This window comes from Bidens hawaiensis, unplaced genomic scaffold, assembly GCF_021521415.1.
Source record: "Bidens hawaiensis isolate Kalapana, Puna unplaced genomic scaffold, B.hawaiensis_p1.1 tig00004007_1, whole genome shotgun sequence".
Taxonomy (NCBI): domain Eukaryota; kingdom Viridiplantae; phylum Streptophyta; class Magnoliopsida; order Asterales; family Asteraceae; genus Bidens; species Bidens hawaiensis.
In genome coordinates this window covers 448,214-520,302 of record NW_027491235.1, presented here as the reverse complement: position 1 = coordinate 520,302, position 72,089 = coordinate 448,214, and positions in this window count along the sequence as shown.

Here is a 72,089-nt window from a genome sequence, read left to right as displayed (position 1 = left end):
AATACCACCTTTGGATCATGACGTGCTTTATTTGAATTACTCACAAAAGCACGGCTCCTTGCTTGATCAGAGGTTGATGCTTGTCATGAGGTTCATCTTCCAACGACACCTTGGTTCAACTTTGGGCAATTTCTCTTGAAACATTCTGTACTGCCACATTCATAGCAAGTACAAATGTTTGGCATAATTTGATTTCTTTGGATGGATTGTTATTGAAGTTGTTGGGTTCGGAGTGGTTGTACACGAATGGGTTGGGGTTGTCGGTTCACCTGGCTTCAATTGGTTCTACAATTAGGGCATTACGTCCATCTTTACCACACCCGTGGCCTACTATCACTCGACATTCTTCTTCCTGCCGATAACCACATATTCCACATTTAGGGAAGGACCCTTCATGCGGTTCATGTTTTCACACCAGAACTAGTCTTAGTATAATTCTGGGTTTTAGGACATACCTACTTATTCACAAGTCTATCTTGAACTATACCTTTATCATTTCTCTTCTTTAACACTCGACGTCTCACCTAACGTCCTTCCATTCCGCTTCCCATAGAGTCAAATATATCAATGTTGTCTTGTGACACAATCCTTCCAAAGGTTGTATATTTTACAGGATTGACTATACTCCTTATCGATGGAGTTAGTCCCCAATATAGCGCTCACTTCGCTTAGTTTCAGAAGTAATAAGCCATGTTACCAGACATGACAATTCCTTCAAACTATTAGCGTGTTCTAAGTGATCAGCACACAACATTTCTATCTTCCACAGCTCAGTTTCCAATCTCTGAACTTAATTACTCGAATAAAAGTGCTCTAGCACAAGAATTTTAAATTCCGACCATGTACTCTGAGTAATAATTTTCTAACTATAATTTTGTACCATCGTGTTCCATCACGATACAACATAATCTACCAACATATCTGTAGCATATTTCACTACACAATGTTCTAGACTCTTACCAATATCCTTAACCATTTCGATCTTTTCTATCCACCTGCTAATCTATTCCTCCCTTTACAATCAGTAAACTATTAATAATTTCCTTAACACAACCAACAAACATATCCTTCATACCGGATCTAATTCATTACGACTATTATTCATGTTTAGTTTATAACTAATACTTGTAGTCATAATAGCATTCGGTGGGACATTATCACTCTTAGTAATACCACTAAGAATTGAAATATTCATATTCATGTGATTGCTCGATCTATAATTCTGCGAACACATTTGCATCAACACTAGCAGTGATCTGTGATACGACATTCAGTATCATCATCTGCTATCTTTGAGCAATTCATTGAATCATATCAATCTCCATCATTGGAGTTACTCTTTTTTTATGTCATTCTGCCGTACTCATCCTGTACGCAGTAATCAATACTAATCTCACCGTATAACTCGTTACCAGTTCAATCATAACAGCAGGTACACATACACACCAAATATTATCATACATATTACACATACTAGTATCTAGTATATATATATGTCCCATAATATAATAACATACGGACTTAACCTGATGTCGGTTAACGTTTAAATATGTTTCATAACCCTTGTCACCAACTGACATATAGATCTTTCTCAACAAAAATCAATGTTTAATATGCTTGATTTCAATATCCTTCTGCATGTCAGCATAACCGATACATGCTCACCGTGAGCTCTAAACGATTACGTACCACGGAGTTATAATATCCGTGTCTATTTGTATAACCGGCATACACGGTATACCACCTACGAACGAACAACCAACTAGGCTATAATGATTCCAACACTTCTTTGTGTATGGGTAATCATTCTATTCGAGTATACATGGGTATGGGCATCTAACGGATGTAAGGATAACATAGGGAGTTGCAAGGTTCAAGGTAATCGCGCAACATGGGTTGCCTTCAAATATTATCAATTACTATTATGGGAAACTCTATCACTTGCTCAGTCAATGTCCTCAGGCGTTCTAGGTTCGCTAAAATCGGTAATTCTCGATCTGGAGATGGTATGTCTCCTATGTTTGGGAGTGAGAAATACATATATATATTTCTATATATTATTTTTATCTGCTGATTTATTATCAAATTTATTATTATTATTATTTTATTTTATTTATTTATTTATTTATTTACCTTAATGGAATAAGAACGGGTTCAGGTACGGGTCCGTCCGTACGTTAGGGTCGATGGTTCGGGTGAACATAGGGGGTTATTAGGATATACGGTACCGGTGTTGGTAGGGTAAGGGATTTATCAGTTTTGGTTGGGAGTGACGGTTACTAGATATTTTCTGGTTAATGTCAAACGGGAGATCTAATTTGGTACTATCATAACTATGGCCCGATAAGTCAGACTTATCATCAACCGATGCTCTAGAAATTTTAGCATCCTCGGCACTTTTATTATTTCATCCCCCGGTTCCTTATCCGGGTCCTATTTCTCAATACATGTACCCACAAGATATGCACATATATATATACACATTAGCACGCATAAATAATATTATATATTTTACACATACGTTGCCATTTTTACCTATTAATGTACCCCGTGACTTCCCTGAATTCCCTCGTGCGGACAAGTCTGTTATTATGTTCCGGACCATAATAACTCACTTGTCCATCCAAGTTCATCCAGATCTCGTCACTATAAATTATTAGTTGATATTCAGATCCTATAATACTTGAGCTACTGGTTATATTTTAGGTATCTTTTAAAGACATCCTAATTCTTTATAAACAATGGCTCTGATACCAAGTTCTGTAACACCCCGAAACCGCAGCGGAAACGTAAACGGGACGCAACAGACGCCTCTGATATCAACCACATTGTTTATAAAGAAAACCGAATGCATTAATATACTTCAAATTACATTATCTCGTATTTCATTACCGTCTAGGTGATACACACATCATACCATACGATACATAATTCTATTTATTATAATATATCCTAACATCCCGCACGCAAATCTTACACACATCAAGCACTTAGCACGTAAGCAATCACTTCATCTTAATTGTACCTGAAAAGCATGTGAGAAAACGGGTCAACTACGAATAGTTGGTGAGTTTCACAATTTAAGTAAACCTTGATAAAATCAATATCATAATATAATATTATCTGGGGACACTGTTAACCCAGTACTGTACCCTTTCCGGGGGCAATGTTAACCCAGAAACACCTCTTTGGACATCTGGGGACACTGTTAACCCAGTACTGTACCCATTCCGGGGGCAACGTTAACCGATAAACACTTTTAAGGACATCTGGGGGCACTGTTAACCCAGTACTGTACCCATTCCGTACGATTCCTGTACAATCATATAATTATAAACACACACAAATGCATGCGTTCAGTATGTACTTAAACATTTCAATAGTAACATGCTTCCGCCCCGGGAAAATATTTGAAACAATTAAGAAAAATGGGCTCGTGAAACTCACCTTAGCACATGCAAGCAGGTAACAACAATCATTATCAACTAACACGTCCAAATCTTGTAATATGATCCCTACGATCGTTATTATACAATTATTGTTTATATAATCTTTAACCGTGTTAACCGGTACATCTGGGGACACTGTTAACCCAGTACTGTACCCATTCCGGGGGCAATGTTAACCCAGAAACACTTCCCCGGACTCAGATTGTGATATCGTTTAGAGTTCCATGGTCACAATTACTATTAGTCGTTTTTCTCGTTTTGCGTGCCTAGCACGGTTATCCGTTTTTACGTTTCAAAAATGAGTTTGGTCACACACGACCCGAAAGTTGTGGTTGACTGATAATTTAATTAAAGATGTGAAATTATAGCTCGGTTTAGACGCCCCGATTGGCCGCGGGACCCGTTTCCGTCTTTAGCGTACCGGAAACTGTTAAATCGGTTAAAAATACCCAAATCATCCGAATTATTTTCGGATGATTCATTTTTACTTGTTTAACTCAATTATATTAAAATAGTTCATTTTTAGGGTTTTTATACACCAGTCAGTTCGTTTAGACGAACTTTACCGGTTTACGCGTTTTAAAATTTAAAAGTTTGTTTTTGCACAAATAATTATCCGTTTTGTCTCGGATCTTGAAATTTTACCCAAATAACTTTTTGACAGTGGGGAATTTTATAAAAATATTTCCAGGATTAATTTTTATATTTAAAATTTATTTATCTATTTTTAAACACCATTTAAACACTAAATATGTCATAAATACCAAAAGACCTTAGAAAAATCCCAATTTTTTCCTGGATGTCCCCTGCCATCCACATAGTCCCCTGTAATTTTTCCAGAACCAAAATCTCTTTTTACATGCCATTTTCACTAAAACCGAGCTAGAAAGCCCTAGAACTCGTTTAACCGAAAAGCCTACTTAGACTTCTCCAACTGACCTAAAATTTTGTGTGTGACATATACATGATATAAAAAGCTCATCTGAAATTTTCCAGAATTTTTCATGATATTTAACTATTTTTCACCATTTTTGGCCAAAACCGAGCATTAAATTCATCAAATATTCATCCTTTGTCGAAAAATTACCAAAACTTCACAGAACTCTTATTTTCATGTGTTTAACACCTCTGTCAAATTTCATGACCTAACTGTAAACCTACCACGATCTGTCTAAAAACTCCAAAACCGAACATAACCGAATATACCTTTCGTTTTCCGCCACGACAAGCTACAAACTCGTCTTTCCGCCTTATCTACCACTAAACACAGAACCTACAACCAACATACCACAATACCAAGCAAGTTACACTCACTATCAAGCCTCTTACACTATAGTTTCGGTTATGATTCAAAAACAAAGATTTAAACCGTAAAAATTCGTTCTTGGTTCGTTTAACTCCTTTCTTGGACCAAGATCCCTTGTATAACCCGTATACATCACTTGATCATGCAAGAATCGGTTTTCATCTTTGAAACCTCATTTTCTTGCAAACAAACTCAAGAAACGAAGATGAACACGTACATAACTCGATTTTTACCTCGGTTTTCTTGCTAAAAATCTCGGTTTTGGATCATGAAGTTGAGAGAATTGAAGAACTTGTTGAATTGTTGTGTAAAAAAAAGAAAAAAGAATGGGGTTAATGGGAAGGTCCGATCGGAACTCATGGGCGTGGGGTGGGACCCACTTCTCCATTCCTAGCCACACAATTGGATTCCCGTAATCCGGATAATGTTTTGGATAATCTGGTTCAGTTCGTTTTTCGGTTAAATGTCTAATTCGGCTTAAAACGAGTCTAAAACGGTCGTTTTTTGGCTAAAAATGAAATTTATATAAAACCACTTTAAAAAACTTAAACCATGACTTCCATTAACTTAAAATACCATGTTATTAATTATCGCGCATCTTTTTCGGCTTGATCGATCATCTCTTGCTCGGTTTGGTATTAAAGGTTTCGTTTAATGTACCGACGTACCATTAAATCGAAATTCTTTTTCTTTGCTTTAATTCACTTATCCCGAAGCTTTAATACTTCGTAAACATCACTAAATATCATATATCTCGTCTATAATTGAACCCTCGATTCGTTCAGGTTTCAATAACTATCGATCGATTAATCGCATATTCAATACGATGAATTATATATTCACGTACGATCAATACAATGAACCATGTATTCTCGTATAATTACTATGGTAACTCATGTACCCGACATTAAATATGACGTAACTATTGTCTACCGGTTAGGGTATACCGGGTTCCATCGGAATCTTTACACAAATATATCATGTTGCTTACTAGTCAGAGGAAGCTTAGTAATAAAATCAATATGAATACCTTTCCACTTCCACTCAAGAACGGGAGGTTGCTCGAGTAAACCAAAGGGTTGATGATGTTCCGCTTTCACGATAGAGCACGTGAGACATTTTGAGACATAAAGAGCAATGTCTTTCTTCATTTCGGGCCACCAATATATTGAACGAAGATCTGCGTACATCTTATATGCACTAGGATGAATGCAATATCGTGACTTATGAGCTTCGTCCATTATAAATGTGCATAGAATGTCACGATCAGGAGTCCATAAACGGCTCTGAAAGTAGAGCAGACCATTGGGTTTGGTTTCCAATTGAGTTTCAACACCACACGACATCTCGTCATACTCATACATATTGCCTTCGGGAAGGATTCGTGTTAGGCGTCGAGAATACGCTTTTCAAGATCACTTTATATGAGAACGCAAGTAAGAAGAACGGATTTGATTTGCTTCTTACGACTGAGAGCGTCGACCACGAGTTTCGCTTTTCCAGGATGATAACGAATCTCGCATTCTTAGTCGCTAAGAAACTCGGCCCATCGACGTTGTCTCATATTGAGTTCCTTTTGTTCAAAGATGTGTTGGAGACTCTTATGATTGGTAAACACCACACATTTCATACCATAGAGATAGTGTCTCCATATTTTCAAGTAAAATAAGACAGCTCCAAGCTCGATATCATGTGTCGTATAAATTTTCGTGCGCCTTGAGTTTTCTCAAAGCGTATGCAATAACCTTGTTTAGTTGTATGAAGACACAACCGAGACTTTGGTTAGAGGCGTCACTATAAACGATAAAATCTTCATTACCTTCAGGAAGAGCAAGAATAGGAGCATTTCAAAGCATGTCCATAAGTGTTTGAATGGCTTCTTCTTGATTTGACCCCCACACATAGGGTTTACCCTTGTGTGTCAAAGCGGTGAGGGGCAATCCAATCTTTGAAAAGTTCCGAATGAAACGACGGTAATATCCCGCCAAACCAAGAAAGGATCGGACTTTTGGAGAAGTCGGTGGTTTCCAATTTTTGACGGCTTCAATCTTTGCGGGATCGACATGAATTCCTTTGTCATTGACAATATGGCCCAAGAACTAAACTTCTTTAAGTCAAAACTCACACTTAAGAAACTTGACTTACATTTGTTTCTTCCGAAGGAGGTCAAGAATGGCATGAAGGTTTTCTTTATGATCATTCTAAGATTTCGAATAGATCAAGATATCATCGATGAATACAATTACGAATTTATCCCAAGTAGGGTTTACACACACGGTTCATAAGAACCATGAAAACCTCGAGTGCATTGTTTAGCCCAAAAGGCATAACACGAAATTCATAATGTCCATATCGAGTACGAAAAGCGGTCTTGGGGATGTCATCTTCATTAACGCGAAGTTGATGACAACCCGAACAGAGATCGATCTTCGAGTAGCATGCGGCTCCTTGAAGTTGATCAAAAAGATCATCGATGCGAGGAAGCGGATAACGGGACTTGAAAGTAATTTTGTTGAGTTCATGGTAATTGATGCACATGCAGAACGAACCATATTTCTTCTTGACAAACAAACGAGGTGGGCCCCATGGAGAAGAACTCGGGCTAATAAAACCCTTGTCTGAGAGTTCTTGCAGTTGGCCTGAAAGTTCTTACATTTCGGATTGTGTAAGATGGTAGGGTGCTTTAGCAACGCAGTTACCTCCAGGTATAAGATAAATACGGAATTCGACTTGGCGAATAGGAGGGAGTCCGGAGACGTCATCGGGAAAGACTTCAGGAAAATCACGCACAATTGGGATATCCCATATCTTCTTTTCTTTATGCTCTTTCTCCACCGCTAGAGCTATGAACAAAACATACTTCTTATGCAAATAACGTTGAGCTTGAAAACATGACATGAGGTTAAGCTTAGATGTAAGCGTATCAGCGTAAAGATTAAGGACACGACCATTTTTAGGAGGTATACGAAGAAATTTCTCGAAAAAAACGAATTAAGCACGATTAAGAGAGAGCTAATCCATCTGAACAATAACTTCGAAACTAGCCACTTCCATAGGAATGAGGCCGACACGGAATTTGACTTTATTAAGAGTTGTAACTCAATCCCAAAATACCGAATCAATAATAAAAGAATTCCCATTGGCTACTTCTACGAAAAACGGCCTAGATAACTTATCCTAAAGCTTATCAATAATATACGCAAAATACAAAGAAATAAATTCTTATCGGCACCCATATCAAATAACATCGAAGAAAAATGATTATCAATAAGAAACGTACCTTTCATCACGTCGCTAGAGCTTTGAACTTGATTCCCATTCATCATAAAATCACGGCCATTGGAACTTTGAGTAGTTTGAGCAACTTGATTCAATAGAGGAGCTTGAATAACAGGGGCTTGAGTGATGTAGACGGAGGAACCATGAGTTGAGGCACTTGAGGATCATAGGCTTGCGGTGCATAAACTAGGGGTACTTGGGGTTGATAGGTTTGCACTTGATAGGCTTGGGAAGTGTAGTAATGTGCGGGGTATACTTGGGCTTGGGTACATGGGTGATATAGTTTGGTGCAGGCCTCACATGGGCTTCAACTAACAGGATCGGAATCATTAGTTATATCAAACACCATAATTTAAAGTTTTAAAAACAACCAAGACATCAAGTCTTAAGTAAAGATGCGGAAGCGTAAACTGTAAAGTAAATAGTTGTGTCACACAGGACGACTTAAAGCAACAGTTATCATGACAAAATTTAAAAGAAGTTTAAAGCATAGGAGTTTAGTGAATGCATGTCCTATACCGCTCGCCCGCCTCGGCTACCTGAGATAAACATAATAAAAGTGTCAACACAGGGTTGGTGAGTTCACAGGTTTAAGTTAATTAAGCGTTGCGTTTTAGCGTTACCAGATAGTATTATGTCAATTGTATATCAATAGGTAGCTAACCTATCAATCAAGTTTTACTAAGTATTCGACACCGAAGCTTACTGTTATTGAAACCCATCACGGATCTAGCCGCTATGATACATCGATTATATGATACGAACATGAAAACGTTAAATATAGTTTATTGATAGATAATGGATAAATACATAATTAGAGAGAATATAACTTGTGGAGAACCTCACATCGCTCATGTGTGTGAACTCGCTAAATTATGAGCATGGAACCACCTATTTATAGGCCACATGCTCAATTCGTTAAATTAAGCGTAATTTGTTATGCCTCCATAACGTATTAGACTCCATTCGTCAACATTCCATGACGAATGGTGTTAACTTAACGAACCAGCCCTCATTCGTTATGCTTTCATAACGAATGGGCTTATAAGCTTAATGAACTAGCCTAGATCACTAACGAATGGACCTCATTCGCTATACAAACCACAGCGAATTGGCCATTTACAATAAATACTCAATCTAGACTATGTATAACTTATTCGAATGCTACGGACAACAATTCCGTGCACTAACAACTGTTTATACGATTGCCTTGATACCATATCAACCACGACCATGGTAATGTGTTAGCCAAAATTACACCCACTCGATCTACAGTCGAATTTAGAGTTGGGCGGGGTTTGTCAAACCCATTAGTACTACTCAAAGGTGACTCGCTATTATCCAATATTAACTGGTTCGATGTTCAGAAGGACTTAGTTGGTTTGTGGCCACTTAGCCTTACAAGTGATATATAAAGAGTAACAAAATTTAAAGCGTTGGAGTATGTTATCTCCCCCTAATAAAAGCGTTAATGAGTAAAAGGGGCCGTAAAACTCACTGTTTGCTAAGTTATCAAAAATCCGAGAAAAGAGTGCGACAGAAATCCTCACTAGTGCTCTAAAAAAATAATGAGATTTTTAAGTGTTTGAACTACGAGTGAATCTCTAGACTCGACACATAAAATTTATTGTGACACTCGTCAATTTCAGGTTAACTCCGTTTATCCGAACTCCATTAATTCAAACTTAAGATCACACGAACTATAATGCATATCTCATTACATTTAAACTAGGGTTTAATTGACGCATGACAATCACTACACAAGTAGTCTTTCGGAATTTCACCGAAACACACACGAGTTGACTCAAACCGTTGGTGAACAAACAATAAACATTATAAACAAGTACTTGACGTAATTACGTGTTATGTTCATATGTGATTCATGTTTGCATGTATAAAAATTATATTATGAATGAAAAAGAGTAGTTTGTGCTAGGATTAAACTAAATAGAAATTAAGGGTGCAAGTTGTAACATGATTATTATTTAAACAAATCATTCACCCAACCCTAATCCCTTTCCCCCTCCCTCTCACGGCAGCACCCATACCCCCTCTCCTCTTGTTCGACCAAGACCACAAGCACACACACGCGCATACAAGTCGATTTCAAGCTTGATCGAATGATTAAGAAGCTAACTAGGTAAAATAAACACCTTATCTAATCCATTCTATCAATTAACTGCATGATTAAACCTGTAATCATAAATCCTAAGTGCTAAATATGTTATTTGTTGATGAATTAGGGTTACATGCATGATTGTTAGTTCATAGGTTAATTGTATGTTGAGTTTTGATGAAAACTGATGCTGGACAGATTCTTAAATTCTTGTTTAGATGACTGTAACTCGATGTTAGTTACATGTTTTGATGTGGTTGTTGATTCTATGATATATTAGTTAGAGTCTAGTTTCCGAAAAGTCCAAGTTTGTAATTTTTGGACGTATAAAAGTTTGTTTTTATTATTTTACAAAACTGTTGTGCAAGGCTGATTTGGGAGACCTGCTGTTAGGCTGTTTTGCGACTAAGATATCTCATAAACTACAAGACCAAATGGGTTGGTTCTACTTCTGGAAGAAAATAAATTGAGTTAGGAACCTAACTCAATTGGTATTGCATTAATTGGATTTCTCATTTAACGAGAATAACAAATAACATTCTGTTGCGCATGATAATGATTGCTGTGTGTTTGCTGTGATGTTTTGATCATTGTGATAAAACCATACGTGATAAAAATATAACAAAAATAGTTTTAGAAACCTAACTCACGTGTTCTTCTGTGATGATTTTTGGTGATTTATTTGACATGTTAGAATTTATTAATAAGAGTAATCTTGTCGAGTGAAAATCTGCCTGGATAATTTAGCTGCTGTATTACTTGAATTGTCATGAAAAGTGCATAACCGATCGATGTTTGCTATGTTTTGACCAAATTACCCTTGTGGGGGATAATTTATAGTAATGTACAATGTTAATACTTGACACTTAAGTAGTTCTTCACAAATGTAACGTATCACCAACGTGTTTGTCGAATCACACTTATTTCAAAAACGAAACACGAAACGCATCTTATGCATAAGTTGTATGTGTCGAGTCTAGGGACTCACTCGTAGTTTAAATACTTAAATAAACGCTTTTATTTGGGGGAGATAACATACTCCAACGCTGTAGATTTTGTTAGTTTTTATATATCACTTGTAAGGCTAAGTGGCAAACAAACCAACTAAAGTCCTTCATAACATCGAACCGGTTAATATTTGGATAATAGCGAGTCACTGTTGAGTAGTACTACTGGGTTTGACAAACCCCACACAACTCTAAACTCGACTGTAGGCCGAGTGGATGTAATCTTGGCTAACACATTACCATGGTCGTGGTTGACATGGTGGCAAGGCAATTGATAAACAGTCAGCTTCAGTGTCGAACACTTAGTAATACATGCTTGATAGGTTAGCTACCTATTGATATATAATTGACTTAACACTATCTGGTAACGCAAACGCAAACGCAAACGCAAACACTTTATTTATATAAACCTGTGAACTCACCAACCCTGTGTTGACACTTTTAGTATGTTATTCTCAGGTAGCCGAGGCGGGGCGCGCGGTATAGGAACATGCATTCGCTAAACACCATCGCTTTGAAAACTTCTTTTAATTTTATCTTAATAACATGGGTTTTTAAGTCGTCCTGTGTGGCGCAAAATTTTTGGTTTACAATTTATGCTTCCGCATTTCATTTAAGACTTAATGTCTTGTTGGTTTCAAAACTCTAAACATGGTGTTTGATTATAACTAATGATTCAAATCCTGTTAGTTCACACCCTCTGACGGTAAAACTCCGTTAGTGGATTTTGAGGGTGTGACAGATTGGTATCAGAACCATTGGTTATAGCGAACTAGAAATACATTCATACTAGACTATAACCGCAACGACCCATTAGTTATAATGTTACGCACTGCATATATAAATATGTATTATATATTTAGTTATTCATTTTCTTTATCTCTTTACCTCATTCACTCATACGCGCGTAACCCATACGTGACTTATCCTGTAAGGATGTCGACGCCATCATCATCATCACCATCAGTAAAATATCTCCCACAAGGGAAAACATGTCAAACACATAGCAAACATCGATCAAATAATAACTTTTCATGTTAACTCAAGGAATTCAGCAGCTAAGTTACCGAGACAGATTTTAACACATCAAGATTACTCTATTTACCAAATCATAACACGGAAATAAAATCACCAAAAATCATCAAAGAAGCACACGTGAGTTAGGTTTCTAAAAATATTTTTATTATATTTTTATTACGTACGGTTTTCTCACAATAGTCAAAACAACACAGTAAGCACACAGCAGTCATTATCATGCGCAACAAAACGTTATTTACTATTCCCGTTACATGGTTAATCCAATTAATGCAAGGCCAATTGGGTTAGATTCCACATTCAAATTATTAACTTCCAAAAAAAACTCAATTGTTCTTGTCATTTGTGATATATACTATTTACAAAACAGCCTATAAGAAGGCTTCTCGAATCAGACTTGCACAACAGATTTGTAAATTAATAAAAAGTGACTTCCACACATCCAAAAATTACAAACTGAGACTCTTTAGAAACTAGACTCGAGCTATTACGTCATAGAATCAATAATCACTTCGAAACATATTATTAACATCAAGTTACAGTCGTTTTAACATGCAATTATGATTTTGTTTAGCATCAGTTTTCACCAAAGAACTTAACAAAATACTAATCTATGAACTAATAATCAAGCATACAACCCTAGCTCATCAATAATAAACATATTTAACACTTAGGTTTTATGATCATCATGTTTAATAATGCAAACAAGTCAATGGAATGGATTATGGGAGTGTTTAATTACCTAGTTAGTAACCTTGGATCTTCCAAACAACTTGTAACAATCTTGTATGTATGTGTGTGTGTGTATTGTCGGCCGATCAAGGGAGAGGGGAGGGGGTAGGGCTGCGTCATAAGGGAGAGTTAAGGTTACGGTTAATCTTGTTTATTTATTAATTAAATAAATTACAAGTTACAACTAGCACCCTCAACTTCTATTTTGTACAATTCTAGCATAACTTGTTTATTTTCTTCATGATATGAGGTTATACATGTAAGCACCAAATTACACACAAATGTAACATATAATTGTATCAAGTACTTGTTTATAATATTTATTGTTTGTTCACCAACGGTTTGAGTCGACTCGTGTATGTTTCGGTGAAACTACGAAAGACTATTTGTGTAATGATTGTCATGTGTCATTTAACTCTAATGAATGCAATTTGAAAATGCGTTAACTAGAATGACATAGTTCGTGTGATCTTGCATTTGAATTAATATAGTTCGGATTAACGGAGTTAACCTGAAATTGACGAGTATCACATCATTCCCATGTTCAAAGAATTTTTGTCCCGAAAATTTGTGTCATTTCGCGATGACTGTCTGAGAAAAAAAATATTTAGTTTATCACATCATCCTCCTGTAGAAAGAAATTATTTCCCAAAATTTAATTCATACCTCCGGTGTTTTCTGACGGTTTGTCGGCTTTCTCGGTTTTCGGTGCTTGGTCAACCCTTCGAAAAGGTGAGGATACTTTTTCATCATTTGATCCTCGCGTTCCCACGTGAACTCTGGTCCACGTCTTGAGTTCCAATGAACTTTAACTATGGGAATCTTTGATTTGTTTGAGTGTTTTGGTTTCCCAATCCAAGACTTCGACTAGTTCTTCGATGAACAATCAACCCGAGGATTGAATCACAAAAGAAAAGAAAATAATCATTCTTGAACAATTGACTTTTGAAGTTTAAACTTGAGAGTTGAGAGAAAATGACAAGTTTGGATGATTTGAGTGTAAATTGGTTGTGCAAAGAATGTAGAGAATGAGTGAGCTTTATATAGGCTCCAAAATCGTTAATAACAAGGTCAAGTGAGTTAATTTTATGGCTAGTCATAAGGCTTGAAGCATGGTCTTGACTAGTTGAATGTCATTTATGACCAAATAAATGTCTTTGAATCAATTTATGAAAGAAAAATGATATGATACTTAGGATTAAATTTGTAACATCATAAATAACAAAACAACATAAACATCATGAACATAAATACAAAAATAATTCACCATTTTATTAATAAATAAAGATCGAAAAGGTGTCGAAATTTTAAAATGGGTGAGGTTTTCAGGTTTCAAAAATGACGAATATCACAATATGTGTATCTTTGTGTAGTTTATATAATTGTTGATGTCGAATTCCATATGTAAGTTATACATTTTTATTGCTCAAAACAAAAATAGGTTATATAACTTTGTGTAGGTTGTATATTTATTGTTACATTTAACGGACACATTTGTATGATATTTTTTATTATTATTTATGACAATAATTTTTATAGGCATACCAATTGAAAAAAAAATATATATTATGTTTTGATATTTGGTGTTAAAAAACATGCTAATAAGTTGAGTGAAAATTATTTTTTAATATAAATAATAGTATTGTATGAATGAATTGTATTTATTTTGAATAAAATAAAGAATGTGTAAATAGAAAATAAAACTAAAGTAGTGTTTTTATCTTTTTAATTATTATAGTTAAATTAGTTAGATATATTAATTAGAGAGAGATTCAGTATGGTTATATTAGTTGTATTAATTGTAGAGAGAGAGTGCATTTATTGTTACATTTACATCTTTTTTTATTTATTTTTAAATATTTAAAACTTAAAATAAAACTAGTGGCTCATATTCATTTATCTCATTTCTTCCAATAATTTGATTTCCTTCTTCAACTTAAACACACACACACACACACACACACACACACATATATATATATATATAGGTATTGGATCATTTAAGAAGTTTTTTTTTACAGTGAGAAGTGCGAGAAGTGTAGGTGTAACTCCATTAATCCCTAATTTCACTCCCTTTCTTATGTGTAGGTGCGTTGTGTAGGTGTATATGTATGTGTGTAGGTACGAATATTTGTATATGTGTACGTATGTTTGTATATATTTAAGTATGTTTGTATGTGTGTAGGTACATAGGTTTGAATGTGGCTCGGTACATTTATATGTTTGAAGGTAGGTTTGAATGTGTAATCAAGACATAAATACAACCAACCTACATATATGTATGTAACATCATATGGAAGGGAGTGAAATAAGGGATTAATGGAGTTATACCTTCACTTCTCGCACTTCTTGCTGTAATATCACTTCTCGCAAGATCCATCCCCTATATATATATATATATACTTTTATTAAATAATGCACGAGTTATAATTATAATAAATAAGACACGTGAGGATAACGAGCTAAATTACGATACGTTCTTACTTGTATATGTGTATATGTGTTAATATATTTTGTGTTAAACATAGGAATCCAGTTAACATTGGATAACTGTTAATAAGACTTTGACGTCAACTGGTTGTAAATTACATCGGGAGTGTTGTTCATGTTGAGGCAAATGTGAGTTTCCCTATCCACCCCTCGTTATCGAATCGATTTTTATTGTATTTTGGGGGAAAGACATATTTTTTATATTGATATTTATATTGAAGTTTTAAAAAGGCATCTTATTTTACAAAACGTGTTAAACACGGGATGAGTCTAGTTGGCTAAATAACGGTTAACCCTAGAAAGGGGCACATAAATATGTGTAGATCTATCGGGGTGACGCCCCCTACTTCCATCGCGTTGCGTTAAAAGTAGGCGTATTTTGAGTCTGGTATGTATCAGGTTATCAACTATGATAGTCATACGTAATGTTGTATTCTTTGCTCGTCTACAACAGCACCATTTGTTTAAGAAGTAAAATGCCTATTAATTTTGTGATGTAATGACGGTAGATCATTACACACGGGTTTGTGTTATAATGGGGCTAAACCATTATATATGGGATGTTTTTTATATCATTCGGGTTGTGATGACGATCACACACAAGGTGATATTGGTTTATAATGACAAAAAATCATTATATGGATGTTGTTTTAGATTTATAAATATATATATATATATATATTATATGGACGTTTCGTTTGCACTATTTTCATTCTCTTATAGTATATGTACTTATATATATATATATATATATATATATATATATATATATATATATATATATATATATATATATATATGTATATGTTATTTTCAATAAAGTGAAATTCACCAACCTTCGTGTTGACCGTTTATTTTAATATGTCTTTCAGGTAAATAAAGCATTGAAGCTTCATGGAGGGCGCGGGAAAGTGGATGTGGTGAGTTTGAATAGGAGTAAAATAATAACTTGGAATTTTAATAATAAAATCGTGTCTTTTGACACATGTAAACACTGATCGTTGAGTAAAAGTCCAACTTTTGGGGTTGAAAATAATTGCCTTATTATGATTGGCTAAACGGCGTCTGTCACCACCCAATGACTTAGTCAAAGTCTTCCGCTGTATTAAATTAAGGTTTTTGGGGTGTGACACGTTCACTTTGCCCATCCGTTTGAGGATGGTATGCTGTGCTCATATCGAGGCGGGTGCCTAACGCGTTCTGTAGTGACTTCCAAAAGTGCGAAGTGAAACGGGAATCTCGATTAGATATGATTGAGGCAGACACTCCGTGTCTAGACACTACTTCTTTCATGTAGATGCGAGTTAGTCTTTCCATTTTGTCCGATTCCTTGATCGCCAAGAAATGCGCAGACTTAGTCAACCGGTCAACGATCACCCAAATGGTATCACATCCATTCGGTTTTTTGATTAATCATGTGATGAAATCAATCGAAATGTGTTCCTATTTCCACGTTGGGGTTTCCAGTTTCTGTAGTAGTCCAAATGGTTTCTGATATTCCACTTTGACTTTTGCATAAGTCAAACATTTGCTCACGTAGGTGGCAATGTTGGCTTTCATGTTTCGCCACCAGTAAAGTACCTTTAGGTCATGGTACATTTTATCTGAGCCAGGGTGAATAGAATATCGGGACTGGTGTGCCTCGTCCATCGCCAGATTTCTCAAGTCTCCGTATCGAGGGACCCAAATCTGGTTTTCGAAATATCGGACCTTGTCCGATTTGGTTTCAAGCTGCTTCTCCATGACCCGCATGAGTTCTAATGGGTGGTTATCGTCTTTCAAAGCTTCGAGTTGAGCATCATGAATCTGATCCGGCAAGTTGGCATGAATCGTGAGTTGTAATGCACGCACCCGTCTAGGCTTAACGGTTTCCTTTCTACTAAGAGCATCGGCCAATACATTGGCCTTGCTAGGGTGGTACTTGATGGCACAATCATAATCCTTAAGTAGCTCGACCCAACGACGCTGTCGCATGTTCAACTCCTTTTGATTGTAGATATGTTCGAGAATCCTGTGGTCGGTGTAATTGGTGAATTTGGTACCGTACAAGTCATGTCTCCATATCTTAAGGGCAAACACCACAGCTCCGAGTTCTAAGTCTTGGGTCGTGTAGTTCTTCTCGTGTATCCGTAATTGTCGAGAGGCATAGGCTATAACCTTCTCCAGTTGCATTAGCACGCAGCCGAGACCCTGTATCGAAGCATCACAATGTACTTCAAAATTTTTTATACCCTCGGGGAGGGCTAGGATAGGCACGCTATAGAGTTTTGTTTTCAAAGTTGGAAGGCAGACTCTTGTGCGTCACCCCAATTGTACTTAGTACCCTTGTGTGTCAGTGCAGTGAGGGGTTGAGCAATCTTTGAAAATCTCTCGATGAAACGTCGGTAGTAGCCAGCCAATCCTAGGAATTGTCGCACCTCATTCGGAGTCTTAGGCGCTTGCCAATTTTTTATGGCCTCTACCTTGCCTGGATCGACATGGATACCACTCTCATTGATCACATGTCTTAAGAAGTGAACCTCGCGATACCAAAATTCACATTTAGAGAGCTTAGCGTACAATTGTTCCTTCTTTAGTAATTCCAGGATTACCCTTAGGTGTTCTTCATGATCGGTCTTGTTCTTGGAGTAGATGAGGATATCGTCAATAAAAAAATAACAAATTTGTCGAGATACGCCTTGCGTACTCTATTCATGAGGTCCGTAAATACGGCTGATGTATTGGTTAAGCCAAAAGGCATAACCGGAAACTCATAATGACCGTACCGAGTTCTGAATGTCATCTTTGAAATGTCTACTTCGAGCATTCTTAACTGATGGTAACCAGATCTTAGATCGATCTTCGAGTAGTAACTCGATCCGTGAAGCTTGTCGAAAAAAATCATCAATTCGGGGTAGGGGATAACGGCTCTTGATCGTCACCTTGTTCAGCTGTCGGTAGTCGATGCACATGCGGAAAGTCCCGTCTTTCTTTCGAACAAATAGAACAGGGGCTCCCCATGATGATGAGCTGGGTCGGATGAAACCTTTATCCAAAAAGTCCTGTAACTGAGTGGACAACTCCTGAAGCTTCGCCGATGCGAGCCGATACGGGGCTCGTGCTATGGGTGTAGCTCCGGGGGCTAAGTCGATTTGGAACTTGATTCAAATGTTTGTCTGAGGCTTTTGGACAGGCAAAAGTTTTATAATCTAACATACTGTTGGAAGGAAAGAGTTTATGGAATAAAAGGTGTAGATACATAGAGAAAGGGTGTCCTAATCTTCTATTTCAAAGCCATGCTTCCTTATTCATTGTCCCATGAGCAAACATTACACAATGATGTTGGGTCACCACATCCACATAGTAAAATCCTTGGCATTTAGTGCCATGTCCCATCATCACCCCGGTCTAGATATCTTATAAAATATAGAATATGGGGTGAATTAAAACAATACAATTTAGATTTTTTGTCACATGACATATAGGTAAGAGCTTATGTTATAAACATGGTACATAAAGACAGTTGAACAATTATAGTGTGGGAAATGTTTCAATTGTACCTTCTGTTTTTACAGGTATAATCTCTCCATCAATGATATGAATGTGGGACCTTTCGGGATCACCGAACGAAACCATGTTGGATGAGTCAAAGGTCATTGTGTCAGTTGCAGAATAATACAAGATTCACCCATTATTATTATTTTTTTTTTTGAATGAGAATGTTTTGGACTATTCAAGCTTCTTCAAAAGTGGGGGGGGGGGGGGGGGGCATTAAGTAATTTTTCAAGAACATAAGGGCTAGAGAATTTAGGGTTTACAATAGAGGAGTTTGAGAATGAAACCTCATGATCATTATCTACGCCTTCTTCTATGCAATGCCACTGGAAAACAAATCGGTCCTTGTCGCATGATCACCGTTGGCGGTGTGTACGTTGTTCATGTTGGCGCCGTTATGGGTGTGAAAATCTTCGCTCATCATATTTGGTTTAATTTCTAGATATTTTTTTATAAAGCAGGTACAGCCCCCTTCTTCTCCCTTTCTCATTTATCTGTTTTGATCGTCGCTGTTCCCGCCGGTGTATCTGTTGCCCATGGTGACAGTTTCTTTATCACTGGTGGCAGCTAACTTTGGCTCAATAATCATCGACCACGCAGTCGCACCCTGCTTAGGGTTCTGGTTTTGGGGTTGGAGGTTGTTTCTGGCTAATTGAGTTGTAATTATATTCTACATGGTTGTGGTATTATTGTTGTCGTCTTCAGACATGGTGATGTTTGGTTAATAGAATGTGTTTTTAGTGTTTAATGTTGTGTATTTTAATTAGTTATCTATATCGAACACTATTACTTTTATTGGTTTTATACGTGAAGGTTTTTGTAGCTTAAAGGATATATTACAGAGCATGGATAATTTTGAATAATTGACTTATAAATAAAAGGAAGCAACCTGGGTGTTGCAAAAGTTCATGCACGAGCAGCAAGAAAACAAAATATAGAGCAATCGAATGCCCTGGCTGGCGTAAGTTGGAGCCGTAAGGCCGAATGTAAGAAACAAAAAGGACGATTTTGCGAGCAAGGATTCATTATCTTAACACTTTCTAATCAATAATCCTTCCATGATTTCGTCATTCCAACTGCTAATCGTGTTACTCAAGATGCAAAGACAAGGCTAAACCTTCTGTGAGCACTTCAGGTGTTGGGTTTTGTATGACCAATGATTTTTGTGACTTCTCTTTTATTTTTGGATTGATTTTTGATTAATCTTCCGTTTAATTAAACCTTTACGTTTATTAAAATTGATTAAACAGTTGTTTTTCTGGGTTCCGTTTTCTTATCAATCAACTGGTCTGGGTTCATCAACATTTTGGATTAAATTTTTATAATCATTGAATCATTTTCCTATAATCATTACTTTGTATGGAGTCTTATATTAACGAACCAGTAATTAGGTAGGCAAAGTTCAAATTTTCAATTGTGTCAATTCGTCGGATTAGGTTTTGTGAATCATCACAATCATACTACTATGTCTAGTAATTACATATATCACTTTAAGCTGAAGAATCATGTCTATGTGATTATCCAATTGATACAAGTTAAAATTTTTCAGTTTATTACATTGCTTGAACATGAAGCATGTCACTATTTTCCCATACTATTTAACAACAAAACAATTTAACTATTTTTGTCCGCCTTAGGTTAATTAATTAGTAAACAATCGACATGAATAGCACTTTCCAATGATTCCTCGTGGATACAACCTTAATTACCCATACAGTTATAGGTATTTAAGTTTTCTATATACTTATTTTTTATTGGAATGCGACATCTACATCACGTCGTAGGGTTTAAAAGGCTTTTATGAGATAGATGATGAACAAATTGTGTTGTTTGATCTCAGAATCATTCAACACTGCTCTGTCCCATGTTGGAAATCAGGGAGTTGAATATTGAGAATTGGATTAATATTTTTGTGTGTGTTACAAGAAAACACGTTGCTACAATTTATACTAAATACAAAGCATTAATAAGGAAACGCTACCCAAGTTATTGGTTGTAATCAAGCTAGGATTGGGTGTGAGTGTTCCTTGATTGATGAAAATGATAATTGACTAATCCCCGAAAATATTTTCTTTTTTCTAAATAGTGGAGACATAGGGGGCTAATGGTTTGTTACATGTGTTCGAGGCCACGGTTTAGTAATTTTATTTTTGACTTTGATTTGCAATATTTAGATTTGACACATTATAACGGTAAGAACGATTTTCATGATAGTTCACATTAGCCAGTCTTGGATGTTTACTACCAATTCCAATCTCAGGATTCAGGATGAAGTATGCATTGAGATTCTTCATGTTTTATTGAATAGCCATATCAAATTTATCAAATGATATCCAGAAGTTTTCGCTTAACAAGATAGCTTTCACACACGGTTTGGAAAACACTAACACCCAACAAGTTTTTGCTTTTCTTGAAACACCAACAACTTTACGCAAAATGAAATTCGAAAACTATCTGGATCACTAACAGAGTTTTCGCTTTTCTATATACAAAGTGATAAAGTTTTCGCTTAGGTCTTAACCGAAAACTATAGTAAAACTTTATATGTGAAAACTATCGTCAAAAGCCATAACTAGGATTATAGACTACTAATCAAGCAAAAATTCATGAGATAATAGCTGATAAGTGAAAACTAGAAGTTTTTGCAAATGACAAAAAGTTTTTGTTTTCTCTTACTGCCACCACACAAAATTGTGAGAACAACTTCAATAAATATTTCTCATAATCTGAATCAATCGGACTTGCGAAATTAAGCATAAACCTAGCTAATTCACCAAAGAAATCAGTCAAATCGTCCACTGAATCAAATAGAAATCAAACTGCAACCTACAAAGATCACTATTTTATCGAATCTGATCAAATTGAACTTTTATAAAAAACTAGTTGTACTGAAGCCTCATCCCACACCTCTTTATATCAAAACTAAACAAACAGAAATAACAAATACACTAAAAAGATAGAAACAATCACTAATCTGACCCGTAACACTCTAAATCGAGCTCCATTGTAACGATTCTGACGAAACCAGGGATACCCTAACCGGTAGACGATAGTTACGTCATATTTAATGCCGGGTACATGAATTACCATAGTAATTATACGAGAATACATGGTTCACTGTATTGATAGTACGTGAATATGTAATTTATCGTATTGAATATGCGATCAATCGATCGATAGTTATTGAAACCCGAACGAATCTAGGGTTCAATTATAGACGAGATATATGATATGTAGTGATTTTACGAAGCATTAATGCTTCGGGATAAGTAAAGTACGGCACAGAAAAAGAATTTCGATTTAATGTACGTCGGTACGTTAAACGAAACATTTAATACCAAACCGAGCAAGAGACGATCGATCAAGCCGAAAAAGATGCGTAATAACTAATAATATGACGTTTTAAGTTAATAAATGTCATGGTTTAAGTTTTTAAATCGGTTTTATATAAATTTCATTTTTAAGACGAAAAAGAACGTTTTAGCCTCGTTTTAAGCCGAATTAAACGTTTAACCGAAAAACGAACTGAACCAGATTATCCAAAACATTATCCGGATTACGAGAATCCAAACATGTGGCCTAAAATGAAGAAGTGGGTCCCACCCCACCCCCTAAGTGTGCCGATCGGACCCAAGGGGGGTCATTTCCCATTCCATTTTCTTTTTTTCTCATCAAATTCTCCACAATCTTCAACTCTCTCAAGATCATAAACTCAAAACCGATATTTGGAGCAAGAAAACCGAGGTAAAAACCGAGTTAATCACGTTTCCATCTTTGTTTCTTGAGTTCGTTTGCAAGAAAATGAGGTTTCAAAGATGAAAACTGATTCTTGCATGATCAAGTGATGTATACGGGTTATACAAAGGATCTTGGTCCAAGAAAGGAGTTAAACGAATCAAAAACGAATTTTTACGGTTTAAATCTTTGTTTTTGAATCATAACCGAAACCATGAAAGAAATGGCTTGATCGTGAGTGTAAATTGCTTGGTATTGTGGCATGTTGTTTGTAGGCTCTGTGTTTAGTGGTAGATAAGGCGGAAAACGAAAGGTATATTCGGTTATGTCGGTGTATGTGTTTTTGGACAAATTGTTGGTCGTTTAGAGTTAGGTCATGAAATTTTATAGAGGTGTTAAACACATGAAAATATGAGTTCTGTGAAATTTTGGTAATTTTTGGATAAAGGATGAATATTCGGTGAATTTAATGCTCGGTTTTGGCCAAAAATGGTGAAAAATAGTTAAATATCATGAAAAATTCTGGAAAATTGCAGATAAGCTTTTCATATCATGTATAAGTCACACAAAAAATTTGAGGTCCGTTGGAGAAGTCTATGTAGACTTTTCGGTTAAACGAGTTCTATGGATTTCTAGCTCGGTTTTTAGTAAAAAGGGCATGTAAAAGGAGATTTTGGTTCTGGAAAAATTACAGGGGACTATGTGGATGGCAGGGGACATCCAGGAAAAATTTGGAATTTTTCTAAGATCGTTTGGTATTTACGACATATTTAGTGTTTAAATGGTGTTTAAAAATAGATAAATAAATTTTAAATATAGAAATTAATTCTGGAAATATTTTTATAAAATTCCCCACTGTTAAAAAGTGATTTGTGCAAAATTTCAAGATCCGAGAGTAAACGGATAATTAATCGTGCTAATTATCAAACTTTTAAAGTTAAAACGCGTAAACCGGTGAAGTTTGCTTAAGCGAGCTGACTGGTGTATAAAAACCCTAAAAACGAACTATTTTCATATAAATGAGTGAAACAAGCAAAAATAAATCATCCGAAAATAATTCGGATGATTTGAGTAATTTTAACCTATTTTAACAGTTTCCGGTACGCCAAAGACGGAAACGGGTCCCGCTGCCAAACGGGACGTCTAAACCGAGCTATAATTTCACATCTTTAATTAAATTATCAGTCAACCACTATTTTCGGGTCGTGTGTGACCAAACTCATTTTTGAAACATAAAAACGGATAACCGTGCTAGGCACGCAAAACGAGAAAAACGACTAATAGTAGTTGTGACCATGGAACTCTAAACGACATCACAATCTGAGTTCGGAAAAGTTTTTCTGGGTTAACCTTGCCCCCAGAACGGGTACAATGCTGGGTTAACAGTGTCCCCAGATGTACCGGTTGATACGATTAAAGTTATATTAATATTGAGTGTATAGTAATGATCGTAGGGATCATATTACAGATTAGACGGGTTAACTGATATTGATTGTTGTTACCTGCTTGCATGTGCTAAGGTGAGTTTCACGAGCCCCTTTTTCTGAATTGTTTTCAAATATTTTCCCGGGGCGGAAGCATGTTTCTATTAAAATGTTTAAGTACATACTGAACGCATGGATTTGCGTGGATTTTACTGAACGCATGGATTTGCGTGGATCTATATATATTGTTTATTGTACGGGAATCGTACGGAAATGTACTAAGATGGTAATTGTCTGAGTTGTTAATATTGTAAGGTCCCGCAACAGTGTTCTGGGTTAACAGTGTCCCCAGATGTCATTGGAAGTGTTCTGGGTTAACAGTGTCCCCAGAGGTTATTGGAAGTGTTCTGGGTTAACAGTGTCCCCAGAGGTTATTAAATGGGTTTCTGGGTTAACAATGTCCCCAGAGGTTATTGGAAGTGTTCTGGGTTAACAAAGGTTTCACTTGTGGGCTCAGCATAATTACATCGATAATATTATATTTTGATATTGATATATCATGGTTTACTCGAATTGTGAAACTCACCAACTATTCGTAGTTGACCCGTTTTCTCACATGCTTTTCAGGTACAATTAAGATGAAGTAATTGCTTACGTGCTAAGTGCTTGATGTGTGTAAGATTTGCGTGCAGGATGTTAGGATACATTATAACAAATAGAGTTATGTATCGTATGGTATGATGTGTGTATCACCTAGACGATAATGAAATACGAGATAATGTAATTTTGAAGTATATTAATGCATTCAGTTTTCTTTATAAACAATGTGGTTGATATCAGAGGTGTCTGTCGCATCCCGTTTACGTTTCCGCTGCGGTTGCGGGGTGTTACAGAACTTGGTATCAGAGCCATTGGTTATAGAAGAATTAGGATGTCTTTAAAAGATAACTAAAATATAACCAGTAGCTCAAGTATTATAGGATCTGAATATCAACTAATAATTTATAGTGACGAGGTCTGGATGAACTTGGATGGACAAGTGAGTTATTATGGTCCGGAACATAATAACAGACTTGTCCGCACGAGGGAATTCAGGGGAAGTCACGGGGTACATTAATAGGTAAAAATGGCAACATATGTGTAAAGTATATAATATTATTTATACGTGCTAATGTGTGTATATATATATGAACGTATCTTGTGGGTACATGTATTGAGAAATAGGACCCGGATAAGGAACCGGGGGGGTGAAATAATAAAAGTACCGATGATGCTGAAATTCCTAGAGCATCGGTTGATAATGAGTCTGACTTATCGGGCCATAGATATGATATTACCAAGTTAGATCTCCCGTTTGATATTAACCAGAAATATCTAGTAACCGTCACTCCCAACCAAAATTGACAAATCCCTTACCCTATCAACACCGGTATCGTATATTCTAATAACCCCCTATGATCACCAGAACCGCCGACCCTCACGTACGGACGGACCTGTACGTGAACCCATTCTTATTCCGTTAAAAAAAAAATTATAATAAATGAGCAGATAAAAATAATATATAGAAACATATATATGTATTTCTCACTCTCAAACATATGAGTCATACCACCTCCAGATCGGGAATTACCGATTTTAGCGAACCTAGAACGCCGGAGGACATTGACTGAGCAAGCGATAGAGTTTCCCAAAATAGTAATTAATAATATTTGAAGGCAACCCATGTTTCGCGATTACCTTGAACCTTGCAGCTCCCTATGTTATCCTCACATCCGTTAGATGCCTATACCCATGTATACTCGAATAGAATGATTACCCGTACACAAAGAGGTGTTGGAATCATTATAGCATAGTTGGTTGTTCGTTCGTAGGTGGTATACCGTGTATGCCGGATATACAAATAGACACGGATATTATAACTCCGTGGTACGTAATCGTTTGGTGCTCACGGTGAGCATGTATCGGTTATGCCGTCATGCAGAAGGATATTGAAATCAAGCATATTAAACATTAATCTTTGCTGAGAAAGATCTATATGTCAGTTGGTGACAAAGGTTATGAAACATATTTAAACGTTAACCGACATCAGGTTAAGTCCATATGTTATTATATTTGTGAGACATATATACTAGATACTGGTATATGTAATATGTATGATAATATTTGGTGTGTATGTGTACCTGTTGTTATGATTGAGCTGGTAACGAGTTATACGGTGAGATTAGTATTGATTACTGCGTACGGGATGAGTACGGCAGAATGACATAAAAAGAGTAACTCCAATGATGGAGATTGATATGATTCAGTTGATTGCTCAAAGATAGCAGATGATGATACCGAATGTTGTATCACAGATCACTGCTAGTGTTGATGCAAATGTGATCGCAGAATTATAGATCGAGCAATCACATGATTGTGAATATTTCAATTCTTAGTGTTATTACTAAGAGTGATAATGTTCCACCGAATACTATTATGACTACAAGTATTAGTTATAAACTAAACATGAATAGTAGTCGTAATGAATTAGATCCGGTATGAAGGATATGTTTATTGGTTGTGTTAAGGAAATTATTAATAGTTTACTGAGGGTAAAGGGAGGAATAGATTAGCGAGTGGATAGAAAAGATCGAAGTGGTTAAGGATATTGGTAAGAGTCTAGAACATTGTGTAGTGAAATATACTACAGATATGTTGGTAGATTATGTTGTATCGTGATGGAACACGATGGTATAAAATTATAGTTAGAAAATTTTTACTCAGATGATGTGGTCAGAATTTAAAATTCTTGTGCTAGAGCACTTTTATTCGAGTAATTAAGTTCAGAGATTGGAAACTGAACTATGGAAGATAGAAATGTTGTGTCCTGATCACTTAGAACACGCTAATCGTTTGAAGGAATTGTCATGTCTGGTAACATGGCTAATTACCCCTGAAACTAAGCGAAGTGAGCGCTATATTGGGGACTAACTCCATCGATAAGGAGTATAGTCAACCCTGTAAAATATACAACCTTTGGAAGGGTTGTGTCACAAGCCAGCATTGATATATTTGACTCTATGGGAAACGGACTGGAAGGACGTTAGGTGAGACGTCGAGTGTTAAAGAAGAGAAATGATAAAGGTATAGTGCAAGATAGGCTTTTGAATAAGTAGGTATGTCCTACAACCCAGAATTATACTAGGACTAGTTCTGGTGTGAAGACATGAATCGCATGAAGGGTCCTTCCCTAAATGTGGAAAGTATGGTTATCGGCAGGAAGAAGAATGTAGAGTGATAGTAGGCCACAGGTGTGGTAAAGATGGACGTAATGCCCAATTGTAGAACCAATTGAAGCCATGTGAACCGGCAACCCCAACCCATTCGTGTACAACCACTCCGAACCCAACAACCTCAATAACAATCCATCCAAAGAAATCAAATTATGCCAAACAGTTGTACTTGCTATGAATGTGGCAGTACAGAACGTTTAAAGAGAAATTGCCCAAAGTTGAACCAAGGTGTCGTTGGAAGACGAACCTCAAGACAAGCATCAACCTCGGATCAAGCAAGGAGCCGTGCTTTTGTGAGTAATTCGAATAAAGCACGTCATGATCCAAAGGTGGTATTATGTACGTTGTAGTTTTAAATCAATAGGCTTCAGTGATATTTTTACGGTCGCCGATAGAAGTTAGTTCCTGTTAACCTCCTATCATTTGGAAAGATACCGATTAGTGAAACTATAGAACCCTATACTGTAGAATCGCTAACGGTGAATCCCTAATAGTTAACTAAATTGTTCGGAATTGCCATATTATTCGGAACGATTAATCCTTTCCTTATTGACCTACGACCAGTAAAGTTAAGAAGTTTTGACGTAATAGTTAACATGGATTGGCTAACTCAACATGAAGCTGAAATCAAATATGAAAAAAAGATGATTAGAAGCTCTCCTTCGGACGATGAAGCTATTAGATACAGAGAAAAGTGTACGGTATTATGTTACCACTCTAGTCTCATCTTGAGATGCTATAATATTTATGACAAGAAAACGTGGTGTATTTAACAAACGCGATTGCCAAAGTATTTAAAAGAAAACATATAGAAGATGTTTCGGTGATACGTAAATATCCAGAAGTTTTCCTAGAAGAATTTCCTGGGTTACCGCCAACCCGACAGGTCGAATTCAGAATCGATTTAATGCCTCAAACTGGCCCTGTTGCTAAAGCACCCTACCGACTTGCACCGTCCTAGATGCAAGAATTATCCAATCAGTTACAAGAATTGTTGGATAAGGTTCTATACGACCTAGTTAGTCACCATGGGGTGCACCAGTTTTAATTGGGAAATGAAGGACGGAAGTGTTAGGATATGTATTGATTAGAGAGAATTGAGTAAAATGACGATCAAGGATAGGTATTCACTTCTTTGAAGTAAATGATCTATTTAACCAACTGCAAGGGGCGATTTATCTTTAGAAAATTGATCTTATATATAGTTATCACCAAATGAAAAATCCAAGAGGAGGACGTTGTAGCAACAGCGTTTCGGACTCGCTACGGCCATTATGAATTCTTATTCATGCCGTTCGGGTTAACAAATGCGCAGGCAGTATTCATGGAACTCATGAATTGAGTCTGTAAACCTTACTTTGACAAATTTGTCATAGCATTCATTGATGATATTTTGATATATTCGCAACGTAAAGAAGAGCACGAACGACGGTTAAGGAAAATTGTGGAAGTGTTAAAGCAAGATGAGCTATACGCGAAGTTTTCAAAATGTGATTTTGAATAAAGAAGGCATAATCCCTTGGTCATGTTGTAAAGCAACAAGGATTTCGCAAAGATCCAAATAAGATAGAAACCGTTAAAATTGTGCCAAGCGCCGATTTTAAGTCTCCCCGATGGAGACGATGGTTTTGTCGCGTATTGTGACGCATCGCGTAAAGGGTTAGGATGCGTGTTGACGAAGTATAATAAGGTTATAGCCTATGCTTCCCGACAGTTAAAAGTACACGAGAAAAATTACACTACTCACGACTTAGAACTGGGAGCGGTTATCTTCGCACTTAAAATCTGGAGACATTATCTCTACGGTACGAAGTGCACCATCTTCACCGATCATAAAAGTTTGCAGCACATATTCGATCAGAAAGAACTGAATATGAGGCAACGAAGATGGGTCGAGTTGTTAAGCGATTATGACTGTGACATCCGTTATCACCCCGGCAAGGCTAACGTCGTAGCCGATGCTTTGAGTAGGAAAGATCGGGTTAAGCCATTGCGAGTGAAGGCGCTAGGGATGATAGTCCAGTCGAAGCTTTCGGACCTGATTCGAGTCGCTCAACGTGAGACGTTGAAAGAGGAACAATTGGAAAGGGAGGAGCTTTACGGCAATGAGAAGAATGTCGAACAGCGCGTGGACGAAATTCTCAACTTAAAAAATCGGGTTCGGATCCCGACCCTCCATGACCTTCGTGAATTAATCATGGACGAAGCGCATAGATCGAAATATTCCATACATCCGGGATCGAATTAGACTATTGATGATACGAATATCTGAAAGGATTTTATTAATGGCCGAGTTTGAAGAAGGATATGGTTACGTATGTTAGTGAATATTTAAGTTATGCAAGAGATAAGGCTGCATACCGAAAACCCTTGGGAACGCCACAACGACAGAAAATTCGCCAATGATAGTGGGAATAAACTACAATGGATTTCGGGACGCAAATTCCCAAGATATATCAAAGGCATGAGGTAAATTGGGTAATCGCGGATCGATTAACCAATCCTTGCATTTCATCCCAATCCATGTCGATTACCACAATGAATTCTCGCCCAAATTCATGTTGGTGAAATGGTATCTCGTCGTGGAGTACCATTTTCAATTATCTCAGATTGAAATAGTCATCCTACTTCCAATATTGGATAGCGGGGAAGGAAGCATCGAGAGCTTGAAGCTTTCTATGGGTGAAGTATTTATCACCAATTTGTTAAATTGAAAATGGGAGTCAATCAAGCCATAAGATTTGAATTGATTCGAGAATCAACCAATCAGATTTATAATATTTAAGATAAGTTGAAAGCAGCGCGAGATTGGCAAAGGATTTATGCCAACATTCAAAGGAAACCATTGTCGCCGGAAAGAGGTGACAAGGTATTTTTATGGCATCACCTTAGAGAGGTGATATGAGGTTTGGCAAAACCGAAAATAGCTCCTTAATATACAGGACCTCATGAGACTATCTCCAAGATTGGTCATGTAGTTTATCGATTAAAGTACTCCAGGGGCTAAGTACTATACATAATGTTTTGCCATGTATACGGATTGAAAAGTGCCTAAGCGATGAGGCAACAAAAGTACTAGTAATAGAGGTACTCATAGAAGACATGCTTGATATCATATCTATTTCCGTAGAGATAGTAGACGGGAAAACTAAACAGTTTGGACATACCAAGCTTTATTGATTAAGATTAAGTGGAATTCACAGTGAGGACCAGATTATACCTGGTAACGCTAGGGTGAATTCTGAAGGTAACCCCCCCCCCCCCCCACCTTTCTCTCGAAAGGGGATAGTGGGCGTGTAAAATTTCGAGGACGAAATTTCTTAACGGGGGGAGAATGTAACGATTCCGACGAAACCAGGGATACCCTAACCGGTAGACGATAGTTACGTCATATTTAATGCCGGGTACATGAATTACCATAGTAATTATACGAGAATACATGGTTCACTGTATTGATAGTACGTGAATATGTAATTCATCGTATTGAATATGCGATCAATCGATCGATAGTTATTGAAACCCGAACGAATCTAGGGTTCAATTATAGACGAGATATATGATATGTAGTGATTTTACGAAGCATTAATGCTTCGGGATAAGTAAAGTACGGCACAGAAAAAGAATTTCGATTTAATGTACGTCGGTACGTTAAACGAAACCTTTAATACCAAACCGAGCAAGAGACGATCGATCAAGCCGAAAAAGATGCGTAATAACTAATAATATGACGTTTTAAGTTAATAAATGTCATGGTTTAAGTTTTTAAAGCGGTTTTTTTATATAATTTCATTTTTAAGACGAAAAAGACCGTTTTAGCCTTGTTTTAAGCCGAATTAAACGTTTAACCGAAAAACGAACTGAACCAGATTATCCAAAACATTATCCGGATTACGAGAATCCAAACATGTGGCATAAAATGAAGAGGTGGGTCCCACCCCACCCCTTAAGTGTGCCGATCGGACCCAAGGGGGGTCATTCCCCATTCCATTTTCTTTTTTTCTCATCAAATTCTCCACAATCTTCAACTCTCTCATGATCATAAACTCAAAACCGATATTTGGAGCAAGAAAACCGAGGTAAAAACCGAGTTAATCACATTTCCATCTTTGTTTCTTGAGTTCGTTTGCAAGAAAATGAGGTTTCAAAGATGAAAACCGATTCTTGCATGATCAAGTGATGTATACGGGTTATACAAAGGATCTTGGTCAAGGAGTTAAACGAATCAAAAACGAATTTTTACGGTTTAAATCTTTGTTTTTGAATCATAACCGAAACCATGAAAGAAATGGCTTGATCGTGAGTGTAACTTGCTTGGTATTGTGGCATGTTGTTTGTAGGCTCTGTGTTTAGTGGTAGATAAGGCGGAAAGACGAGTTTGTAGCTTGTAGTGGCGGAAAACGAAAGGTATATTCGGTTATGTCGGTGTATGTGTTTTTGGACAGATTGTTGGTCGTTTAGAGTTAGGTCATGAAATTTTACAGAGGTGTTAAACACATGAAAATATGAGTTCTGTGAATTTTTGGTAATTTTTGGATAAATGATGAATATTCGGTGAATTTAATGCTTGGTTTTGGCCAAAAATGGTGAAAAATAGTTAAATATCATGAAAAATTCTGGAAAATTGCAGATAAGCTTTTCATATCATGTATAAGTCACATACAAAATTTGAGGTCTTTTGGAGAAGTCTAAGTAGGCTTTTCGGTTAAACGAGTTCTAGGGATTTCTAGCTCGGTTTTAGTAAAAAGGGCATGTAAAAGAAGATTTTGGCTCTGGAAAAATTACAGGGGACTATGTGGATGGCAGGGGACATCCAGGAAAAATTTGGGATTTTTCTAAGATCGTTTGGTATTTACGACATATTTAGTGTTTAAATGGTGTTTAAAAATAGATAAATAAATTTTAAATATAGAAATTAATTCTGGAAATATTTTTATAAAATTCCCCACTATTAAAAAGTGATTTGTGCAAAATTTCAAGATCCGAGAGTAAACGGATAATTAATCGTGCTAATTATCAAACTTTTATAGTTAAAACGCGTAAACCGGTGAAGTTCGCTTAAGCGAGCTGACTGGTGTATAAAAACCCTAAAAAAGAACTATTTTCATATAAATGAGTGAAACAAGCAAAAATAAATCATCCGAAAATAATTCGGATGATTTGAGTAATTTTAACCTATTTTAACCGTTTCCGGTACGCCAAAGACGGAAACGGGTCCCGCGGCCTAACGGGACGTATAAACCGAGCTATAATTTCACATCTTTAATTAAATTATCAGTCAACCACTATTTTCGGGTCGTGTGTGACCAAACTCATTTTTGAAACATAAAAAAAGATAACCGTGCTAGGCACGCAAAACGAGAAAAACGACTAATAGTAGTTGTGACCATGGAACTCTAAACGACATCACAATCTGAGTCCGGAAAAGTGTTTCTGGGTTAACCTTGCCCCCAGAACGGGTACAATGCTGGGCTAACAGTGTCCCCAGATATACTGGTTGATATGATTAAAGTTATATTAATATTGAGTGTATAGTAATGATCGTAGGGATCATATTACAGATTGGACGGGTTAACTGATATTGATTGTTGTTACCTGCTTGCATGTGCTAAGGTGAGTTTCGCGAGCCCCTTTTTCTGAATTGTTTTCAAATATTTTCCCGGGGCGGAAGCATGTTTCTATTAAAATGTTTAAGTACATACTGAACGCATGGATTTGCGTGAATTTTACTGAACGCATGGATTTGCGTGGATCTATATATATTGTTTATTGTACGGGAATCGTACGGAAATGTACTAAGATGGTAATTGTCTGAGTTGTTAATATTGTAAGGTCCCGCAACAGTGTTCTGGGTTAACAGTGTCCCCAGATGTCATTGGAAGTGTTCTGGGTTAACAGTGTCCCCAGAGGTTATTGGAAGTGTTCTGGGTTAACAGTGTCCCCAAAGGTTATTAAATGGGTTTCTGGGTTAACAGTGTCCCCAGAGGTTATTGGAAGTGTTCTGGGTTAACAGAGGTTTCACTTGTGGGCTCAGCATAATTAAATCGATAATATTATATTTTGATATTGATATATCATGGTTTACTCGAATTGTGAAACTCACCAACTATTCGTAGTTGACCCGTTTTCTCACATGCTTTTTAGGTACAATTAAGATGAAGTAATTGCTTACGTGCTAAGTGCTTGATGTGTGTAAGATTTGCATGCAGGATGTTAGGATACATTATAACAAATAGAGTTATGTATCGTATGGTATGATGTGTGTATCACCTAGACGATATTGAAGTACGAGATAATGTAATTTTGAAGTATATTAATGCATTCAGTTTTCTTTATAAACAATGTGGTTGATATCAGAGGTGTCTGTCGCATCCCATTTAAGTTTCCGCTGCGGTTGCGGGGTGTTACATCCATGGTTCTGATTGTAAGGATCATGATATTTCTATATCAAACAATAAACGGATCGTTATATGGTGTAGAAGCGAGAGAAATACATCATATGCATGAACATTATCAATCATATATAAACGATGAATAACACTAGCTAAATAACTTCTTCTTGTATTTGACTAATGTGTGATAACCCTGAGAACAAAAATATACCTCTTCGAATTTCCTAGAAAGCCAGGATACCACACTCTCTCCTAATGTGACCTCACTCTAAGCCTTCATAAAGGCGAAAGAAATCAGAATTGATCGCCAACTTCCTCATGAATTGAACACCTAACACAACTCATGGATTCGATGATATTGCTTCGACTTTCAAGAGTAAATTTTGTAGGATCCTAAGTAGAGACACTCCACCCCAAGAAACTATCTTAATCGTGTTGCTCGAACATTTTTTCTTCAATTTGACATCTTGCTGGTTTAAAAGTTCAAAGTTTGTAGTAGTTTTGATAATATAAATAAAATAAGCTATTTTTTTGTAATTTAACTAGCTCTTTGGTTTCTTGAAAACCTTATATCTTATGTTTTGGTGCTAAATATATCTATAATAGTTTTTATGTGTATTTTGAACATTTAACTAATGAATATATATATATATATATATATATACACAAAAACACACTATAATTGTATAATAATTCAAATTATACTAACTTCATTAATATTATTAACAAGTGGAGCCACTAACCATTCTCAAATAAGACCACGTGTATATACATGACATAAGTAGTTGAATTATGTTGGAAAAATATATTGTAACTATAAGTGGCCATTTACTCAATTGATTTATGTCATTTAAATAAAGTTTCGCACTCTTTACTTTTTTGCAATTATAGAATTAGAAATATAGCCGATGATCAGCGCAAGTGGTTAAGGTGAGGCATTCAGAAATTTCAATTAATAAAAAGGAAGGTTTTGGGTTTAAGCCTTATGTAACAAAAAAAAAATAAAGTGTTCTAGGTTGCGTAAGGGGGTTATCGCACCTATTGTGGGTTTCCTCACCTGTCATGGGTTCTCTCCTTAGGTGGTCATCAATACACGCAATGTAGATGATAAAGTGAGCCAGTGATCAAATTAGCTGTTAAGTTATACAATGTGTTTTCGGTTTGGTTTTCCAACATAATACAACTGCTTGGTGTCACACCTCAACGTAAGGCGAAAATGTTGAGGCACGAACTGATTGTTCACAGCTCACAAAGTACTATCATGCAATACTAAATGTGACTATATCTATTAATTTAAATTAAATAATCCAAATCATCCAAATACATAATCCTTCAAATAAAAACAAAATAAATTCAAATTCAAAATTTCATGTAAGTCTTGATAAATTTCTTCTAAATTAAAAGTGTTACTAAGTTCTTTATCTTGGCAATCAATTCAAACAAAAGCGTGCATATCTGTATAAAATAAAGTAGATTTGTCAACACAAGGTTGAGGGAGTAAAACATTAGTAATTTAAATACTGTCCTTTGTGAGATAAACAATAAAGCCAATGAGTAAATAGTGAGTGCCGGTAAAACCATTGCCTTGCGAAGTGGGCTTTGGCTATTAATGTGATTATGATGGACCTATCCGAATGCGATCAAATAAACAATTAGACATGTAGCAACTTAGGCAATTAATGAGTATACACACAAGATTAACAGTTTGCTAATGAGAATACTAAATAATATGTAAATAAAATATGGTACGCATGTGTCCCCAAAAGCATTGAAAATAAGAAAAATAGGGGGGAATGAATTACTCACCTTATCGAATAAGCAAATGAGAAACGATATGATAAGAAATAACATATGACATCTCGCACTTCGAGAATTACCAATACACGACCCTAGATAAAAATGATAGAGGAAACACAAATTAAAGATGAATCCCATAAGGATTCGGGATTTGGTGATGATCAGGTGTATCTGAAAACATAAATTATTTAATTTGTTATTATTATAAGACAATTATTTACCAAAAGATAAAACTAAATAATATAATTTATATCTACATAAAATATATTTATAATTTAAATACTTTAAATCAAAAATCATAATTAGACAATTTAGAAAATAATATTTTTTTTAAATAAAAACACATCTAATATTTTTTGTATTATTTTCTTTCTTAAAATGTTTATTATTTTATAACATAGTATATAAATACATATATATATATATATATACACACACACATACATATATTGTTAAACATATGTACATATATATAGTTTTAACGAAAATAAACTGAAAACGATAATTTTAAAGAGCCGGTTTCATAAAAACATTAATTATCCTTTTTATATCATTTATAATGTATTTAATTGATTAAATATAATTAAAATAACAAAATAATAAAATTCCCAAAAAACAGACTAGGGGACTCAAACCCACGCCCCTCAGCCGTCCATGTGACTTAACCAATATGCACCAACCACTGGGCTGGTGACTAACTCAGGTGTTAGACGAAAACAGTTATTTATATACATAATAGATCAATTCCCAATTCATATATGAACCCTGAAAATCACAATCGGTCAAAATGTTTATTGTTTAGCCGATTGATCATGGGGTTAATATTACTGAAGCAATGATGAATAAGAAGCACACTTTGATTAACATAAACGATTATCAATTGAGGGTCAATTAGAACAAGATGGGATGGCTAAAAACTTGAACTAGAACGCTAATAGGACACTGGTATGATACAATTAACTCTGGGGCTTCTGTTCGAGAGGTATATAGGAATGCATAAACGAGTTTAATTGAAAAATTATAACTTCTATATGGTATAATACCAAATTAGCAATGACGGTTTGTTTGTTATTGTAAATGAAATCGTTTTTGATCTTATTCTACAATTAGATCGTAGGTGAAGCGTCTTTAGGCATAATAAACGATTTAAAATGATCAATTCCATCTTTAAAACGAAGATTAAGGCACAAGAAATTTAATGGGTTAAGGTTTGGAACAAATCCAGGTCACGGATATGGGTTATGGGTTTGGGAATAATATAATATATGGACCGATTTGCAATTTAGTCCCTAAATTTAGGTTGTATTTTGTACAAAACTCAAAGTTGTATTTTGTACAAAACTCAAAGTTGTTTTAGATAATTAAACTTATTCTCCATAAATGCTATGTTTTATTAATTAAATTACCCGAGCGTAGAAACGGGTCGGGTAACGATTAAGAAAACATTAAACGAATAATCCGGATTGTTATAGTATCCCCCTACTTTTGAGAATTTCATCCCGAAATTGGACAATTACCGATAACAATGACATGAGGATACTTCAGTTTCATCTGTTCTTCACGCTCCCAAGTAAACTCTGCACCTAGTTTATAATTCTAACAGACTTTGATCAAGGGTATCCAGCTTCGTTTGGTTAATTTGTCCTTGTGGTCCATGATTTCAACGAGTTTTTCATCAAAGTGCATGGTCTCATCAACGAACTTCATCAAGGGGTGTATGGAGATTTACCTCAGCAAGACATTTCTTGAGATTCGATACATTAAGCACCGGGTGAATATTTGAGAGTTCGAGAGGAAATTTGATCTAAAAGAAACAGGACCAACTCTACCGGGAATTTCAAAAGGACCAACAAACCAAGGATCTAGCTTTCCTTTCTTTCCAAATCTAACCACCACAGAGATGCTTAGAGTAGAACATGATCACCAACATTGATCAAGAGGTTTCCTTCTCTTATCCGCGTAACTCTTTAGACAGCTACGAGTGGCGAGAAGGTTTTGACGAATTTGTGCAGTATGATCGGTTGTTTGTTGCACTAATTCCGGACCGGTGATTTGGATTCTCCAACTTCGTTCCACCAAATCGAAAAATGACATTTACGACCATAGAGGGCTTGAAAAGGCGCCATAACAATGATAGAATGAAAACTGTTGTTATATGAGAACTCGATGAGCCGTCAATGAGTATCCCAATTGCCCCCAAAGTCGAGGACACAAGAGCGGAGCATATATGTCACACCCCGACCAAAGGCGGCAGAATATGCCGGGATGCAACGTGATTGGACAAATACACAAGACTCTATTTAAAGTGACAATATATAATCAACTCATTTTATTTCTTAAATTAATAAACAACACATCTCGTTCATACAAACAAATTGAAACATGTAACAATTATATTGTTCGTTTTACTAATATCCTAATAGTCTTGGTAACATTTTTCGTCAAGTCCTCGAGTCAACAAAAGTCAAACCTGTAACATTTCATAAAATAAAGTTTGTCAACACAAAGGTTGGTGAGCAATTCATAAGTTTGAGCATATAAGTATATAGTGATAAAAAGCCACAAAACTTGTATACGAAACAATAAATAAAAGCAATAACTTGGATAAATAGATAAAATCGCTAATAGATTTACGTTAGCGACACCTTGCTATGAGGGGATGCCAAATAGTTTAGGATTTTATAGTTATCTTTAATTGCATTACGTTAATGACACCTTCAAATAAGGGGATGTCAAATAGTTTAGGATTTATAGATCAACCAACCAAAAGCGATAAACACGTAGGCATATAATCATAGAACACCAAATCGAGCATTTATGTAAGTAAGGTATACAAATAACGTTTGTGGTTTAAGACCCAGGTATAAAACATTTAGTTTAGATAAGATGAAATGTCACCCCCAAAACAAAAAAAAATAGAAAATAGGGTATGAAGTTACTCACATTCAAGTAATAAACTTGAAAGATGATAATTTGGAGATTTGCCAGAACGACGACTTTAACGTATGAAGCCTAAATAAAAGAAAGTCTTGGATTTAGAAAGGTTGTCTTGAAGATCTTTAAATAAAACAATTGTTGCGAAAATTAAACAATTAAAGTTCAAGGTTTAAAATGTAACTATTTAAGAATTTATAATAATAACCTCTTTAAAATGTAAGTTTGCTCAAAACCGGGTTAAAGTATCTAACCTTAATATTTACTTAACCTATGTTAAGTAATAAGGTGGGAAAAATACAAAGATGCAAGTTCCTTTTGGATAAAGGTACTAAAACGGGTCTTTAACGAGTGTTTCAGGTTGTTGGTTCGGGTCTTGATAATTGGTCAAACCCAAAGCCAACTTTATAAAATAATGAATATTTTGAGGTAACTCAATAAAACATATTAATACTTAACCAAGTATGTAGTTCTATTGTTTTAGAACTAACAACGCACGTTAAGAGAGTGTTTAGTTTTGTCGGTCCAAACTATGTTATGAGATCAAGTTGGATCCAACATTTCCAAGTACTTAAGAAAATAATTATAATCAGTTTGTAAACTATTTTTAAAGAAATATACAAGTCTTGATAGCTAAAAACACACTTGTGTGTCTTAAGCGAGTAAAAATCAGATTGGTTCGGTTTCCATCTCACAATACGTTCCTTGATGTTCTCCAAATAACCAAGAACTTGAATAATAATGTATAAATGAAAATACTTAAGTTTTGCAACTAAAAAGTTAACAACAAAGTCTTAAAACAAATGTTCGGTTTACAGCCTAGAGCTATTTACGGGTAAACCGAAGCATAGACTCTTAGAACTCATAACCATGGAACTCAATACGTTCCTTGATGGTCTCCACATGCCCATATAACCAAGAATAATGTACAAATGAAATATTTAAGTTTTACAACTATAAAGTTAACAACAAAGTCTTTAAACAAAAGTTCGGTTTACAGTCTAGAGATATTTACGGATAAACCGAAGCATAGACTCTTAGAACTCATAACCATGGAACATGTAAATATATCAAATAAACTAAAATGAGCAGAAGTTAAGCAAGATTAATATGTGCAAACAACTTATATAAGTGTATATATATCAAGGACCACGAAAGTCCTACATGAAGTCTTGCCTTACAAGGTCCGAAACTTAACCAACCGGAGTCGGAGAAGTAGCTACTAATGGTAACAAGGGTATGTATTATATATATTTTGTACCATCATATTCAAGTATTAATAAGATTATATAAGATAATAGAATGAAAGATTAAACTCGATTTGACTTTTGGAAGTCAAACATTCAAGAACACATAAATAAACAACCTTGGATCTTTGATGTTTGAGAGAGTTTTTGGAGATGTAGCCAGTGTAAAAATGGAGGAGATGAGTGTGTATGTATAGGGTAAGGGTCAAAGCTTCTTTGCAAGGTTCTCTTTTATGTTTGCATGAAAATAGATTGGTTAAACAAACAAGTAAAGCACAAAAAGCCAAAAAACTTAATCTGCAAGTCTGAGGCCGCGCCGCGCGACCAGCTTAGCTTCCCTGGCCACGCAGCTCGGCTTGCTAGGGGGGTTGGGTTGGTCAGCTCGTCTTGCATGGTTCGTTTCGCGTCCAGAAGTTCGTTTTTGATGTATTTTGCTCGTTTTAAATGCGTTTTTGAATCCGTAAAAGGGGTTTTTCAAATTTAACAAATAGGAATGATTTGGTAACATAAAATACAATATTTTATATATTTGAAAAGTTCGGGATATAAATCGGGTCGGTTTATGTGATAAATGAATACACAAACGAATACAAATACGACCCGAAATTGACGAATGTCATAGTATCCCCAACTTTTTGAAAATTTCATCCCGAAATTAAAAATATACTCAAAGAAAAGGTAACAACAGGAGAAATGAGGTGAGTTTCTTGGGGTGAGGCATACGTGTATTAACAAAAATAATATAGTATTTGGTTAACAACCAAAATAATCGATGAAATGTGATAAAACGTGTATACGGCCACTATTGTGAAACCATTTATATAATCGTCATTATGGTAATGGTTTCCAATAGCGCCAAAAATGAAACGTGGTAGAATACTGCATAGAATCATGTTTTGCTTGAAAAACATAAATGCTCAAATATGAATAACATAGTCATGAAAATATCGTTTAAAATATAAACGAATTTTTTTTTTTTTTTTGCGAAATTGAGGTTTTGATAGTATTACAAAAATTGTTATTTAATAACTTGAATTCGATCATGAATAATTCAAAACACAAAATGAAATCTCATGTGCATAATATTGTCATCGAAACATCTCATCAAATGAAAAGAAATCGGAAAAGAAAAATCACTGAGACTCGAAAAAACAATGAAATATGTAAGTAACTAATTATATACTCTTTTGAAAATAATAAAATGAAATTGAAAATGAAGTCTTAAATAAAGCCATTCCATCGTTTCCAAGAAAATGTATATAATAACAAGCATCGCGGTAACGCGTAGCTAGAGAAACATTTTGATCATTATCAAATGTAAATCTTATGAGCTGAGTTGTTAAAAGAATTTGTATACATAAAGCCGTTATGATGAAAATAATTTATGTAGAAATGATGCTTGAGATAATAAGAGGTAATAGTGCGCATAAATCGTTATTGAACAAAACTCATGACACAAAGTCTAGTATATAGGGTATTTATAAATGCGTCCCAAAAAGATTTATGAAGTCATGATCATTGCGTTTATGCAAAATAAGGAAAGTTGTAATTTATTACTAAATAAATCACGCATTCAACGTTCAAAATCCCGCGTAAATCGGTAAGAGATTTATCACCTTAGGTGACAATATTTAAAATCTTGAAATCATACATATAATCGTTTAATAACTCTTGAAAATAAATCCCCGTAATAGAATTTCGTTGTTATGACAATATTTTATTTTTCAAAAATGATTTATAAAATGTGAGCATAATACGTAAATCATTATTTTAGAAAGAGTTTATAATTTAAAAGTGATTATTTGAACACATGAGGTTGTTATAAATACACTAGTTGTAAGGGGTTTTAGGCTTAGAATGGTGAATGTATTTCGGTTGGCTTGCGTAGTTGGGTTTTCTTGGGTTGGATTGATAAGGTTTGTTGAGTTTAGGTCGTTTGAGTGGGTTGGGCTTAGATGATTTGTGTGAGTAGTGGTTTGGCTAGTAGGTGAGGTTTTGCTTATTTGAGCTCGGGTTAAGTTGATGGGTTGGATAATTTGATCTTGACTAGTTTGGGTTGAGTAAACTTTGGTTTTTATATTTTCAAAGTATTCGTGAGTGTGTTTGTCGGTGGAACATGTTGGGATGCAACCTGATTGGGCAAATACACAAGACACTATTTAAATTGAAAATATTTAATCAACTCATTTTATTTCATAAATCAATAAACAACACATCTCGTTCATACAAACAAATTGAATACAACTAACAATTATATTGTTCATTTACGAATATCCTAATAATCTTGGTAAAGTTTTTCGTCAAGTCCTCAAGTCAGCAAAAGTCAAACATGTAATATTTCATAAAATAAAGTTTGTCAACACAAAGGTTGGTGAGCAATTCATAAGTTTGAGCATATAAGTATATAGTGATAAAAATCCAAAAACTTGTATACGAAACAATAAATAAAAGCAATAACTTGGATAAATATACAAAATCGCTAATAGATTTACGTTAGCGACACCTTGCTATGAGGGGATGCCAAATAGTCTAGGTATTTATAGTTATCATTAATTGCATTATGTTAACGACACCTTGCTATAAGGGTATGCCAAGTAGTCTAGGATTTATAGATCAACCAACCAAAAGCGATAAACACATAGGCATATAATCATAGAACACTAAATCGAGCATTTAATTAAGTAAGATATACAAATAACGTTTGTGGTTTAAGACCCAGTATAAAACATTTAGTTTAGATAAGATGAAATGTCACCCAAAAAAAAAAAAAATAGAAAATAGGGTATGAAATTACTCACATTCAAGTAATAAATTTGAAAGATGATAATTTGGAGATTTGTCGGAACGACGACTTTAAGGTATGAAGCCTAAATAAAAGAAAGACTTGGATTAGAAAGGTTGTCTTGAAAATCTTTAAATAAAACAATTGTTGCGGAAATTATACAATTAAAGTTCAAGGTTTAAAATGTAACTATTTAAGAATTTATAAAAATAACCCCTTTAAAATGTAAGTTTGCTCGAAACCGGGTTAAAGTATCTAACCTTAATATTTACTTAACATATGTTAAATAATAAAAGTGGAAAAATGCAAAGATGAAAATTCCTTTGGGATATAGATACTAAAATGGGTCTTTAATGAGTGTTTCGGGTTGTTGGTTCGGGTCTTGATAATTGGTCAAACCCAAATTCAACTTTCCAAAATAATGAATGTTATGAGGTAACTCAATAAAACTTAGTAAGACTTAACCAAGTATGTAGTTCTATTGCTTTAGAATAAACAACGCAAGTTAAGCGAGTGTTCGGTTTTGTCATTCCAAACTATGTTATGAGATCAAGTTGAATCCAACATTTCCTTGTACTTAATAAAAAAATTAATATCAGTTTGAAAACTATTTTTAAAGAAATATACAAGTCTTGATAGCCAAAAACACACTTGTGTGTATTAAGCGAGTAAAAATCGGATTGGTTCGGTTTCCATCTCAGAATACGTTCCTTGATTGTCTCCACATGCCCAAATAACCAAGAACTTGTATAATAATGTACAAATGTGTAAGGCCCAGTTACCGGTAGCCCTACTTTCGTGTTGGATTTATTCATAAACGCAGTTCTAAATATCATAGTTAATTAAAACATTCGCGGAACATTAAAAACATTCAAACCATTACATTCCATAACCATTATTCTTGTCTTATCGAGCATTCATAGTCATTTAAAAACAAAACATAGTCTTTTAAAATAAAACATCATAGCAAAATCTTCAGATGCCAGCTTCGTCCAACTCTGCCATGTGTCCTTCTAAAGCTACCTGCCTCATTCTACTCACCTGCGTGCATACTAAAAGTCAGCTACGCTGAGTGAGTTCTAGTTAATCACATACTCATACCATACCTTCTTACATTTCATACTTAACCTCTTAACTTTCTTTCATACACACATAAGTGCATACACTTTCATTCTTACCTTCATACTTTCTTTACATACATTATCATACGTTTTAAAGAGCCTTTTGCCCTATAACCTCACAGATATTCTAAGGGTCTGGTCCCTGACATCACAGATATTATAAGGGTCTGGTCCCTAACTTCACAGATATTATATGGGTCTAGTCCCTAACATCATATATATTATTAGGGTCTGGTCCCTAACATCACAGATATTATTAGGGTCTGGTCCTTTTTCGTTACCATACAACCATGCCTTTCCTTCATTTGTTAACCTTATCGCATTCATACATATAAGCAAATACATTATACTTACCTTATACGTAACACTACAACCTGACAGTACGTGCAATATCCGAAGATCGTTCACATACTAACAAGCAATCATTCATACATTTCACATCATTCATATAAGGCACACACTTATCGCATAGGATAAGTGTATTAACAAACATATAGAGTATGCACACAGCCCCGAAAACATAACACAGAAGTGGGGCTAGAAACTCACCTGAATCCTGTTACGCTCTCCGTTAATCGTTATTCCTTTCTTGAGTTGTGCACGGCTAACTGTATAATATTTACATGTATCAATTAACTACTACTACTACTCATGTTGTATTTCTATCTTTATATAACCCACAACGAACGGGGGTCCGAGGGCATCTCCCCTGGCAGCGGGGTCTAGGGGCGGCAGCCCCTAGCAGGGTCCAAGGGGCAGAGCCCCTGGATGGGGTCGAACTTATCACATTTTTCATTAGGTTTTTAATTTATTTTCTCATTTGCTAACTCCAGGCGAACTTAACATTAAGCGAACTTAACAATAAGCAACTTTAACATTAAGCGAACTTAAGCATAGGCGAAATTAGTGTTCGGCGAAGTTAACCCTAGGCGAACATATGCCAGGCGAAGTTATTATTTAGGCGAACTTGTCACCAGGCGAAGTTATCAGTTAGGCGAACTTGTCACCAGGCGAAGTTATCAGTTAGGCGAAGTTACCAGTTAGGCGAACTTGTCACCAGGCGAAGTTATCAGTTAGGCGAACTTGGTCTTAGGCGAAGTTACCAGTTAGGCGAACTTGCTTGCAAGCGAACTTGCTTGCAGGCGAAGTTCGCTTGTAGGCGAAGTTGTGCAGCAGCCGCCACTGTTCATCCTTAATCCCCAAAATAATCATCGTTTTACCGAGAAATCCATGGGTATGGCGTTAACAAGTCCCGCGATCATTCCCATGGCCTTTTTGGGTATAACTTAGCCCGGAATGACGTAAAGTTTGGACCTTTATGGTAAAAACGTTCAATACTAATGTTAAGGGTTCATTAATCGAGCCGTTTCCGTTTTCGGGTTCATTACACTCGTTTTTATCATCAAGTTTACAACTTTATGTTTCGTTTATACCCGATCTACTCTCGTTCTAAGTTTCAAGACTAAACGTTTATAAAAACGAAATCTTTAGGATCAAAACATAACTTTTATACGTTCGGTGTGGTCGCGGTTTGCTTGGTTATCTCGTATATTGAAGATCTAATAATGGTCGGCTTGATTTTTGGACTCGAATTCGCTCTCTCTCTCTCGGCCGTATGAGGTGCAGTGTATGTGTGTGTTTTTGAGTGTGTAGAGATTTATGGAAGATGGAAATGATAGTTAGGGTTTTAGGATGGTTTAAGGGGATATTTATATCCCTTAAAGCCCATGGACCTAAGGCCCATTACCCTTAATCCATCTTAATTAATCCAAGTCCATGATCAGTTCTTTACTCGGTATTACTTACTTAATAACGCGAAATCACTAAACGTAACTTTCTTTATTTATCATTATAATATTCAGGATGTTACAAAATGAAAATACTTAAGTTTTACAACTAGAAAGTTAACAACAAAGTCTTTAAACAAAAGTTCGGTTTACAGTCTAGAGCTATTTACTGATAGACCGAAGCATAGAATCTTAGAACTCATAACCATGGACCTTGTAAATATAAAAAAAAAAACTAAAATGAGCAGAAGTTAAGCAATATTAATATGTGCAAAAAATTTATATAAGTCTATATATTTCAAAGACCACGAAAGTCCTACATGAAGCCTTGCCTTACGAGGTCCGAAACTTAATCAACCGGAGTCGGAGAAGTAACTACCAAAGGTAACAAGGGTTGTGTATTATATATATGTTGTACCACCATATTCAAGTATTAATAAGATTATATAAGCTAATTAGAATGAAAGATTAAACTTGGTTTGACTTTTGGAAATAAAACTTTCAAGAACACATAAATAAACAACCTTGGATCTTTGATGTTTGAGAGAGTTTTAGGAGATGTTGCAAGTGTAAATATGAAGGAGATGGGTGTGTATATATAGCGTAAGGGTCAAAGCTTCTTTGCAAGGTTCTCTTTTATGTTTGCATGAAAACAGATTGGTTAAACAAAAAAGCAAAGCACAAAAAGCAAAAAAAAAAAAAAAAACGAATTTGCAGGTCTAAGGTCGCGCTGCGCGACAAGCCTAGCCTCCCTGGCCATGCAGCGCGGCCTGCTAGGGGGGTTGGGTTGGTCAGCTCATCTTCCGTGGTTCGTTTCGCGTCAGGAAGTTCGTTTTTGATGTATTTTGCTCGTTTTAAATGCGTTTTTGAATCCGTAAAAGGTGTTATTCAAATTTAACAATTGAGAATGATTTGGTAACATAAAATCCAATATTTTACATATTTTAAATGTTCAAGATGTAAATCGGGTCGGTTTACGTGATAAACGAATACACAAACGAATACAAATAGGACCCGAAATTGGCAAATGTCACAATATATTTTAGAGTTTGAATCGTACGCTCGGACTGACCATCAGATTGTAGATGATAGACAGTACCGAGATCCAAACGAGTTCCCAAAGTGTATTGAAGAGATTCCCAAAAACTATAAGTAAAACGACCATCTCTATCGGAAATAATGGTTAACAGAGTTCTATGATGACAAACAATCTTCTCCACATAGGATCGTGCCAATTGATCAACAGAATACGTATTTTTGATGGGTATGAAATGAGCATATCTAGTCAAGAGATCTACGATCACCCAAATATATCATGTTGCTTACGAGTCAGATGAAGCTTAGTAATAAAATCAATAGGAATACCTTTCCACTTCCACTCGGGAACGGGAGGTTGCTCGAGTAAACCAAATGGTCGATGATGTTCCGCTTTCACGTTAGAGCACGTGAGACATTTTGAGACATAAAGAGCAATGTGTTTCTTCATTTTGGGCCACCAATATATTGAACGAAGATCTGCGTACATCCTATCCGCTCCAGGATGAATGGAATATCGTGACTTATGAGCTTCGTCCATTATAAATGTGCAAAGAATGTCACGATCAGGAGTCCATAAACGGTTATGAAAGTAGAGAAGACCATTGGGTTTGGTTTTCAATTGAGTTTCAACACCACACGACATCTCGTCATACATATTGCCTTCGGGAAGGATTCGTGTCAGGAGTCGAGAACTCATATTGAGTTTCTTTTGATCAAAGATGTGTTAGAGACTCTTATGATCGGTAAACACCACACATTTCATACCATAGAGATATTGTCTCCATATTTTCAAGTCAAATAAGACAGTTCCAAGCTCGAGATCATGTGTCGTATAATTTTTGATGTGCCTTGAGTTGTCTCAAAGCGTATGCAATAACCTTGCTTAGTTGTATGAGGACACAACTGAGACATTGGTTAGAGGCGTCACTATTAACGATAAAATCTTCATTACCTTCGGAAAGAGCAAGAATAGGAGCATTTTAAAGCATATCCTTAAGGGTTTGAATGTCTTCTTGTTGATTTGACCCCCACACATAGGGTTTACCTTTGTGTGTCAAAGCGGTGAGGGGCAATGCAATCTTTGAAAAGTTTCGAATGAAACGACGGTAATATCCAGCCAAACAAAGAAAGGATCGGATTTTTGGAGAAGTCAGTGGTTTCCAATTTTTGACGGCTTCAATCTTTGGGGGATCGACATGAATTTCTTTTTCATTGACAATATGTCCCAAGAACTAAACTTCTTTAAGCCAAAACTCACACTTAGAAAACTTGACTTACATTTGTTCATCCCGAAGGAGGTCAAGAATGGCATGAAGGTTTTCTTTATGATCATTCTCGGATTTCGAATAGATCAAGATATCATAGATGAATACAATTACGAATTTATCCAAGTAGGGTTTACACACACGGTTCATAAGATCCATGAAAACCTCGAGTGCATTGTTTAGCCCAAAAGGCATAACACGAAATTCATAATGTCCATATCGAGTATGGAAAGCAGTCTTGGGGATGTCATCTTCATTAACGCGATGTTGATGACAACCCAAACAGAGATCGATCTTCGAGAAGCATGCGGCTCTTTGAAGTTGATCAAAAAAATCATCGATGCGAGGAAGCGGATAACGGGTCTTGAAAGTAAGTTTGTTGAGTTCACGGTAATCGATACACATGCAGAATGAACCATATTTCTTCTTGACAAACAAAATAGGTGGGCCCCATGGAGAAGAACTCGGGCTAATAAAACCCTTGTCTGAGAGTTCTTGTAGTTGGCCTGAAAGTTCTTACATTTCGGATTGTGTAAGATGGTAGGGTGCTTTAGCAACGCAGTTAGCTCCAGGTATAAGATAAATACGGAATTCGACTTGGCGAATAGGAGGGAGTCCGGAGACGTCATCGGGAAAGACTTCAGGAAAATCACGCACAATTGGGATATCCCATATCTTCTTTTCTTTATGCTCTTTCTCCACCACTAGAGCTATGAACGAAACATACTTCTTATGCAAATAACGTTGAGCTTGAAAACATGACAGGAGTTTAAGCTTAGATGTAAGCGTATCAACGTAAAGATTAAGGACACGACCATTTTTTAGAGGTGTACGAAGAAATTTCTCGAAAAATACGACTTCAGCACGATTAAGAGTGAGCTAATCCATCCGAACAATAACTTCGCAACTACCCACTTCCATAGGAATGAGGCCGACACGGAATTTTACTTTATTAATAGTTATAACTCAATCTCGATATACCGAATCAATAATAAAAGAATTCCCATTGGCTACTTCTACGAAAAATGGCCTAGATAACTTATCCTGAGGCTTATCAATGATATACGCAAAATACAAAGCAGTAAATTCTTATCGGCACCCGTATCAAATAACATCGAAGCAAAATAATTATCAATAAGAAACGTACCTTTCACCACGTCGCTAGAGCTTTGAGCTTGATTCACATTCATCATAAAATCACGGCCATTGGAACTTTGAGTAGTTTGAGCAACTTGATTCAATGGAGGAGCTTGAATACCAGGGGCTTGAGTTAATGTAGACGGAGGAACCATGAGTTGAGGCACTTGAGGAGCATTGGCCTGCGGTGCATAAACTGGGGAACTTGGGGTTGATAGGTTTGCACTTGATAGGCTTGGGAAGTGTAGTAATGTGCGGGGTATACTTGGGCTTGGGTGCATGGGTGATATAGTTTGGTGCAGGCCTCACATGGGCTTGTTGTGCATGTGCAAGCAATAAACACGTGTTGCGGAGATGGTTAAGGTCTCCATAATGGTAGCAAGCACGGTAGTAGGGTGTCAAACCCTCAAATTCCACTAACAGAGTTTTACCGTAAGAGGGTGTGAACTAACAGGATCGGAATCATTAGTTATATCAAACACCATAATGTAAAGTTTTAAAAACAACCAAGACATCAAGTCTTAAGTAAAGATGTGGAATCGTAAACTGTAAAGTAAATAGTTGCGTCACACAGGACGACTTAAAGCAACAGCTATCATGACAAAATTTTAAAGAGTTTAAAGCATAAGAGTTCAGTGAATGCATGTCCTATACCGCTCGCCCACCTCGGCTACCTGAGATAAACATACTAAAATTGTCAACACAGGGTTGGTGAGTTCACAGGTTTAAGTAAATTAAGCGTTGCATTTTAGCGTTACCAGATAGTGTTATGTCAATTATATATCAATAGGTAGCTAACCTATCAATCATGTTTTACTAAGTGTTAGACACCGAAACTTACTGTTTATACGATGGCCTTGCCACCATATCAACCACGACCATGGTAATGGGTTAGCCAAAATTACACCCACTCGATCTACAGTCGAGTTTAGAGTTGGGCGGGGTTTGTCAAACCCAGTAGTACTACTCAAAGGTGACTCGCTATTATCCAATATTAACTGGTTCGATGTTCAGAAGGACTTAGTTGGTTTGTGGCCACTTAGCCATACAAGTGATATATAAAGAGTAATAAAATCTAAAGCGTTGGAGTATGTTATCTCCCCCTAATAAAAGCGTTAATGAGTAAAAGGGGTCGTGAAACTCACTGTTTGTGAAGTTATCAAAAATCCGAGAAAAGAGTGCGACAGAAATCCTCACTAGTGCTCTAAAAACAATAATGAGATTTTTAAGTGTTTGAACTACGAGTGAATCTCTAGACTCGACACATAAAAGTTATGCATGAGATGTGTTCGTGTTACGTTTGTGAAACAAGTGCGACTCGATAAACACATTGGTGATAAGTTACATGTGTGAACAAGTATAGTGTTAAATGTTACTATGGTACACCACCAGTAAAATATCTCCCACAAGGGCAAACATGTCAAACACATAGCAAACATCGATAAAATAATCATTTTTCATGTTAACTCAAGGAATTCAGCAGCTAAGTTACCAAGACAGATTTTAACACATCAAGATTACTCTATTTAACTAATCATAACATGTAAATAAAATAACCTAAAATTATCACAGAAGCACACGTGAGTTAGGTTTCTAAAAATATTTTTATTACGTACGGTTTTCTCACAAGTGTCAAAACAACACAGTAAGCACATAGCAGTCATTATCATGCGCAACAAAACGTTATTTACTATTCCCGTTACATGGTTAATCCAATTAATGCAAGGCCAATTGGGTTAGATTCCACACTCAAATTATTAACTTCCAATATTAACTCAATTGGTCTTGTCGTTTGTGATATATACTATTTACGAAACAGCCTACAAGAAGGCTTCTCGAATCAGACTTGCACAACAGATTTGTAAATTAATAAAAAGTGACTTCCACATATCCAAAAATTACAAACTAAGACTCTTTTGAAACTAGACTCGACCTATTACGTCATAGAATCAATAATCACTTTGAAACATATAATTAACATCAAGTTACTATCATTTTAACGTGCAATTATGATTCTGTTCAGCATCAGTTTGCACCAAAGAACTCAACAAACTACTAATCTATGAACTAATAATCAAGCATACAACCCTAGCTCATCAATAATAAACATATTTAACACTTAGGGTTTATGATCATCATGTTTAATAATGCAAACAACTCTATGGAATGGATTAAGGGAGTGTTTAATTACCTAGTTAGTAACCTTGGATCTTCCAAAAAACTTGTAACAATCTTGTATGTGTGCGTGTGTGTATTGTTGCCGATCAAGGGAGAGTGGAGGGGGTAGGGCTGCCGTCGTAAGGGAGAGGGAGAGGGAGAGTTAGGGTTATGTTTAATCTTGTTTATATATTAATTAAATAAATTACAAGTTACAACTACCACCCTCAACTTCTATTTTGTACAATTCTAGCATAACTAGTTTATTTTCTTCATGATATGAGGTTATACATGTAAGCACCAAATTACACAAAAATGTAACATATAATTGTATCAAGTACTTGTTTATAATATTTATTTTTTGTTCACCAAAGGTTTGAGTCGGCTCGTGTGTGTTTCGGTGAAACTCCGAAACACTACTTGTGTAATGATTGTCATGTTTCATTAAACTCTAATTAATGCAATTTGAAATGCGTTAACTGGAATGACATAGTTCGGGTGATCTTGTGTTTGAATTAACGTAGTTCGGATTAACGGAGTTAACCTGAAATTGACGAGTATCACATCATTCCCATGTTGAAAGAATTTTCATCCCGAAAATTTGTGTCATGTCGCGATGGCTTTCTGAGAAAAAAAAAATTTCAGTTATTCACATCATCCTCCTGTAGAAAGAAATTTTGTCCCAAAATTTAATTCATACCTCCGGTGTTTTCTGACGGTTTGTTGGATTTCTCGGTTTTCGGTGCTTGGTCAACCCTTCGAAAAGGTGAGGATACTTTTTCATCATTTGATTCTCGCGTTCCCACGTGAACTCTGGTCCACGTCTTGAGTTCCAACGAACTTTAACTATGGGAATCTTTGCTGTGTTTGAGTGTTTTGGTTTCCCAATCCAAGACTTCGACTGGTTCTTCGATGAAGCGTAACTGTTCGTCAACTTGCAATTCGCCCAAAGGAACTGCTAGTGTTTCGTCAGAAAGGCATTTCTTCAAGTTGGATACATGAAAAAAACATTGTGTACGCCTGAGTTCTGCTGGTAAATCCAATCGGTGCGCTACCGGACCAATACGTTCGGTTATTCGAAATGGACCAACGTATCATGGATTGAGTTTGTTTGGCTTTCCAAAGCGAACCACACCCTTCCAATGAGAGACTTTCAGCAAAACCTTGTCATCCACATGGAATTTCAGAGGTTTTTGGCGCTTGTTTGCGTAGCTCTTTTGACAATCTCGTGCTGCTGCCATGCGAAATTGGCTTTGTACAATCTTTTCTGAGGTTTCCAGCACTATTTCGGGACCAGTGATTTGGCTTTCACCTATTTCTTCCCAGCAAAGAGGCGATCGACACTTTCATCCGTACAACTCTTTAAACGGCGCTGCTTTAATACTGGCGTGGTAGCAGTTATTATACGAAAACTCTACCAACGGCAAGTGGGGTTCCCAACTCTTTCCAAAATTCAATACTCATGCACGCAACGTGTCTTTCAAGGTTTGAATGGTGCGTTCGGTGATACCCGAAAAAATAAGAAGTATTATTATATTCCATAAACGAGATTAAGACGTATTTAGTCTGTGTTAAGTAAGAATTAAGAGCATTAAGTTAAATATATCATTTTATGCTAAGAATGAAAGGAATATATTTATATTAAAACACATAAGAAGTCGGAACGTGTAAAGAATTGTGGTGATATTTTATTAAGGAACGAACGTTTTCGGTTAAACGTGTGAATATTCAACCCGACATTCGAGAAAATGTCTATGGGTGAATCCATTTTAATATTTTAGAGGATTGAAAAGTGAGAACGTAGGCAAAAACGTGACTCAATTCTGAGTTATAACGGAGCGGGAAAATGCAAATTACTATTTTCAAAAACGATCGATAATAGCTTATTAACGGAAATAATAAGTTAATGAGGCAAATATAAGTCGATAACATAATAAGAATAAGTATTTTGACGAAATTTATTTGAAAAATACAACGTCACGCGAAGTAGCAGGATCGTTAGAGCGAGAAACCAAAACGCGATCGAAAAACTCGTTTAAAACCGACACCTATATAAGGTGAGTTACCCCACCATTCTCTCATTATAACAAAATATCTGCATTTTAGAGAGAGAGAGAGAGAGTAGAGAGAAGGCTGGGAATTCCGACGGTGGTCGATGGCTGTCCGGCAGCAGCCAGTGTGGCAGGTGGCGGTCCAGCGGCGGCCGGCGGTGGTCCGGCTAGGCCGAGAGCGGCGATCGAAGCCCGTCTTCTACTCGGAACCATTTTTCGACGTACAGAACGTTATAGTAAGCTCTGATCGTCCTAATTTTGAGTTTAAGTTCGTTAAAACTCGTTTTAAAATCTGGACAAATTGTATTCACTTTGCATGTCTGCAAAGATTAGTCTATTACAGAAGATCTAACGGTCCGATTGTCTTAATTACAAAGGGTTCATAAGACATAGATGATAGTATTGAACGGCAGAGATGAGAATTAGAGTTGTTTAAATTGGGATATAGACTCATTTTCGTGTTCAGTTTCTAGGTGTTTTTCTAGGAACACAGTAGTGAAGAACGGACTATTCCCGGAGATCCGGCCTTCGGATTGACCTGTAAATTTCGGTGTACCTTAATATCATATAGATCTATGATTCCACACAAGGAACAGATGATCAGATGTCCGGATGGTGAGTTATAAGCCCCGTAAGTTTCTGTTCAGATTCTAAAACAAAAACAGTTTACTAAAATGAGTTGCGTGTAGGTTTTGAGGTGTCGCATGGATGATCCGAGACTGGAGAAACGTTCAAGACGAAAAAACGAACGCGTTGATGTACCCAGATCGTATTGCATGCGGGTGTTGAGCAGGTTCCGAGATTCGAATTAAAATTTGTTATCAGAAATAATTTGGACAATGAAATATTGTTAATAAATATTTAAATAATTGTTGGTTAATATCGACTGTTAAAAAGGGTACAATCGAAACTTGGATGATTTTGTGTATATTTATGATATACAAATATATATACGATAGTTGGACAAAAATATTTATTTTGGATATCGATTTATAAAAGATTATTATATTTTACAATATATATATATACTTTAATTAAATAATGCCCAAGTTATAATTATAATGAATAAGACACGTGAGGGTAAACGAGCTAAAATAGGATACGTTTTTACTTGTATATGTGTATATGTGTTAATACATTTTGTATTAAACATAGGAATCCAGGTATCATTGGATAACTGTTAATAAGACTTTGACGTCAACTGGTTGTGAATTACATCGGGAGTGTTATTCGTGTTGAGGCAAAGGTGAGTTTCTCTATCGACCCCTCGTTTTCGAATCGATTTTTATTGTGTTTTGGGGGAAAGGCATATTCTTTATATTGATATTTATATTGAAGTTTTATAAAGGCATCTTATTTTACAAAACATGTCAAACGCATGATGAGTCTAGTTGGCTAAATAACGGTTAACCCTAGAAAGGGGCACATAAATATGGGTAGATCTATCAGGGTGACGCCCCCCTACTTCCATCTCGTTGGGTTAAAAGTAGGTGTATTTTGAGTCTGGTATGTATCAGGTTATCAATGATGATAGTCATACGTAATGTTGTATTCTTTGCTCGTCTACAACAGCACGATTTGTTTAAGAAGTAAAATGCCTATTATTTTTGTGATGTAATGACGGTAGATCATTACACACGGGTTTGTGTTATAATAAGGGTAAACCATTATACACGCGATGTTTTTGATGTCATTCGGGGTGTGGTGACGATTACACACAAGGTGATATTGGTTTATAATGAAAAAAGTTCATTATATGGATGTTGTTTTCGATTTATGATGACAAAAGTTCATTATATGTATATGTTATTTTCAATAAAGAGAAATTCACCAACCTTCGTGTTGACCGTTTATTTTAATATGTCTTTCAGGTAAATAAAGTATTGACGCTTCATGGGGGGCGCGGGAAAGCGGATGTGGTGTGTTTGAATAAGAATAAAATAATAACTTGGACTTGTAATAATAAAATCTTGTCTTTTAACACATGTAAACTCTGATCGTTGAGTAAAAGTCCAACATTTGGGGTTGAATATAATTGCCTTATTATGATTGGCTAAACGGCGTCTGTCATGTGACACTCGTCAATTTTAGGTTAACTCCGTTAATTCAAACTTAAGATCACACGAACTGTAACGCATATCTCATTACATTTAAATTAGGGTTTAAACGACGCATGACAATCACTACACAAGTAGTCTTTCGGAGTTTCACCGAAACACACACGAGTCGACTCAAACCGTGTGTGAATAAACAATAAATATTATAAACAAGTATCTGATAATTATGTGTTAAGTTATGTGTTACTTGGTGTTTATGTGTATAAAATTAATTATGAATGGTATAAACTAATTCGTGTTAGAATTGGGTGAACTAAAAGGTTAGGGGGTGAAGTATAACATAAGATAATACTTAAACAGATTATTACACAAACCCTAACCCCCCTAACCCCTGCATACGATCTTCCCCACCCCCCCCCCTCTCTCCTCTTGGCAGCCGTGAACACCCACACATACACATACAATCTCCTTGCAAGCTTGTTTCAAGAATTAAAGTGCTAGCTAGGTAATTTACATCCTCTCTAGTTTATTCCATTGAGTTAATTGCATGATTAAGCATAATAAACATAAACCCTTGATGTTAAAACTATTGATTTTTGATAGATTATGAGTCTAGAGGGTTGCTTGCATGGTTAATGGTTCATAGGATGATAGTTTGTTGAGTTTTGATGAAAACTGATGCTGGACAGATTATTGAATTTATGTTTGGATGACTGTAACTCGATGTTAATTACATATTTTGATGTGATTGTTGATTTTATAATATACTAGGTCGAGTCTAGGTTCTGAAAAGTCCGATTTTGTAAATTTTGGACATGTAAAAGTTTGTTTTTATTATTTTACAAAACTGTTGTGAAAGGCTGATTCGGGAGACCTGCTGATAGGCTGTTTTGCGACTAAGATATCTCATAAACTACAAGACCAAATGGGTTGGTTCCACTTCTGGAAGTTAATAATTTGAGTTAGGAATCTAACCTAATTGTTCTTGCATTAATTGGATTTGTCATTTAATGGTAATAACAAATAACATTCTGTTGCGCATGATAATGATTGCTTTGTGTTTGCTGTGATGTTTTGATCATTGTGATATAACTATATATGATAAAAATATAAGAAAAATAGTTTTAGAAACCTAACTCACGTGTGTCTCTGTTATGATTTTTGGTGATTTATTTGACATGTTAGAATTTACTAAATAGAGTAATCTTGTCGAGTGAAAATCTGCCTGGACAATTTAGCTGCTGAATTACTTGAACTATCATGAAAAGTGCATAACTGATCGATGTTTGCTATGTTTTGACCAAATTGCCCTTGTGAGGGATATTTGCTACTAATGTACAATGTTAATACTTGACACTTTAGTAATTGTTCACACATGTAATGTATCACCAACGTGTTTGTCGATTCGCACTTATTTCACAAATGGAACACTAAACGCATCTCATGCATAAGTTGTATGTGTCGAGTCAAGGGACTCACTAGTAGTTTAAATACTTAGAAAATCTCATTTTTGTTGTTAGAGCACTAGTGAGGATTTTCTGTGACGCACACCTCTCTCGGAATGGTTTTGATTTTCTTCGCAAACAGTGAGTTTCACGTCCCCTTTTTACTCTTTTTAAACGCTTTTATTTGGGGGAGATAACATAATCCAACACTCTAGATTTTGTTTAGTTTTTATATATCACTTGTAAGGCTAAGTGGCAAATAAACCAACCTAAGTCCTTCGTAACATCGAACCAGTTAATATTTGTATAATAGCGAGTCACTGTTGAGTAATACTACTGGGTTTGACAAACCCCACCCAACTCTAAGCTCGACTGTAGGTTGAGTGGGTATAATCTTGGCTAACACATTACCATGGTCGTGGTTGACATGGTGGCAAGGCAATTGATAAACAGTCAGCTTCGGTGTCGAACACTTAGTAATACATGCTTGATAGGTTAGCTACCTATTGATATATAATTGACTTAACACTATCTGGTAACGCAAAACGTAAACGCAAACACAAACAATTTATTTATATAAACTTGTGAACTCACCAACCCTGTGTTGACACTTTTAGTATGTTATTCTCAGGTAGCCGAGGCGGGCGCGCGGTATAGGAACACGTATTTGCTGAACACCATTGCATTAGAAACTTCCTTTAATTATTATCTTAATAACTTGGGTTTTTAAGTCGTCCTGTGTGGCGCAAACTTTTTGGTTTACAATTTACGCTTCCACATTTTACTTAAGACTTAATGTCTTGTAGGCTTGAAAACTTTAAACATGGTGATTGATTATAACTAATGATACCGATCCTGTTAGTTCACACCCTCTGACGGTTACACTCCCTTAGTGGATTTTGAGGGTGTGACAGATTGGTATCAGAGCCATTGGTTATAGCGAACTAGAATTGCATGCATACTAGACTATAACCGCAACGACCCATTAGTTATAATTACACGCACTGCATATATAAATATATATATATATATTATATTTAGTCCTTCGTTTTTCTTTATCTCTTTACCTCATTCACTCATACGCGCGCATACACAACTTATCCTGTATGGATGTCGACGCCATCATCATCATCATCCGACCCGGTGTCTTATGCCCCTGGAAAGGAACCGCAGCTACCGAACTCATCGCCACCCCGAGTAGTCCCGGCACTAGCAGCTCCTGCACCGAAGAGGTGTCGCCTATCTGGAGACATGTACGAAGATAACGTTAGCTGGAGTTGGTACCCGAGTTTGATCCAGCGTATGGTTTACCGTGAGAAAGTTCCCCCACTACCTCACCCGGGCTGTCCTATACCCTCCAACAGCCTACCGCCCATAACCGAACCAGTGGAGCGTGCTTTCGCAACTCCCGCTTCCTATTTAGAGCGTGAAGTTGGCTTTATGCGCTCGACGAGAGCGAATGTTACTGGGTTGAAAAAGGATGGAACTGAGGCTAGGGAGGAAATTTCTCACCTGACTGAAGCTATGAAGGAAGTTCAGGATGCTCACGTTCAGCAAATGAAGATAATGAGAAAAATGCAAGCAGAGATGATAGATTTGCATGATCAACTTCTTAAGGCGAGATCCCTGGCAGCGACAACCCTAGCTCGTTGTAACATCTTAGAGGCACAAAATGCCCAGAATGCAGCAGAACCTGAGGAAGAACCCGAGGAAGATCCCGAGGAGGAACCCGAAGAGGAACCGGAGGAAGAGCCGCTGAGGAGGAGGCACACTCAGAGGTGTCCTCAGACGATGACATCTAAGAATGATAACACCTAGATGGAGGGGTTGTCTCCATCCAAACTTATATTTTTTTTCTATAATTTTAAGGATTGATTTTAAATACTTTGTAGCGGATACAATGGTTTTAATCATGAATTATTATTTGATTATTATATGGTTGTGATGTGAGGTTTTATTTCTTTTCTTTTCTTTCTTACCTATCTTTTATTACATGTATGGTGTGTTGCATATGAAACCGAGAATTCATGTATAACATTTTATGCTGTGATTCTAGGAGATGTCTGGAAGAAACGCTGGTCGTGGTCGCGGTAACAGTAACCTAACCCCAGCAGAACTCCAAACCCTACTGAATGACCATGCGGCGACATCTCTAGCTGCACATGTTGAGAATCAAGCTGGAGGTCCAGCCGGAGTCTGTACTTTCAAGAATTACTTAGACTGCAAGCCTAATTCATTTGACGGAACTGAGGGAGCCATAGGTTTCCTACATTGGGCCGAGAAGGCAGAGTCAGCTTTCAAGATGTGTAACTGTCCACCCACCTGCAGGGTCAAATTTTCTGCTGGAACACTGCAAGATTCTGCCCTCACCTGGTGGAACTCCAATGTGCAAATTCTTGGGTTGGATTTGGTAAACGCTATGAACTGTGAGGAATTCAAGAATATGATGCGGGAAGAGTATTGTCCTAGTCAGCTTTTGAGATGTGTAACTGTCCACCAGCCAGCAGGGTCAAGTTTGCTGCTAGAACACTGCAAGATTCCGCCCTCACCTGCGTTGGGCCAAGAAGGCATTGTCATAGGTTTCCTGCGTTGGGCCGAGAAGGCAGAGTCAGCTTTCGAGATGTGTAACTGTCCACCAGCCAGCAGGGTCAAGTTTGCTGCTGGAACACTGCAAGATTCCTCCCTCACCTGGTGAAACACTAATGTTCAAATTCTTGGGTTGGAATTGGCAAATGCTATGAACTGGGAGGAATTCAAGATTATGATGCGGGAAGAGTATTGTCTTTGAGAGGAAATCGCGAAGTTGGAGTCGGAATTTTGGGCGATGAAAATGGTGGGTTCTTAGATTGAAGCCTACACCACCCGTTCCCATGAGCTAGCACTGATGTGCCCGCGGATGGTTGATCCGTCAAGTAAGAGAATCGAGATGTATATCAATGGTTTGGTACCCCAGATTCAGGGTATGGTGACGTCTTCCAAACCGGCTACAATTCAGCAGGCGATCCGAATAACCCACAAACTGACGGACCAAGCAGCGGCACAAGGTGCGTTACCACCTAGAGGTTCCACCTCTAAAACCCGTGACAACTCAAGCACTGACAACAACAACAACAACTCTGGTAATGGAAAGAGGAAATTTGACAACACTAGGTCCTCATTATCGACCCCCCCACAGCAACAACACCACCGTAAACCCGAACTCGCTCGGAACTTCAATAATCAGGGTTCTAACAATAACAACAACGGTGGCGGACAGGGTTCGAGTGGCTATGCTGGAAAGTACCCAAAATGCAACAAGTGCAACTATCACCATGCTGGGCTATGCGACAGTATCAAGTGTTTGCGATGCGGTAAATTGGGTCATCAGGCCAAGGACTGTAGGGGAGACCTAGTGGCTAAGGGTGTTCCTAAACAGCCATAGCGACGAAAGGGTGCTTTGAGTGGGGTCAAGAGGGTCACTTCAGGAAGGATTGCCCCAAACTGAAGCAGAATGAGAACAATGGAGGCAATAACTGTGGCGGGAGCAGTGGTAAAGGTAGAGCTTTCATCATTGGGTCGGGCCAGGCCCGCAGCGATCCGAATGTGGTTACCGGTAAGTTCCCTGTGAACGACTGTTTTGCTTCTGTTTTGTTTGACACTGGAGCTGATAGGATTTTTTGTATCGAAAGCCTTTAGTAAACTCTTAGACTTAACTCCAACCCCGTTAGATGCTAAGTTTCCTGTTGAGCTAGCTGATGGTAAGTCTATAGAAACAAATCATGTACTAGCGGGATGTAAGTTGAAACTGTCGGGTCATACTTTCGATATCAACCTCATACCCTTTACGCTTGGTAGTTTCGATGTCGTTGTCGGCATGGACTGGCTATCCGAGAATATAGCTGAGATTATATGTCACGACAAGGTAGTCCATATCACTACCTCTTCCGGCGAAATCATCTCGATACAGGGCGAGAAGAGCGGCATGACTACAAGCGTCATCACCCTCATGAAGGCGCATAAATATTTACGAAAGGGCCATCCGGCGATTTTAGCTCATATTGTCGAGAAACCCGCGGACGAGAAGCGAATCGAAGACATACCGATTGTGCGAGATTCTCCAGAAGTCTTCCCGGAAGATTTGCATGGACTCCCAACTATTCGACAAGTCGAGTTCCAAATCGAATTAGCCCCCGGTGCAGCACCTATAGCATGAGCCCCGTATAGGCTCGCACCGGCGGAGCTTCAGGAGTTGTCCACTTAACTACAAGACTTGTTGGATAAAGGTTTCACCCGACCTAACTCATGACCATGGGGAGCCCCTGTCGTATTTGTTCAAAAGAAAGATGGGACTTTCCGCATGTGCATCGATTACCGGGAGCTAAACAAGGCTACGGTCAAGAACCGTTATCCCCTACCCCGAATTGATTATCTTTTGACCAGCTATAAGGATCGAGTTACTACTCGAAGATCGATCTGAGATCTGGTTACCATCAATTAAGAGTGCGCGAAGAAGACATTTCGACGGCTTTCAGAACTCGGTACGGTCACTATGAGTTTTCGGTTATGCCTTTTGGCTTAACCAACGCACCAACTGTATTTATGGATCTCATGAACAGAGTATGCAAGGCGTACCTCGACAAGTTTGTGATTGTTTTCATTGATGATATCCTCGTTTACTCCAAGAACAAGACCGACCATGAAGAACACCTGAGGTTAATCCTGGAATTGCTAAAGAAGGAACAACTGTATGCTAAACTCTCGAAATACGAATTTTGGCTTCGCGAGGTTCACTTCTTAGGACATGTGATCAATGAGAATGGTATCCATGTCGATCCCGGCAAGGTAGAGGCCATCAAAAATTGGGAAGCACCTAAGACTCCGACTGAGGTGCGACAATTCCTAGGACTGCGCAGGAATCTGCCTTCCAACTGTTGAAAACCAAACTCTGTAGCGCCCCTATCCTAGCCCTCCTCGAGGGAACGGAAAATTTTGAGGTGCATTGTGATGCATCGATATAGGGTCTCGGTTGCGTGTTGATGCAACTCGAGAAAGTTACAGCCTATGCCTCTCGACAATTACGGATCCACGAGAAGAACTACACGACCCATGACTTGGAACTCGGAGCAATGGTGTTTGCTCTTAAGATATGGATGCATTACTTGTACGGTACCAAGTTTACCATTTACACCGACCACAAGAGCCTCCAACATACCTACGATCAAAAGGAATTGAACATCCGACAGCGTCGTTGGGTCGAGCTACATTAGGATGATGACTGTGCCATCAAGTACCACCCAGGCAAGGCCAATGTAGTGGCCGATGCTCTCAGCAGAAAAGAAACCGTTAAGCCTAGACGAGTGCGAGCATTACAACTAACGATTCACGCCAACTTACCTGATCAGATTCGTAATGCTCAACTAGAAGTGTTGAAAAACAACAACCTCCCATCAAAACTCATGCGGGGCATGGACAAGCAGCTTGAAACCAAATCGGACAGGGTCCGATATTTTGAAAACCAAATCAGAACTCTAGTGATGGACGAAGAACATAAGTCCCGATATTCCATTCACCCTGGCTCAGATAAAATGTACCATGACCTAAAGGCACTTTACTGGTGGCCAAACATGAAAGCCGAAATTGCCACCTACGTGAGCAAATGCTTGACTTGTGCAAGAGTCTAAGTGGAATATCAGAAACCATCTGGTCTACTTCAGCAACCGGAACTTCCAACGTGGAAATGGGAACAAATTTCCATGGATTTCATCACGGGATTACCCAAAACGCCGACGGGATGCGATACCATCTGGGTAATCGTTGACCGGTTGACCAAGTCTGTGCATTTCTTAGCAATCAAAGAATCGGACAAAATGAACAGACTGACTCGCATTTATATGAAAGAAGTTGTGTCTAGACACGGAGTGCCTGTCTCAATCATATCTGATCGAGATTCCTGTTTCTCTTCGCACTTTTGGAAGTCACTACAGAGTGCCCTAAGCACCCGCCTTGATATGAGTACAGCATACCATCCTCAAACGGATGGGAAAAGTGAACGCACCATTCAGACTTTGGAAGACATGTTGCGTGCATGCGTGTTGGATTTCGGAAAAAGTTGCGAACCTCACTTGCCTTTGGTAGAGTTTTCGTATAATAATAGCTACCACGCAAGCATTAAAGCAGCGCCGTTTGAAGCGTTGTACGGACGGAAGTGTCGATCACCTCTTTGCTGGGCAGAAGTGGGTGATAGCCAAATCACTGGTCCAGAATTAGTACTTGAAACCTCTGAAAAGATTGTCCAAATCCGAAACCGAATGGCAGCAGCACGAGATCACCAAAAGAGTTACGTTAACAAGCGCCGAAAACCTCTGGAATTCCAAGTGAACGACCAAGTTTTACTCAAAGTCTCACCTTGGAAAGGTGTAGTTCGCTTTGGAAAGCGAAACAAACTCAACCCACGATACATTGGCCCATACCGGATAACCGAACGCGTTGGTCCGGTAGCATACCGATTGGATTTACCAACAGAACTCAGTGGCGTACATAACGTTTTCCATGTATCCAACTTGAAGAAATGCATTTATGACGAAACCCAAGCAGTTCCTTTGGGCGAGTTTCAAGTTGATGAACAGCTACGTTTCATCGAAGAACCAGTCGAAGTTTTGGATTGGGAAATCAAAACACTCAAGCACAACAAGATTCTCATCGTCAAAATTCGTTGGAACTCGAGACGTGGACCAGAGTTCACGTGGGAATGCGAGGATCAAATGATGAAAAAGTATCCTCACCTTTTGAAGGGTTGACCAAACACCGAAAACCGCGAAAGTCGACAAACCGTCAGAAATCACCGGAGGTATGAATTAAATTTCGGGACAAAATTTTTTTCTACTAGGGGATGATATAACAAACTGAAAATTTTTGCCTTTTTCAGACACCCATTGCGACTTGACTCAAATTTTCGGGACGAAAATTCTTTCAACATGGGAATGATGTGACTCTCTTCAATTTCAGGTTAACTACGTTAATCCGAACTCCGTTAATTCAAACTTAAGATCACACGAACTATAACACATATTTCATTAAATTTAAATTAGGGTTTAAACGACGCATGACAATCACTACACAAGTAGTCTTTCGGAATTTCAGCGAAACACACACGAGTCGACTCAAACCATTGGTGAACAAACAATAAATATTATAAAAAAGTATTTGATAATTATGTGTTAAGTTATTTGTTACTTGGTGTCTATGTGTATAAAATTAATTATGAATGGTATAAACTAATTCGTGTTAGAACTGGGTGAACTAAAAGGTTAGGGGGTGAAGTGTAACATAAGATAATACTTAAATATATTATTACACAAACCCTAACACCCCTAACCCCTGCATACGATCGTCCCCTAACGCCTGATGCTGGAAAGATTATTGAATTCGTGTTTGGATGACTGTAAATCGATGTTAATTACATGTTTTGATGTGATTGTTGATTCTATTATATACTAGGTCCAGTCTAGTTTCTGAAAAGTCTAAGTTTGTAAATTTTGGACATGTAAAAGTTTGTTTTTATTATTTTACAAAACTGTTGTGAAAGGCTGATTTGGGAGACCTGCTGTTAGGCTGTTTTGCGACTACGATATCTCATAAACGACAAGACTAAATGGGTTGGTTCTACTTCTGGAAGTTAATATTTTGAGTTAGGAATCTAACCCAACTGATCTTGCATTAATTGGATTTGTCATTTAACGGGAATAACAAATACCATTCTGTTGCGCATGATAATGATTGCTTTATGTTTGCTGTGATGTTTTGATCATTGTGATATAACTGTATATGATAAAAATATAAGAAAAATTTTTATATAAACCTAACTCACGTTTGCTTCTGTGATGATTTTTGGTGATTTATTTGACATGTTAGAATTTATTAAATAGAGTAATCTTGTCAAGTGAAAATCTGTCTGGACAATTTAGCTGCTGAATTACTTGACTATCATGAAAAGTGCATAACTGATCGATGTTTGCTATGTTTTGACCAAATTGCCCTTTTTGGGGATATTTGCTAGTAATGTACAATGTTAATACTTGACACTTAAGTAGTTTTTCACACATGTAATGTATCACCAACGTGTTTATCGAGTCGCACTTATTTCACAAATGGAACACGAAACGCATCTCATGCATAAGTTGTATGTGTCAAGTCTAGGGACTCACTATTAGTTTAAATACTTAGAAAATCTCATTTTTGTTGTTAGAGCACTAGTGAGGATTTTCTGTGACGCACACCTCTCTTGGATTCGTTTTGATTTTCTTCGCAAACAGTGAGTTTCACGTCCCCTTTTTACTCTTTTTAAACGCTTTTATTTGGGGGAGATAACATAATCCAACGCTGTAGATTTTGTTTAGTTTTTATATATCACTTGTAAGGCTAAGTGGCAAATAAACCAACCAAAGTCCTTCGTAACATCGAACCGGTTAATATTTGTATAATAGCGAGTCATTGTTGAGTAGTACTACTGGGTTTGACAAACCCCACCCAACTCTAAGCTCGACTGTAGGTCGAGTGGGTGTAATCTTGGCTAACACATTACCATGGTCGTGGTTGACATGGTGGCAAGGCAATTGATAAACAGTCAGCTTCGGTGTCGAACACTTAGTAATACATGCTTGATAGGTTAGCTACCTATTGATATATAATTGACTTAACACTATCTGGTAACGCAAAACGTAAACGCAAACGCAAACAATTTATTTATATAAACTTGTGAACTCACCAACCCTGTGTTGACACTTTTAGTATGTTATTCTCAGGTAGCCGAGGCGGGCACGCGGTATAGGAACATGCATTTGCTAAACACCATTGCTTTAGAAACTTCTTTTAATTATTAGCTTGATAACTTGGGTTTTTAAGTCGTCCTGTGTGGCGCAAACGTTTTGGTTTACAATTTATGCTTCCGCATTTTACTTAAGACTTAATGTCTTGTTGGTTTGAAAACTTTAAACATGGTGTTTAATTATAACTAATGATTCAGATCCTGTTAGTTCACACCCTCTGACGGTAAAACTCCGTTAGTGGATTTTGAGGGTGCGACAGTCACCACCCGAATGACTTAGTCAAAGTCTTCCGCTGTATTAAATTAAGTTTTTCAGGGTGTGACAGAAGTTGGTATCAGAGCCAATCGTTATAGTGAACTAGAAATTTTGAATAAAAATTTCTATACTATAACCAAATATTCAAACACACATGTTTCCCCGCTTCACGAAGTAAAAGGGTACAAGTGAAAATTGTTTAGTACGATTTAGTTATTAATATGTGTGCGCGTGTGTGTGTATATATATATATATTATTTGGTTACTTTATTTGCAATTAATAAGAACTAATTATGTTAGATGCCACAGGCGCATGATTCATGCGCTACTATCTTGGCACTGACAGTAAGTCGGGGGACCGCTTCCACCGACCTCTGTTATGCTGGCAACCATGATCTCACTTCCATAACCTACTCCCCTACTAGCTTTAGGCTACACGTCGCCTTTTCTACACAAGTCAATTTACATTTTCTACTATTGGCTATCCTATGGCTAACCCAAGTAATAAGTAGATTGACGATGATAATGTGACCCCACCTCTAGTGATTATTGAGGTTGTCTAACTCCGTTGTGAGCGCTATTTTTGTTTCGGTTCAGGTGTTATAACTATGGATGGAGTGCTTGGACCTATAATTATTTTCTCTTGTGGATCTAGACAGACATCGCAAGCCTTGGATATTTTAGTAAAAAAAATTGTGATTGGTGCTGATACGTATTCACACCTATTATAGTTGTTATCTTATTAACTTCTAAACAAACATCATAATTTTCCAAACTAAAATGTCACGATGATCTTTGGCTGAGTTATTGATTATTATGTGAATGTGATTATTTCGTATATATAGTCACATGCATTTAATAATTAATATTGAATATTTTTTTTTCTTTGTTATCCGAAAATAACATAAACGACAATATGCCACCGAAAACAAGACAAATTTTGCTAGTTTAATATATGAATTATCAACCCATCCTGAAGGATTAGCCTAACTAACTCTAAACACGTTAACACTATTATAGAAAAGTAAAATAGGTACTATGACTTGGATATTAAGAATGCCTAATTTTTTAGTATAAATATTCCAAGTGTGGCGTGAAAACTTGGTCAACTTAATGTACGTGGTTACAGAAATTAAAGTTCTTGTATGGACTCTAAAAACGAATAAGTGGAATATGCAATTAGTATTTAATACATGTACCAATGTTCAAATTGGTGTTACCTACAAGTATGACCCACAATAGGAGAATACTAGAATGATCTTGTAAGGTAAATTGGTAATTACACTTGATATCACGTAATTGTGAATTTACAGGTACGGGAGAATTTTAGGAAATTCTATTGTGATGACCTACGAGTATACTATGCTAGTAAATTACTATTGACGACGCGATCGTAATTATCAAGTTACCCATCCATTCGTATAATATTCTGAAAATAAAATAAAAAAAAAATGAAATTAAATTATAAAAAATAAAATAAAATAAATAAATAAAAATGGAATCTCTAATCAGGAGTTTATTGAGACAATAATCTGGTTTAAGATCTTAGTGAACTCTCTCTTTCGATTCCTTAGTGATTAACGGTGGAAACTTCAAATGAGCCAAGATCTAGTCGCAATTGGATACATCAATGATCAACGAGACGTTAAGTAACATAGAACAATATCGAGTCGAATGATTACTCATTTATTGATAGCCGAATGCTTACAATTATCTTCATACGTGAATACAAACGGATAAGCTCCACCCGCCTCTATGTGCACTTCGAAGTGGCCTATCATTCTAGAGAGAATCCGGCATGGTAACGGTACACGTTTAATGAATGGCACGTATCTCTATGCACATTCTCTAGGGAAGACCTATTTATTGTCACCTTCCCTATTCGTTAAACATACCTACAAATTAGGCTTCCCATAGCGAATAGCCTCCCTTCTGCTAAACACCCTTAGTGTATGAGCTCCTAACTTAACGAATGCGCGGGCTAGTCTAATGCATAGACTCCATTTGCTATACAATCCATAGCGGATGAGCCATATTACATGATAGCTTAATAAATAATCTACCCTTAGCCTATTCGATCAGCTACAAACAATATATCATGCACTTAAATCATTCTAAATTTTTTGGGCTTACTTATGTGAATCATGCGGTGATCCTTGCACCATGATTTCACATATGTCTTGACTATACTGATCTCTTGATGACTTACGTGTTGCTTCTTATTCCTAAACAATTTATGCTCCGTATCTAAAATCTTAATGATCATGTCATTAAGATAATATATGTACAAATTACTTTACGGAATTAGGATATTACAGTTGACTATGGTAGATGCATCAAATAAGTTTGAACATGAAGTACATATATCATATCTTTGTTAGAGAAATCGTCCCCTTTGGAACTTAGACATGAGTAGTGTAGGTTCCCTGGACGGATCGCACGAGATATCTCGGTCTACTCAGGTGCGGAATCCCTGCGTAGATCGTTACGAGTATAGATTACGAATTACACGAACACATGAAACACGAACACACGTTATATTATAACTCAAACACGTGATGTAATATCACCGTAACAGACTCTCGTCCTCACGTTACAATGAACTCGAACCACTGACACGAACTTAAACGACGATTATAATCAAGCCGTAACCTAGGACTATTTATACACGACAACTTCGCCTGGCATGTTCAGGCGAAGTTGTCCATAACTTCGCATGACTAACAAGTTCGCCTGTTAAGCGAACTTGTCAGTAACTTCGCTTAAACATACAAAACATAATTAAACATTACAGACTCGATTACAGACACTAGACTATGAACTACTGACATTATGCACCAACAGACTCCCCCTTGGCAGTAGCTTCATATCTTAATCTTTAAGCACTTGTCTTGTAATCTTCAATCTTGTATCTTCACGCATGCACTCCTTCTCTAACACATACTGACACAACTCTTTGATACTTCCTCGCTTCGTCCTTCCAAGCAGGAATATAAAAGATTTTCTTCTCATTAAGCACCTTCAGATCAGCTTGCGATAAGTTTACCAAATGCATCGGATTGTAAACTCTTAGGAGCTCTTGTTCATCCTCGTCTTCCATCACCGCCTCTACTGTCTCACAATCCACATACCACCACTTTAGGTCTTTAAGCACATCCTTGGGCATTAGCTTCATCGGTACTTCTTTAAGGCACCGGATCGGTTTATACTTCATGTCCATCCAAGGTTTTCCATCAGCTCTCAAACCTCTATCCTTGTCTTCAACAAGTTTTCCCTTCTGCGGTTTCAACAGCTCAAACTTCTTCTCTTTTATACTCTCTCTCCATACAATTTTCTCAATGACTCTAGCTATATTATCGTCACTTCGATTGATTAACCCCAATCTGGCTAAGTCTTTCACTTCACATTCTGGCAGTGTATTCAACGACCTTAACATTCTTTTAAAATACTGAACGCCGTCATACCGTTTAACCACAAAGAGCTTCAACTGCTCATCATAGATCCAGCAAATAATCCCTTTCTTCGCTTCAGCATAGCCTTTAATATTGTAACTCTTCTTAAACATTGTAGGGACCGCTGGTTTCTTCGTTTTGACGAACCACTGAGCATAGCCTTCCTTCCACCTAGGCTGCTCCTCCCATTCAGTCTCATCATTTTCCATCTCATTACCCATATCGGCTTTCTCAATATCGGGGATCTCGTGTTCAACATTTTCTTCTACTATTTCACCTTCTTCAACATCTTCTTCAATCACAATCTGTGCGCCAATCTTCTCAATCTCCTCAATAGGCAGCACATCATCATCAAACATCACATCATCATCTAGCATATCATCATCTAATTCTTTCAAAGCATCAATCACATCATCTTCATCATCAACCATCACCACCTCATCACCACCAATTGCACTTGCAGACTCCCCCTGAGCTGTGGAAGTCCCAAGAGCTTGAGTAGTTCTTGGCAACTCACCACCTGCACCTTTCGATGCATTGGGATCATCGTTCTATCATTTCTCTTCTTTGTCCTTAACTCGTCGCCTCTACAGCCTGTCTCCCCCTGAGATGCCAAGAACTCCTTCATAGCATCTATAATTCGCCCATGTTCAACCAGGAGGGACGACTGTAGTTGATTCTCTGCTACAAGGCGCTGAATAGCCTGGGTCTGGATAAAGTTTATCCTCGATTGCTCTGCCACGACCCGTTCAAGTGCAGCTATTCTCTCCGAGTCTGAGAGGGTTGCATCGAAATCAAACCTTATGTTAGATGTGTCTTGAGTATACTCAGCAGGGATCTCGAATATAACCGGGACATCAGAAGCAGTTGTGGACGTAACCGCAGGTGGTATCGTGACCGACAACCCTGCAGTTGCAACGACTGTCGACTCTACAAATTGTGCCTCCACCTCTGAAGGAGTAAGCGTTGGAGGTGGTAAAGACACAATCTCCGGAGTCGTCAGCTGGATAGTATGATGGATGGGATGCCGACAGCTGATGTAGCCACCACGGAAACTTCCGCGGCGCTTAAACTTGTAACCTGTACAGATGTAGGAACAATCGACATACCTGACAGTGCGGATGGAGCGAAACGTACAACTCTTGAAGTCTCTCCAGCTCCCATACCTGCACCTGTCCTTTCCCGTCTTGAACGTCTAATCAACTTGTGAATATCCTCTTCTTCTTCTGACTCAGTATCATCAACTGTCCTCTTTCTCTTCCCTAACGTCCTTTCTCGTGTCACCAACATCCTTCTCGCCTCATCTATAACATCATCAAGATCTGAGTCAGCCACCGTCGTAGCTGCTCTAGTAACATTCACTTCCCGAACCTGTGCAGCAGAGACCTGCACCTCTTCTTGCGGATCAAACCGGTCCATATCGAAGAATCCTTGGCCGCCAAATGCAGCATCAAGGTCTACATCCTCCTCAGCCGACACAACAGGCACAGCAGGTACATCTCGAGGTGTTCCTACCTGTCGTGGTTGAGGGTCTCTGAACTCATCCCCACGAGCTGGCACATACCCAGGGTTTATTAAGTACCCAAAGAGTGGAGTATCCCTTGGACGCAGTTCAGGCTTGCTCCTCGCACTGGATGTGCGGCATTGAGCGAAGATACGTTTGCTCACATTCTCCACGTATCGTATTGGACGTCGTTGAGGCAACGTGGGAGCAACATGATTCAAGATCATCTGAATGAATCTTGGATACATGATGAACCTCTCACGAGCCATCGCTCTCCTCTGTCTATCGATCTCGTAAAAGACCATCTGACTGAAGCTATAACGTTTGTTATAAGTCAGAGCAGTCATTGCGGACTGCATGGTCGCACCCATACCATCAGTGCCCGCCTTCCTCCCAGACATGCAGACAATCATTACGTGCTTGAGGAAGCGCCACTGATCAAGTAGGAAACCCTTCCTCCTCTGAGTATCACCTAATGGACCAGAATAGCCCATTCGGAGAAACGCTCCATCACGGAACGGGGCCACAAACTCTGTAGGGTCATCCCTAGTCTCCTCACCGAACCGTAAAGCCACCCGTATTTGTTCAGATGAGAACTGAACCTCTTGATTGTTGACGGTTGCTCGCATAACCGGGGGCTCAACGCGGCAATCGTATTCCACAGTCTGCCAGAAATCCTCGATATTGGGTAAGGAAATCGGCAGGATCGTAGTGATTGCGTGGAATATCCTCGAGCGAATGAGGAATGTGATTATCTCGCGGTAATCCTCAACACCGCTCGCTTCCGGGTCTAAGGTGATAAACATGTTATGACCCGGGAAGAATTGCCTCTGATTATCTCCATCGTCACCTCCAGCACCTCCAGCACCTGCTACTGCAGCCATATCTGCAACAAACGAACCAAGTTAGATAAACGTTAAGGCGTACCACAAGTTCGCTTGTTACCATGTGCGAAGTTGTGATAAAATCTGTATAGGCGAAGTTAAAGTTGGGGCGAAGTTGGGAACAACTTCGCTTCATCTTTAAGTTCGTCTAATAATTAAAAAATTAAAAAGGTCCAGGCGAAGTTACGGATAACTTCGCCTCACCACAACATCGCCTCAGGCGAAGTTGAGCCTCAGGCGAAGTTACGGATAACTTCGCCTAAACCTTAAGTTCGCCTGAATCTGAAACGACAACAGTAAGCAGAATCTAAGTCGGAAAATCTGATGTTTCGGTCAATGTTGACGATTAAGAACTCCCAAACACAAGATATTAAGGATATTTAGACGATTAGGTTTTTCATGAACACGTAAAAACAAGCTCTAAAATCCGGTTCAAAATCCGTCGGTCCGAGGTATCGAAACAGGTCGAAACGACCTTTGATAAGCATTGACAACACGATGTACCGACACCACGAACCTTGAAATCGAAACGGAATCTGGAAAAAAGAACAAAGATGAAATCGAAAGACAAGATCGCTTGTTTATCGGATAAGTTCGCTGGAAT